The following is a 72,089-nucleotide window of genomic DNA, read 5'->3' on the forward strand; positions in this document are numbered from 1 at the left end:
CAGAAGGTAAGAGTTTTAATATAATTGTAATACGTGCACGCCGGTATTGGGCTTATGAATCATGGTTCTGCTTGTTTATTAGTACGGTAGAAAATGACTATAGATTGGTAGCATTTACCGAAAAATTTGTTGTATTTACGAAGTATTTCCCTCAGTATATGATGTTTTTTATAGTGACCAAGATGATGGAGTTAACAGGTGGCTCGTAATTTACGCTATTTAGAAAAGACGTATGAGGAATGGCAAGACGAAAAGTTTTGATTTGTTTATGTTATAACTTACGTTGGTATGGTTACATTTGATTTCGTCGAAGGTATTTGAAGCAGTATAATAAACAAACAGTTATCGTTGAAAATAGTAACCTAGTAACCTTTATGCATATGCTTCCGCCAGCTGGCTCGGCTAATGTGACATGATTTATTCAGGGAATGCTTTGATCGTGATACCACCACTGGCGCATAATTTGCAGCATTGTTTTTTGTGCTGGTTCATAACGGCAATCAACCGTGCCGGTGAAACTGTAGTCAATGTTTAGTGTTGTTTGGATACCATCTATGTAAATAAATTCAAACTTACGGGATAGGTCCGAACGGCAATTCTGACATTACGTTTTACCTTCCACTTCACTTTCCTTGGTCACTATCATACGTCTTTTCTAAATAGCGTAAATTACGAGCCACCTGTTAACTCCACCATCTTGATAGTGACTAAATAATGCTCCATGGGACGGTTACTTCAATAGTGGCTTTTGACAGCTTTTGACGCAATGTCAAAAGCTATCCATAAACAGTCATCAGAGCTCAATATTTCGTGCAAATACGCGCTACGAAGTGAATATTACAGGTATTGGAGCACAATTTGTTGTGAAAATTTACCGAAATACGGTCAAGTTGATCTAGTGCAAAATTGTAAACGAATAAACGTGAGAATTAAGTTAGAACCAAATCGGTCCAAATCAAACTTGCGAAACCCGTCAAATTGCCCCTGGAAGGGAGAAAGGTGAAATGAAACGTAATTAAAAGGTGACGCGTTAGAGGTCCCGGATTTTTTCCTTCTGTCCCTCCGTTTGCTCTAGACGGGAGATTCACATTTCTTGTGATACGCTGCATACTGCGATTCGTGATTGTGTTGTCGAAAATTATGTAATTTTGCACAGCTTGTTCGGCACATTGACGGATTAGCGCAAAAGGGTATTTGTAAACATGATAAAAGTGTAGCGCGAAGAAATGCACTCAGGATGATAATGATTACGCCCATGCGGTGCTGGGGTTGAGAACTCATGCAATCTAGCCCGCTGTAAATTACGCAGAAGCGAATGTAGCAACAACACTGTAGCGCGAAGAAGTTGCACACGCAATCGGCCGCTGTTATTTCCAATTCAGTGATATATGTGCGAAAGGCGGTGTGATTCAGCTTCTCACAACGAGAATTAATCGGAAACAACCAGATCGGTAGGATGTGGTGTACAAGGGACCATTGGCATTGGTTTGATGGAACCGGTAATTCGGTTCGCGCTAGTAATCTTGACAAAAAGTATTGAAGAGGCGTTCAATTCTAGATGTGGGATACATTTTTCGTGTGCATCGCTTTTGTGAGTCAATCAAATCATTTAAAGACATGAGTGCGTCCTGTGTTGGTGTCAGTACAACTTGAATAAAGAAGGAATGTGAAAAAATGAAAAAGGTGCAGAGGTCCCCAACGCGAGATGAAGTAGCGACAATTGTGTGTTAAAAGATGAACTGAAAAGGGAAGAGAACATATTACGAAGATTTGTTATTCAATCGAAAGAAACATTTAAGTTTTATTAATCAATATTTGATTTGAACAGAGGACGTAATGACGTCCTCATCAAGCGTTGGTTCACAGTTCTCATCCGGTGGTGCTGGGGCTAGCAGAGCAGGCGAAGGCTACCACCAAGGCTCACCGGTCCAGCAGCAATATCAACAACATCAAGAACCAATTCATTTTCAGTCATCACAGCAGCACCAGCAGCAATCCTTCCACCATCGCCACCCGATGGTATTGACTGGAAATGGCGGAAGTTCCATGGCAACACCGGTGGTCAACGGAAAAATACATTCACCTATACAGACACCACAGAGCGCTGGGTCAGCTGTACGAACAATTTCGCGGCAGAAAGCAACAATCAGCAGGGATGGCGATAGCAAGGCAAAGACACTTCCATCCCGGGTGTCACAGATTTACTACAAACATGGGTTGTTCCTGTCCAGCTATCCCACCTGCGCAACCAGTGTAGCAGTTGCAGTTATAATATTTTGCTGGTAAGTGTTGTTTATGTCCATGTATTAAAATGAGGCGCTGTCCGATTGTCATATCAACGTCATTATCGGTTATCAGTGAGTCTGAGTGTGTATTCCAACCTGCTATATTCGGCTGTGAAATGCAGGTCGCCTGTGTATTCGAAGTGACTGCAGTATATATTTTCTCATTAATCAATCAATTGATTGCTTTTATAGCACCAGGCAAATGGGAGGGTGCGTCTCAGTTTGAAAAAAAACAGTCGGTAATCCTTAGTAGTCGGCAACCTGTCTATCATGGGGCACCAAATGAAAACTATAACGCACGCCATGCGTTTTTGGACTAATTTTTTTTGTCGGAATCAACGAAGAAATGAACTGTAGCTTTCAGGGTGAAACAATCTTTCTCGCAGTCTGTGTGTAAATATTTGTTTTCTGACACACTCGTCAGATAGTGGATGTTCTGATTTCAGCGGAGGGTGTGGAAATGAACATTTTTTCCGATAGAAATTAGCTGACTGGATTTGCGTAACTGGTTTTGAGGCGTATTATTTACATCAGGACTTCGTTAAACTGATAGTATGGCTACTGATGGTCATTGGTTGCTGCTCTATGTTGCTAGTTTCAGTTTGTTCGATTTAGAATGTCTAGTGGATGATCCGTTTGCTTGGCTTTCAAGATGATTCCATCTAACTCTCTCAGCCTGGTATAATAGACCGATAGCTACGACACAGCAATTGGAGATGGGGGAGGAATAGGTAACTTATCCCATCTATGAAAAAGGCGGGTGAATGAATCTTGCAATCCACCGTTCAATAGTGGTCCTGATGATCTTAGATCTGTCTTCGCCATTTATCGCCAAATGTAAGCAGTTTTTATGGGAAGATATCAGGCTCATAGCTCGATGTTGGACCACACTTTTACTAGAGGCGAATGAACTGAAAAGTTTAAAGCCTCTTTAATCCAATCATCATCATCATCATCACTTTTACCCCACGAAAGATTCTTCATAAGTTCTGCGAGTATCATGTTTCTAAACATCTTTGTTGACATCAAAGACGCGTATGATTCTATCGACCAATGGTAGTTATGGAGACTTATCTGGGTAGACGGCGGTCGATCTTGTTTAGGCTAATTTATGATACCATGGTAAAGTGGGAGGGTTCCAATTGCAGCGAAACATCTCTTTTATGATTTCTTTCTTCGAGATTGTGCCACGCCATAGTTCTCAACATGCGTTCATTTTTTCCCTATTCTAATTGCTATATGGCGTGTGTATGGGAGGGCGTCTATTATCTCATTATTTTAGATGGACAAGCCTATGCTTCGGATGCGTTGGTATCGATCTTCCAAGTATTGAAATTATCAGACATTTATAATTTGACTCTTAGTCTCCTTTACACACCTGTCCTTGTGAATTGAGATGGACATATAGATAGGTGCGATCATGTCATAAATGAATGAGCGAATCATGAAACACATGCTTCACACATACACATACTATGTAGCTTCGAAAAAAGCGAGAGAAGAATCGTTCCTTGTTTTAGCCTTGAAATCATTACGAGTGTCTGGAAATCTGCGTAATAATTCCAACAATTTTGGTGGTGTTGTAATTTTCAATTGGAACAACTCAGGAATATGCCTGTACCACTGCGAGTCAAAAGAACATTCTCTGACAAAAAAGGTCACAGGAGGGTTGTCTCCGAGACACGACCGCATAGTTTCCGTTATGCCAGGGGTTTTCAAATGGTGCTCCGTGGGAAATTTGTGCTCCGCGAAGTTATAGCAAATGCTCCCGTCTGAAAACCCACCATGACAAAAACAATTCTTTAATTTCATTTGACTGGGCATATAGTGATTTATCTTGTTTAATCCGGGTCAGATGTCGTGTAACTGCGACTCGCAACCGAAATAGAGTTGTTCCCAGTTGGGTAATGTGAATGCAAATATGATTTGTTATTGATTAAAAAATGCAGGTGCTCCGTCAAATTATTTTGCTATGCTGTCATGCTGCCTACCATAAAAATCTGAAAAGCCCTGCGGATATTTTTTTTATCCCATTTATTTATTTATTAGGCTCATTAGCATTTTATCTGTAACAGAGCCGGGTTTTTTTCGTGTACACGTACATATGTTAATGTTTCTATAAATTGTAAATTACACAGTAGTAGTAGTAGCCATTTAGGCGTTAGGTTTTCTGTTCCATTACATTATGGTAAATTACACTGTAGTAGCCATTTTAGGCGTAAGGGTATTCTATCTGTTCTTCCATTTTTCAGCAGACCGAACAGCGGAGACAGTTGATATTGATCATTGTTGGGTTATTTATAGAACAGCAGCCCGATGTTTCTTGCAGAGCAGAGCAGTTGTATGGATGAATCGATCTTATTTCGACCGTGGATCGATCTCCATCGCTGATGATGGTTGCGTGGACGTAGTTATTCTATAATAACACAAAGATGATCAATTGAGGGCCCTGAGTTTGAACTCACGATCGATCGCTTAGTAAGCGAACGCGTAACCAGTTGGCTACGAAGACCCCCTGATTTTGGATATGTTTGAGGAATTACATCGATAAAATGTATGATAATGATTTGGTGGCCCTGAAAAGGGCCGTTTTGTGTGGTTGTTAGACATCGTTTGTTCACTTTACCAGTGTTTACAATCGAGTGATGATGACAGAAGGATGGTGATTAGTCGCTTCTTCTTCTTCTTCAATGGCACTAACGTTCCTAGAGGAACTTCGCCGTCTCAACGTAGTATTACTTGCGTCATTTTTATTAGTACTTAGTTGAGATTTCTATGCCAAATAACACGCCTTGAATGCATTCTGAGTGGCAAGCTCTAGAATACGCGTGATCACAGTGCAAGTCGGAGGAGATTTATTTGACGAAAAATTCCCCCGACCAGAACGGGAATCGAACCCGAACACCCGGCATGTTAGTTATGACGCTAACCACTCGGCCACGGGACCACTCGGATTAGTCGCTGGATAGTGCATATCACGGTAGAAGATGCCGAAGTGGAATGAGATATGATGGAGGCAGCCCTCTGTGTCCCTGGGCGAGATGGCTCCTGTGTTATGTATGGATGAAATAAAGAAAAAAAACAATGTATTATAACTATCATTGTCGAACACTAACAGCACCTAATACGATATGTAGAGCATATGGAAAATCATTTTTTGACGTAGGACGTCTTACATTAAGGGTGCCAAATCAGAAAACAGGTCACGTTTTTATGAAATAAAGTTAACGTTAATAACTATTTTTGCTGCGAACGGATTTTAACGATTTGCATACCAATCGAATGAGAAAATTTCTAAGATTTGTTCGATATGCTATACATTACAATCTAATAGTCTGTATATGGTTTAAATTGATGAAAATTAGAAACATTCCCATTTCCCCATACATTTGCTCTGTCCATTTGTGTGCTTTCCCGAACAGAGCTGTCAATAACGAGCAACTTATGCAGCCGCTAGAATAGAAACAACGAAGGGGGATAGCGAAAAGAGAATATTTGCGAAGTAAACTCCGCGATGTTTCATTTTTCTCGCTGCAACTGTGTTTAATGCTTGTTGAATGGCGATGCACGGAAGATGCCTCTCGTTAAATACTTAGTGCAATTCGTGCATTGATATAAAGAACAAATTGCGACATATAACTAATTAGTGTATTGTTCTCACAAAAGCAAGCAAGAATAGTTGCTTCTCGGAATGATTCTACAAAACCACGCAAGCCATTAAACCTTTCCATGGTCCCCGGAATTTTTAGCTAAAGAATTATTTATGAAATTTCGACGTATTCGCAAATAATATCCGAAATGATAAACCAATAAATTTCAAAAAAAAAAAAAGATTGCATAGTCCTATGTCCTAAGCGGTCGTGTCTCGAATACAACCTCTCGATTTTTTTTCTAATATTCCTTCACTTTTCCAATTTATTTCGCTGCATGAACTTTTCTTTGGGTGAGAATGAACACAACAAAACAGACAGCTTAACCTCTTTCGTCGCCCCGATATGGGTAACACTTTCCTCGTTCAAATTTAATAGGATTTTCAAAAGGAATTTGACAGCATAGGCACCTAAATGTAACTATAGGATATGTAGAAAAATAATAAAATCATAATCATATTGATATAATGTTCACACTATACTTTTTATCAATTTATAGTACAGAAGGTTTATACTGGAGTTTTTTTTTGCGAAACCCGTATAATATGACTTTGGTATGTGCTATTGTTGTCAATTCGTCTTCGAATAGAAAGAAATTTCACTAGATCACGTAAAAGTTGTCTACAAACTCTGTTTGGTCTTCATTTAATAAATCATTCGCAATTTGGGCCTCGCGAGAAACTCAAAAACAGCGCATTGGGCGATGAACGTGTTAAATTGGAGGATCCGTTCTCAAGCTGGGACCCATATTGGTTTTTATTTATGAAATTTGAAATAAATCTTTCCATATTTCAAGTCATTTTAACACAACCGCAACCATACACAATTTAACACTCACACTTGTGTTAAATGTTTCACAATGCATGATCGGTATGAAATTGATATGAAATGAAATTTCACGAAGCAACGAACATTAAAGTTCGAAATTAAAACTTTTTTTGCTAGAATTAATCGTATCACTCACCTTACTTGCAATATAAAAATGCCCCCGACTTGCATATATTTGCAATCCGGATTTTCCCAGGCTCCTTGGTTTTGAAATTTGTGTTAGAGAACACATTTCGGTGGGAACAAAAGCTCCCACTACTTTCATATATTTGCAATGCTGATATATTTGCAATGACATTTCTTGGACTTCAAAGTCTGTAGCAGGGCTCTGCATAGTCGTAGTCAACTGAGGATAGTCTCACGGCAGTGGAACTTCATACAAATCACTCGTCGAAAAGTGTCTCCTTTTTCACCGTTTGTTTACATCGACGAATATATTTTTTTCCACTATGTTTCGTAGGAGAGTGTATGCATACTAACAGATTTCTACTACGAGGTGTTTAATGAAGGACGAAAGGTCGGAATGTTTATGTTTGTATATGATTTATCGTACGATTTAATTGAATGATTAAAAGACTGTAAACAAAACTGGAGTTAAGCATTTTTTAAATTTGAACAAATATTGATAAAAGATTCCCAGATTCTTGATGTTTATTGCGTGATTTGGTTACTGTGTAAGTTGTTTGAAACGAAGGTTTAGTGTGATGATTTTATTTTAAGGATTATATTCACGAATATACAAGTATGACTAATATAAATTACATGTATATGATGCGCCTGCCAGCCCATACATGCAAACGTGGAGGCGATATACATACATCATAGAAAAACTTAAATCGTATAATTATCGTTTATATTATATCATATACCCCATATACATGTATATGGCCTCCAATTTCATATGCATATGCCAGTTATACACATCATACAAGTAATGTGTCTTGGATGTATGTATATCGCCTCCAATTTTAGATTTTTGACGTAGGACTACGTTAAGGGTGTTAAATCAGAAAACAGGTCACTTGTTTATGAAATAAAGTTAACGTTAATAACTATTTTTTCTACGAACGGATTAAAACGATTTGCATACCAATCAAATTGGAAATTTCTAAGATTTTTTTTTTGTTTGATATGCTATACATCACAATCTCATAGTCTGTATATGTATAGTTTAAATTGATGAAAATTGGAAGCATTCCCATTTTCCCATACATTTGTGTGCTTTCCCGAACAGAGCTGTCAATAACGGGCATCTTATGCAGCTACTAGAACAGAAACAACGAAGGGGGATAGCAGAAAAAGAAAATTTGCGAAGTAAACTCCATGCTTGCATAATAAGTAAGCTGTCGCTAGCGTATAAGTATTGCATCTCCTCTGAGGAAAATTCTCAGAATATTTCTGTGCCCGAAACAACAAAGGTCGCTTATTTCGCTCGTTTTGTGTTTAATGTTTCCCCTCGAGCAGTGAACGCAAGCGAATATTTCACTTGAAGTGCAACTGGCATTGCAATTAACACAACCATCCGAGTCATGACAAAGAAGGCAAAAAAAGAGAAGAGTGCAAATGATTATAGGTCGCTTCTAAACATCGATGTTTGGTTTTTTGTGTGTTGCTTGTTTTCGTTGCGCGAAACATAGCAATTTAGAGAAAACGATTTTTCATAAACGGTCATTCTTGCGATGTTTCATTTTTAAGCACTGCAACTGTGTGCATCTGTTAGACGCGTGTTTGATGCTTGTTGAATGACAATGCACTTCTTCCTTTTCTTTTGGATTATAGACACTTGAAACTCAGACAGTTCATTCGTCTTTGATGGCGATGCACGGAAGATTCCTCTTGTTAATATTCAGTGCAATGCGTGAATTGATATGAAGAAACAAATTGCGACTCATGACCAATTAGTGTATTGTTCTCTCAAAGGCAAAAAATGATCGTTGCTTCTCGAAATGATTCTACAAAACTATGCAAGCCATTAAACCTTTTCAGGGTCCCCGGAACTTTTTACTATAGAGTTATTTATTAAATTTTGACGTATTCGCAAATAATATTCGAAATGATAAACCATCAAATTTCGAAAGAAAAAAGATTGCGTAGTCCTACGTTCTAAGCTCGGATACAACCCCTCGAATTTTTTACGATTTAATGTTTGCTGGGCAGGCCCGAAGGCAGTTTTAAATTGTTAAAATATGAATGAAATTTTTTAGTTCATGTTATTTGATTACTTGAAACATGTAGTACTGAACTTTATTTAACCATTTCTATATAAATTTTGCGATATTTCCACTCAAGCACAATAAACAATCAGGAATGACGTATTCGATTGCAACTCTTTCGTATCATATGTAAGAGCTTTAATTGCCCTAAAATCATATTTCAGATAGCCGTACGAGATAGCTGCAGCTTGATAATCCAAATAACCGGAGTTCAAATCCCATCAGAGCAAATTTATAACCGTCGCCACCACTCTATCAAACATTTATATTCCTAAAAATCAATTGATTAATTCCTATTTGTACAAACATAAATGTTTATAAAAGTTCTATATACATACAAAAATGGTGATTCCCCGGGCCGAACATTTTACTTTAATATTTTCCTCCCTTTTTTTTTATGGCAGTGATGAATCGTATATTCGTATGACAACAGACTTATTATGTTATTAGATATTGCCTAATAACCTTGCATGTACAGTAAGTTACCTCTAATTCGACATTTAGTTAATTGGACAGACCTGTAATGGGACACAAATAATTGGACATTTTCATCTCTAATTGGATATTTTGTAAACATCGAGTTTCGTACCCAAAGTATGGCCCCAGATTGAAAGTCGCCACCAGATGTCGACATTGTACCACTATCATCGTGAATGTCCAATTACAGGCCAATCACCACTAATGCGACACTGAGTAGTGCCTCGGTATGTCGAGGTTTAGAAGTAACTTACTGTATATGATATTTGGGCGCATCATATACCACTCAAAATATCAGATATTCAATGCTCTATGTTACGAAACCACAGGGCAGTTTCGTGCAGTAGGAGGGTGAGCTCAGCCCGTCCGTAGCAGCCAACGTAAAAACAACAAATAAATAACGAGAAACGTTAGACAGCAAAACACAGTAGCAAAAACAAAAGAATCTCACGTGATACGGCAAAAGAGTGGCAAACGAGTTGAGAAGAAAAATAATTAGTTATCCTAGAATAAAAACCTTTTCCTAATATATCTATATCCTACGGTTAGTAAAACTTACTTCTATAATATATACTATTTCTACAACTATACTTACAACTTATTCTTACAGCTATTTACATTTACATTCCTACAACAAATCTTAACCTATTTCTATAATCAAGAGTGAACTTAAAGGTAAATGAATTTATAAACTTAGCTAGACTTATAACTAATAGTACGGTCATTTAGTAGTCACTAATCAAGAGGATTTATAAAAGAAGTGTTCGGATAAAACGAAGAACAAAACGAAAATGTAAGTGAAAACTTTGTATATTGTGAACCATGAATTTAAACGAATACATTACAGCTTTGAAGCTGCGAGTTAGCTGCTATCTGGACGTTTTTCTTAACCCATCCGAACATTCTTCAAAGATTTTCTGGTGCTATGAATCCAGAAATGCAGATCGTGAGTCATTGCGCTAAGTGTGACCGACCGGACTCGGCCGACAACTTAGTCGGGTGCGATACATGCGAGACGTGGGTACACTTCGGATGTGCACAAGTGAGCGATTCGATCGTCAATCGCAGTTGGAAATGCGATCAATGTCGTGCAGAGCATTCCATAATCCAACCACAAGGGTCGGTTACTCGTTCCACCTCGAGCAAGCGCTCGTCCAGGGTAGACCTCAACCTGAGGATGATGGAGGAACAAAAGGCCATGCGAATGAGGAGAATTCTGGAAGAAGAAGCAGCTCGGGCTGCTACAAGGAAGAAGTTAGCTGTGGAGGAGGAGGAGTTTCTCAAGAAGAAGTATGAGATTCTTCTAGCAGAGACGGAGGATTCGGAAGATGGAGCCAGTAGGAGATCGAGACTGAGCAGTCGAGCTAGTCGGGAGAGGGTCCAATCGTGGCTGAGCAACCAGGAAGTCGGCACAACACACAAAGTGGAAGTAGTGCCATCCAGTAGCATCATGCCAACGGTCGTAGTCTCAGAAGCAGCTCAGCAGTCTATCGTTCCTGTTCCTGCTACTTCAAGTCCCATCGTGTCGAACATCCCTGTTTCGGCAACTTCTGTCCCAGCGTCAACTTCTACGCCAATTTCGATGGACGTTTCCAGGAGCGTCGAGTGTGCTGATGGAACAATCGTTCCTCAAGTGCAAACTCCGGTGATGTCAAGACAACACATCGAAACTACCCCTCGATCGCAAGTAAGTCCGTCGATGACTAGATGCTTCTCTTCTATCGGGATCAACTCCCGTGGGCCAATGGATGAAGAAAGGGCTCCACTAAATAAAAGTGCTCCACCTTCGATTGTCGACTTTTCTTCTGTAGCTGGTCGCAATCGTCTACCAGAAAATAATAATCAAATAAATATGAGGTCATCGGGATGTGATAATGTGATCGCGTCTTCGACTAGTGTAGGGCCAATGTTACACGATAGATTAGTAGAGAAAAGTGTACCAGAAGTTTTTCCCGTCTACTACGGGCCCAGTCACATACCTATGCCCAGTTGTAATCCTATGTTCTCAACTTCCAATCCAAGTCTGGGTCAGAATTATAACACAAACAGTTTAATGCAAAACTTCCACAACATCGTCGCTACTAATCCAACAATGTCGTTTCTCAATGGGGGCGCTGGATGCTTGACAAACGGGTATCCAGTAAGTTCACAAAATCCTGCTTCATCAATAACGATGGGAATTTCTCGATCTATGCTGAATTTCGGATGTCAACCAACGTGGAGCAACGCGAATATTACCAGTACGAGCGTCGCTGGGACGAACGGTGGAATAGAGTCGGTCTCCATGAAACACATTCCGGTTTCATCGCAGAGAAGGTTGATTCTGAACAGTGTCGGCGAAGTTCCAGGACTCACCAATGTATCGATGCCACCTACATCCAGTGTAACCTTTCCCCAGTTTGGGACTCAGCAACAATCCGTTACTCCAGTCCGAAATGGGCCATCTAATGAACAAATGGCGGCGAGGCAAGTGATGCCACGGGAGTTGCCAAACTTCTCTGGCGATCCGCAGGACTGGCCGTTGTTCTACAGCTCGTTCTGCAACTCCACAGAAGCATGTGGATATACGGATTCGGAAAACCTGGCAAGATTGCAGCGTTGTCTAAAGGGTAGTGCGTTAGAAGCAGTTCGGAGTCGTTTGCTGATGCCACAGTCTGTGCCTTTCGTTATCGATATACTTAGAAGGTTGTATGGTCGACCAGAAATTTTAATACATTCTCTCCTCCAAAAGTTGCGAACGGTACCTTCTCCAAAATTTGATAACCTGCAGTCGCAGATTAACTTCGGTCTCGCGGTACAAAACGTCGTAGATCATATGACTATCGCCAATCTTCCTGATCATCTGTGGAATCCGACGCTGCTCCACGAATTGGTAGAGAAATTGCCACCTCAAATCAAGATGCAGTGGTCTTACTACAAGAGCAGATTCTCTTGTGTCAACCTAACGACCTTTAGTGCTTTCATGTCCGAGCTTGTGATGATGGCCTCTGACGTTACGCTTCCGATGGACGCCCTCGCACTGAACTCGAAGACTGGTAAATCGATTAAAGAAAAACCGAAGCTGTACATGCATACTGAGGATCAGCGGGAGAAGAACTCTGAATTTGCCGAGAAAATGAAGACGCCAATGGAACAGGCAAAGAAGACCTGTGTGTATTGCGGTAAAGAACGTCACGAGATCGCGAACTGCATCCAATTCAAAGCGCTCGATGTTGACGGTAGGTGGAAGGCAGTTAAAGAGAAGAACCTGTGTAGGAGTTGCCTTGTACCACACCGCAAATGGCCATGTCGTACCAAAAAGGAGTGTGGCATTAACGGATGTAGAATATATCACAACAGTCTTCTACATCCAACGAGCAGTTCGGAAAAGACGAACACAGCGAGAACTACAGGGAATACAGACACTGTTGTACATCAAAATCTACATCGCTCTAGGTCTTATTCTTTATTCCGTTATTTGCCAGTTACTATACATGGAAATGGAAAACATGTCAGTACTTACGCGTTCCTGGACGATGGATCGAATTCTACCCTTCTGGAAAACAAAATCGCGTCCGCTCTAGGCATCAAGGGGCCAACCGACGGTTTCTGTCTGAGTTGGACAGGCAATATCTCGCGGGAAGAAAAAGAATCTCAACGAATCAGTATAGTAATCTGCGGGGATGGCAAGAAGTTTAAACTCCATAACGTGAGAACGGTTCAGCAGCTCCAGTTACCTGCGCAAACGATGCGCTATGAGGATCTAGTCCAAACCTACCATCATCTGAAGGGACTTCCGGTTCGCAGTTACGAGGGTGCGATCCCGGGCATCATCATCGGTATAGAACACATACGACTATTAACTGCATTGCGAACACGAGAAGGAAAAGACAATGAACCGGTAGCAACAAAGACACGTCTCGGATGGTGCATATTCGGGAAAAACTCCGACAGCGGAACAGCGATGGAGCAGTTGAACCTACATCTAGCTGATGAGGTGCAAAATCGCGATCTGCATCAGTGGATGAAGCAATTTTTTGCCGTTGAAGAGTCGAGTGTAACGGTTAAACCCGAACCGGAAGAAGACAAACGAGCGCGGAAAATAATGGAAGCAACCACACGACGTGTCAAAGGTGGTTTCGAGACAGGGCTGCTTTGGAGGTTCAACAACATCTGCTTTCCCGATAGCTATCCGATGGCATTGCGGGGATTGCATGCGTTGGAGAAACGACTAAGTCGAGATCCAGTTCTTGAAGCAAAGGTGAGAAACCAGATAATGGAATATGAAGTGAAGGGTTATGCTCATCGAACTACGCCAGAAGAACTTCGATCTACGAACCCAAATAAGGTCTGGTATCTACCTTTGGGAGTCATACAGAACCCGAAGAAACCGAATAAGTTGCGGTTGATATGGGACGCTAAAGCACGAGCAGGAGGAGTGTCGTTCAACGACATGCTATTAAAAGGTCCTGATCTGCTGGTAGCCCTGATGGAGGTATTACTACGGTTCAGACAAGGGAACATCGCAATAGTAGGCGACATAAGAGAGATGTTCCATCAGATTTGGATTCGAGACGAAGACAAGCAGGCCCAGCGATTCATTTATCGATCATGCCCTGGGTCAGAACCCCAGATATATACTATGGACGTTGCGACGTTTGGAGCGACATGCTCGCCGAGTCTGGCACAGTACGTAAAGAACAAAAATGCAACGGAGTTCGCGAGATCATTTCCGAGAGCGGTGAAAGCCATAACAGATAACCACTACGTGGATGATTTTCTGGACAGCGTAGACACAGAAAAGGAGGCCGTCCAGTTGGTTAACGAAGTGAAATTCGTCCATTCTCAAGCAGGATTCGATATCCGTAACTTCTGCTCTAATTCAGTCGAAGTCCTAGCGAGAATCGGAGAAACGACAGAACGCCAGCAGGTATCCATGAACCTGGACAAATCACCAGAGTCTGAACGGGTGCTGGGATTGATCTGGAGGCCAGCAGACGATGTCTTTAGCTTTGACTTGAGCAATATGAAGGAGGAGATTAGGGAACTTGTCGAGAGTAGAACCGTTCCTAGCAAACGACAGGTTCTGCGAACTGTAATGTCCCTATTTGACCCATTGGGACTCATTTCACACTTCGTGGTGCATGGGAAGATTCTCATGCAACAGATTTGGAGAACCGGAACGGACTGGGACGAACTCATTGTGGAGGAATTGTGGGATCAATGGAAGCAGTGGTGCCAATACATGCAGCGTTTGGATGAAGTGAGAGTACCACGCTGTTTCTTTAAAGGGGTGAACATCTCTGCACTCAAAGAGGCGGAAGTTCATCTATTTGTGGATGCGAGTGAATTGGCATGCGCGGCGGTTCTTTATCTCCGAGTCCTCGACAGCGGTAAGCCCAGGTGTGCTCTGGTAGCCGCTAAAACTAAAGTGGCCCCACTAAAACCTCTCTCCATTCCACGTCTGGAGCTTCAAGCAGCGATGATCGGGACAAGGTTGATGGACTTCGTCCTGAAATCCCTGGATGTCCAAATAAAGAAACGCTTCTTGTGGACAGATTCCTCAACTGTTCTCTGCTGGTTGCGGTCTGATAGCCGGCGGTATCATCAATTTGTTGCCTTTCGTGTAGGAGAGATCCTCTCAACAACTACAGTGGATGAATGGCACTATGTACCATCAAAAATGAACATAGCCGACGTAGCCACGAAATGGAAGGAGGGGCCAAGCTTCGATCCGACCAGTCCGTGGTACAATGCTCCAGAATTTTTATACCAAGAACAGGAGCAGTGGCCTTCAGAACCCCCGCGGAAACAAGCAGAAACAGAAGTCGAACTGCGTTCTGCATTTTTATTCCACGGCATGATGCCGAAAGCCGTTGTTGATTGTTCCAGGTTTTCAAACTGGAATCGTCTATTGAGGGCGACCGCTTACGCTTTGCGTGCTGTACGCAGATTTAGAGGGGAACCGGCGTCCCAGTCGGATTTTCTATCTCAAAAAGAGTTGTGTGATGCGGAAATAGTGATATGGAAGCAGGTGCAAGCTGGAACCTATTCAGACGAGTACGCGATTCTGGAGCATAACCTGACGAATCCCACAAGTTTAGCTCCATTCCCGAAATCTAGTCCACTCTATCGACTTTCGGTATTCTTGGATGAACGAGGTGTCGTCCGAATGAACAGTAGAATATCTACTTCGCCGTCTGTATCGTATGACACGAAATTTCCGATTGTGCTGCCAAGGAAAGAATATGCAGTCTATCTTCTAACGGAGAGCTATCACCGGAGGTTTCTTCACAGGAACGGGGAGACAGTCTGCAATGAAATGCGTCAACGATTCTTCGTACCCGGACTTCGAATTCTGATTCGGCAGGTGGCAAAGCAGTGCGTGACGTGTCGTATTCGAAAGGTTGTTCCAAATCCTCCTCTGATGTCAGCTCTGCCTGCAGTTCGTGTTACAGGAATGATCAGACCGTTTACGTTCACTGGAGTGGACTATCTAGGACCAATACAGGTCAAGCAAGGTCGCAGCTTGGTAAAGAGGTGGGTGGCATTGTTTACCTGCTTGACTATACGTGCTGTACATCTAGAAGTGGTGCACAGTCTGTCCACCCAGTCATGTATAATGGCCATCAGACGTTTTGTGGCTCGTCGTGGTTCCCCGGAGAATTTTTATAGTGACAACGGCACAAATTTCTTGGGAGCGAGCAACATATTGAAGAATCAGATACAGAATATCCATGAGGACTGTGCGGTCACGTTTACGAACAGCAAGACCAACTGGATTTTCAATCCACCATCAGCACCTCATATGGGCGGTTCATGAGAGCGTATGGTGCGCTCCGTAAAGGCTGCCATGTCAGCAATTGCGGACCATCCACATCATCCGAACGATGAAGTTCTGGAGACGGTAGTGCTGGAGGCTGAGGCCATTGTCAACTCCAGGCCGCTAACTTACATCCCTTTGGAATCGATTGAGCAGGAGTCGCTTACGCCGAATCATTTCCTGCTCTTTGGCACCAAGGGTATCACACAGCCGGAGATGTCGACAAGGCTGGAAGGAGGAATCCTGCGTGACAGCTGGCGTCTAGCGCAATGCCTGGTGGATCATTTTTGGAACCGTTGGATTCGAGAGTACCTTCCAACTATAACCAGACGCACCAAGTGGTTCGAACCGGCTAAGCCGTTGGAAGTTGGGGACCTGGTACTCGTGGTAGAAGAGAGTAAACGGAACGGATGGTTGAGAGGCAGAATTCTAGATGTGGTTAAGGCAGCGGATGGGCAAGTTCGACGAGCAGTTGTGCGGACTAAAAACGGAATACTCAACAGACCTGCAGTGAAATTGGCACTTCTGGATCTTCAGAAACCTGGGGACGGTCCGGAACTACACGGGCAGGGGGATGTTACGAAACCACAGGGCAGTTTCGTGCAGTAGGAGGGTGAGCTCAGCCCGTCCGTAGCAGCCAACGTAAAAACAACAAATAAATAACGAGAAACGTTAGACAGCAAAACACAGTAGCAAAAACAAAAGAATCTCACGTGATACGGCAAAAGAGTGGCAAACGAGTTGAGAAGAAAAATAATTAGTTATCCTAGAATAAAAACCTTTTCCTAATATATCTATATCCTACGGTTAGTAAAACTTACTTCTATAATATATACTATTTCTACAACTATACTTACAACTTATTCTTACAGCTATTTACATTTACATTCCTACAACAAATCTTAACCTATTTCTATAATCAAGAGTGAACTTAAAGGTAAATGAATTTATAAACTTAGCTAGACTTATAACTAATAGTACGGTCATTTAGTAGTCACTAATCAAGAGGATTTATAAAAGAAGTGTTCGGATAAAACGAAGAACAAAACGAAAATGTAAGTGAAAACTTTGTATATTGTGAACCATGAATTCAAACGAATACATTACAGCTTTGAAGCTGCGAGTTAGCTGCTATCTGGACGTTTTTCTTAACCCATCCGAACACTCTATGTACGATAGTTATACGATTTAATGTTTGCTGGGTAACTTAAATTTAATGCGACATGTCGAGGCACCACTCAGGGTCGCTTTGGAGGCGATTTTGGCCTGTAATTGAACATTGGCGATGTGAGTGGTACAGTGTCTACGTCTGGTGGCAACTTTAATATGGCGCCATAATTTGGGCTCCGAGCTCGATGTTTACAAAAACCTCCAATTAAACGTGTCACATTACAGGTCTGTTCAATAATCTAAACGTCGCATTAAATGTAACTTACTGTATGTAAACAATATTTATTCCCAGCTGTTTTGAGGCATCTCGCACAAATTGACAATATCATTCAGTTGTCAGTGCAAGTCGGTGCAATTTTAAGAGTGTAAAAAAAGTTCACTGTTTACATAAAAGCAATCTCGAATCGGTTCCACTTTTTTGCTTGAAGTTACTATCCCCTGATAGTCTGCTGATTAACTGACTGACAGTTAGTAATGACTTTTGGCTTCTTCACGCAGTTTCTCTGCCAAAACGACTGAACAGTCAGTCGGGCGTTTAGTCGCTATCTCCCTCTACCGACTCGACTATATCATTTCATTCTTCCCAGTCAAATCGTCCTCATCGCATTTTGAAGTGACTTCTCCCAAAATGAATTCGTTCCTCTCTTTCTCTCTCCCATGTACATGTGCATGCATCGATGTTTGAGTTCAACGAGGTTTGAAATACGCTACAGGTGAGCTAGATTCTTTTGTATCGTACACGAAAATTACTTACACGTATAAAATAACGTACAGTGTGTGTGCGCTATTTTGCACGCCTAATACTAACTAATACTAACGCGAGGATCTTTATAGCATACTTGATAAATGTCTAAGTTCGTTGGTTTGAGTTCACGATGGGTAGACAATAAACCCAAGACGGGTCTATGGTACTAGGTGAGGCCGTTTCGTCACTAAGTTGGTTAGAGGAGCGGTATATGAAAACAGTACGGAAGAAAGCAGAAGGGGAATTATTTGCTTGTAGCGTGAAAGAGATAGACTGATCACAAGTGACCTTCGGCACTAGCGTATTGTGTTTTGTTTACAAACAAAGTACAGTAGACTTCCAAGATGGCTGAAGAGTGGTTTTAGCAAGTTGGCCCACCTTAGGATATACTTCTAGGCGCCTTGAATAAACAGTAACTTCTTTTCTGCATCAGAAATCATGGTTTCGTTCCTTTTTATATGGACGTAAAAATAAGATTGTGTACGCGGGTATGAATTAATGTCAGGAGGATATGGAAGTGTCGATTGAAGTCAGTTGAATGAAGAGGCAGATTTGTATTCATTAGTCGGGCCAGTTAAAATAACCACTGACTAGTTCACCAGTCATCCTCGCTAGTCAACGTTAATTCATTTTCTAGTGAAGTCACTTTTTGTTGGCGGCGACTGCCGAAGCAGTTCTAGTCGAAGCGAAGCTGCTGAGAGTGGAGTCGGTCTTCATTTTTCACCTTCGAAGATTTTGGGCCCTGGTCTGTAGTTTCATGAAATATATAATTTTATTAATTTTCACTGTAATGAATCATTATGGAGTGCTCAAAAAGATTTATGCGAAACTCTCGTAAATCTATCACGAAATGGCTGAACAATAATTGTGAGTAAAACAAGAAGCTTGTATATTCAATTTCGACTAATCAGATCGAGATATTTCCGTTTGAATAACGGTTGAGATTTTTCAATTATTCGTCATTTATTTCCATAACATATTAGGCGTCGTGCACAAATTACGTAACGCATGTAGGGGGGGGGGGGACGTGAGGGGTCGAGGTTTTGTTACTTAATGTGACATAGGGGGAGGGGGGTAAACGTGCTCGTTACGTAACACAATTCAATTTTTATTTCTAAATAAATTCAGCGCCCCTATATGCTTGAGCAGTTAGCTTCGATTCTGGGGCCGAATGTGGTGTGTTGGATACAGTGATCCAATGTACGTTGCAGTTTGTTCAGAAAGGCACTGTTCTTCAAATTCATGGGCTCGATTTTAAAAAAAGGTAAATCAGGTAAATTCAATTTATATAACTTGTCTTGAAGAGCAGACCATGAGCAATCGAAATAGTTTAGTATTGTAATGTTTCATCGTCTGAAAGAACATTTAACTCATTCTCAGTACTGGTTAAAAATCTCTCCCTTTTTTAAGCATTGAAAACACGGAATGTCAGTGGTGGATCACACCATTGAGGAATATGGCGGTTCCTTCGGCTGAAGGAGGCCAGGATGATAGCTCAGGATTTTTGGATTGTGGCTTGCACTGGAGAATTAAAGAACACTAGGATAACTTCTAATACACTCGGATGATTTTATTCTCGCGATCTTGCACATTCATGGGTTGGAAAAGGAATAATGTATATTGGCAGGAATCGGTTTGTATGCACATATTTATTTGTGTGCGTTCGGCTTGTGTTATGCCGTGTATCGAATTACTGTGCTGGTTGTGGATGTGTCATACATTGCATTTTGAATGGGAGGAAAGGATTTGGATGGGGATAAGGATAGGATTAAATAAAGGGAATCTATTTTCACACTTGCTCAACATTCGCGCTGTTGGTCGCGAGCAGTCACCATAACGCTGGAATAAAGGGTGCAAGAAATGGTCATCAAACGTTAAAATCCTCAGTTTTATGACACCTTTCATTTGACACTGCTAGAAGTTCGGTAGGTGGCGCCATTTCCGAGATCCAAGAGGAGGTCGGTTTAAGACCATCGGATTAGGACTGTTTCCCCCAATTCTTTAAATTTGAGAAGTATTTTTTAAATTCCTAAGAAAGCGACCCTTTTGTTGAGCAGTGACAAATCTCGATGCTTGATTCAGTCTCGAACTTCTGAAAACAAACAATTATTTTTGTATAAATCAACATCAATTTATACCAACTCCTGTTCCTCTCAGCCAAACAATAGATGGTTTGAAAGTACCAATCCCAACAGATGTAAGCATTGATTTTGTTTCTCTGTTTGTTAGAAATTCTATGAACTTGTCAAATTTCATTCGAATAAACTTTGATTCCGGCCTGGACAGATTTTCTACGTTGATATTTTCACTATTTAATAAAAACTGAAATGTTATGAAAATTTTGATTTTGCGTTACGTAACATGAGGGGGAGGGGGGTTTGTCTTGCGTTACTTATTGTTACATAGGGGGGGGGGGAGGGGTTCCAAAAACCGCATTTTTAGCGTTACGTAATTTGTGCACGACGCCTTATTTTATCCAATTAAGTGGAGGCGATCTGATGTAGTGGTAACATCTATACCTCTGTGCTGCCATACAAATGAAGCATAAATTTCTGCAAAACTCATGAACTAATCAAGCAAATAGATTCAAATTTGGCATGTGAAGGTTTTAGGGGGCATGAAACGTTTCTATGGTGAATAGACACTCGTCCCCCTCTCTAAAAGGAGGCTACCATACAAATGGAGCATAAATTTCTGCAAAACTCAAGAACCAATCAAGCAAACAGAACTAAATTTGGCATGTGAAGGTTTTAGGAGGCAAGAAACTTTCCTAAGGTGATTCAACACTCTTCCCACCTCTCTCAGGGGAGGCTGCCATATGAATGAAACACAAATTTTTGCATATCTCGAGAACTAATCGAGCAAATGAAACCAAATCTAGCATATGGTGGTTTTAGGAGGCAATAAATGTTTCTATGGTGGCTTGACACTCCTCCCCCTCTCTAAAGAGGGGGACTGGATAACTCGAGAACTAATCAAGCAAATGGAATCAAACTTGGCATACAGAGGTTTCAGGGATCGATAACCATTTCTATGGTGGTTCGACACTCTTTCCCGCTTTCTAAGGAAAGGCTATCATACAAATGAAACACGAATTTCTGCGTAACTCGAGAACTAATCAAACAAATCGAGCCAAATTTGGGATATGAGGGTTATTGGGTACGAGAAATGTTTCTATAATGGGATGACACCCCTCTCTCCTTTGGAATGGAGAGGGAGTTCCGTAAAAATAATACACATATTTCAACTAAACATATTTCCACCAAACATGACACTTCCCTGAGGTACTCCAAGACTATTCCTGGAAATTGAATCATTAAAAATAGTCCTTTGACTTCTGTCATTCAACTCATATAGGACTCAATTGCCTTGTTTTTGAATTATTCCGAGTTGCTTTAAACGATTTGCTTGTTGTGTTACTTCCAACGTTTCTGCAAGTTCTTCTTGTGTCTGGCATGGATCTTCATCGAGTAACTTCTCCAATTCCTCATCTTCGATTTTTTTGGTGCACCGGGGCGCTCCCCATCTTCGAGTTCAAAATTACCACATTTGAATCGGTGAAATCAAGCTCTGCATGTTGGTTCTGACAGAGCATGCTTGCCGTAACTTTCCACAAGAAGCCGATGTGTCTCAGCTGCTGTTTTCTTTTGTTTGCAGTAATGCAAAAGAATTCCCCGCAAAAACGGCTTTGTTGGAACGAAATTTTTCATTATTGGTGTGATGGGAAAAATGTTGTTTTGACTTTGAGGATCCAATACGCACTGATACTTGAAGCCTCAACCCTCATCTTTATAGTAAAGTTGTGTTCAGTGTTGTCCGATGTGTACGTTTGAAATGGCAAACCTATTGAATCAAACGATTGGAACTTATTTGTACACCCAATATTATTAACCGGCTGTTTGTGTCAGGAGGTTGCTGCTGGTGAATTTCATACAATTTTAAGGCATTTGGCATCAAAACAGTTTTTTTGAAAACCCCGATTTCATGTACTCCTTGAGTGATTTTTCGGTTTTCAAAAAACAGGAAGTGGGTTATATCTATGGTATAACCGCAAGGGTGACGTAGGACTATCGTTGATTTAGAGATCATTTGTTTGAAGTTGAATCTGAATTCATTCTGAATGAATGAATATTTGAAGAACTTCGAAAACGAGAGCGTTACGTTGGAGGCACAAGGTTTTATGCATCCAATATTGGATACTGAAATATCCTACTGATGAGGAAGAATAATCTTCAGAAGCTATCCTGTTAATTGCGATTGATTGAAAACCAAATGTATTTGGTCACAGTATTACATGGATAGAAAACATTAAAATAAACTCTTTCACATGAATGTATTTATAAATTCCCAGAGGAACTGGCAGATTATTTTCAGTAACGATTAGATACTTCCACATTTTCCTCGATACTAGAAGCCCACCAGTGGTTTATGCTAACTCGATAACCATCTGTTAATAGCACTTGATTGAAACATATTTGGTCACAGTGTTACATGGATAGAAAACATTCAAATAAACTCTTTCACATGAATGTATTTTTAAATTCCCAGAGGAACTGGCAGATTATTTTCCGGATCTTTCTCGATGCTGAATGGCATCCAAACGGAAAGAATTCCGCGCGTGTATGTGTGTGTGTGTGTGTGTGTAGCGGCTGCTTCGAGATCTTCCCGGGGAACCGTTTGTGGCATCACTCTCCTCCTGATGGATTCCCTTCTGGCCTAAGGTGCACAAACAGGCTCTTGGTGACACCGTTCATCAGCGCTTTCGTGATAAACGAAATTAGCTTCACCACAACAGCGACAACATGCTCCAATCGCTGTTCAATTAGAACTGAGTGGATTTCCGGGCGGCGCTCGCTTATATACCGATTGGTGATTTCAATAGCCTGTTTTGAAAGCAAATTTAAGACTATTGAAACAAGTTTTTTGATCAGAAAGTAACAAGTATAGAACGCGTAGACATTTTATCTTTCGAATGAAGTGTTTATCATACCATTTCGTTCAGTTGTTTAGGAGCTATTAACACTCAAAATCTCGGTCTCCGGCGTAACGCTTTCGTTTTCGAAACTTTGATTTTACACCCCGGTATAGAAATGAAAGACGTAGTCCTACGTCGAAACTGAAATCCTTGAAAGAATATCATTTCACTGGGATCTAATAGTATCGATTGTTATGGTTTATCCTCTTACCTCCAAGTGATGTAGTGTCCTGTGAAAAAAAGGCAATTGGCTTTTAGTGGGAGGTAGATATAAATGTTGAAAATGAGTGGTGATGATGATAAAGAAAATGCTATGATGAACTTCCGTTGTTACGATTGTCAATGTCATGAGGTGTCAAATTCATAGTATGATGTGATATGTCCTCAACTACAATCTAATATGTTTTACTGTTGAATGATTTTCTAAATCGTATTACATTTTTCGCAGTACTAGACTGATTTAAATTACATGTTTATGCGACTCACGAACGGAATCTGCCTGATATACTTATATGATGTTGTTTAGATTGATTTTACCGTTTCGATAAAAAAAATTCGATGTTTGTTACACCGAACTACGATTAATCTGTAGAGAAAAATAAAATAAAAACGCGTATTAATTCATTGTTTTTTTCCTATTATATAGCTTTATATTACAAGTTTCAATCGCCTCTAGGCCGATTTGAAGATCAACCAATGAATGATTCTGAGATTGAATCTACGAACATTCGCTTAGTGAGAAATCTTGAATTTTCGGAAGCATTCATAACAAAAATTCAATTTTGAGCGGGATGAAGCTCGCGGGGTCTGCTAATAAATAAAATAAAACAAATCATTGAAAAATCTCTAAATCTATTCGTCAGATTTGGTTTCATTTGTTCTCAAATATTAAGACGCGTCCACATCACGCCAATCGGCCTTGGCCGCCCGGTAAAGCCGACTAAATGTGGACGTACCGCCCGGGCTTGCCGACTTGCCGAAAACCGACTCGAATCAAACCGAACCCAACCCGAAACAAGTGGGTCCGGTTCGAGAAAGTCGAACCAAAGCAAAACGAGGTAAATTAGCGTTGACGACATTGTGCTTCGTGTGTTCGTGACGGCTTCGTGCATCCGATGGGGCTTCGGCTTCGTACACCCGATGAGGCGTCCACATTACATAACGAACCGAATATGCCGCCTGGTACAGGCCGATCGGCATCATTCGGCATAATGTGGACGCGCCTTTAGAATCTACCTGGCTGGAAGAAAAGCTAGCAAAATGAATTGATACTTGAACATCATTGTTTCCATCAGGAGCTAAATGATGTCTTAATCGTAGAATATCGCACAAAATCACTCACGTTTCGATTAGGTGTGATAAGTGATAATGTGACTGAATGACAAATTGTCTGTCTTGTCTGTCTGCTAACGTTTTTGCGTTACATCACCAAGCAGCCGGTTTTACGCATACGTTTTATCACTCTGAATCATTTCTGCAATCTTATCTATAGCTGCGAAAGCTAATTGTCTTATGTATTATAACTTTCATACCAACTAACCCAAGAACAATATATGTTTTTATCTTTAATTTCAGTTATCCCCTACTGAACATCCCCCTGCCAGGCACGTTCCCCACCAAAGTTATTTTCCCTTACACGGAACAAAGCACACAAAATCTACCGCTCGTGAGCCCTAGCACAAACATCAGTACCTCGGATATTTTCAACCCGTTCAACTTCAACGGGAACAACTTCTTCAGCCTGTACAACATCAGTCTCGAGGCACCGTTCCCCTGGGCGCGGATAGATCCCCTTCTGTACGTTCAGCAAATCATTATGCGTTCAAGCGTGATTCCGTGGGAAGAAAACATGCTGCTAACAGACGCATTCCGGGGGCCGTTGTATGAAGTGTTCAAACTGATAGAGATTATTAGGAATCATGAGGACGAGGTGAGGTGAGTTGTACCCTCAGCGTTAAATTGCGAACATTCTTTCTTTAATCTATTCCTCTCATATTGTTTCAGCAAAACGACATTAAGCCAGCTTTGTCTGCACGTGGAGAATGTGAAGCGCACCTCGCAGCAGATGCTTTTCCCGGAGTACAACTGTTTGCTTCTTTCTCCGGCAAATCTTTGGCAGCAAAACATTCAAAATTTCAACAAGGATAGCAGCTTACTCAACACGGTGTTTGTGAATCATGTGAGCGACTTGAACAACAAACATGCGAAGCTTGTTTTTCTAATTTTCTTTACTTTTAGAATCTCCACAAGTCGAAAGTATCCACCTCGGAAATGTTGTTCGGAATCTCGCTGAGAGACACCGGTATCAAGCGCTACCCGATGCGTGTCCGATCGCGTATCATTCAGTACGCCGTGACGCTTATACTGCGCGAGAATAATCCGGCTTATATTAGCTCGTTGAAAGAGCGACTGGTGAAGTCATATCCCCTGCACCAATCCTCGGCTCCACGAGACGGACAACGCCAAGAGTCCCAAGTCAAAGATCAATCGTCAATCATGTACATTTTCTATCCGGGAGAGTTCAACTGGAAGGAATTTTTGCCCCAGTGTATCGCCATCACGATGCTGTTTCTGTATGTTTACTTCTCTGTGCGAAAGATCGACGAGATCCGTTCGCGACTGGTGCTGGCATCCAGCGCAGTGCTAACTGTGCTGGGAAGCTTACTGATGTCACTAGGGATGTGCTTCTTTTTCGGACTCACGATAAGCTTGCAGTCGAAGGGTGTATATCCATATCTGGTGATATTGGTGGGTCTGGAGAATGTCCTAGTCATCACAAAAAGTGTACTGACCACGGATAATAATCTGGACGTGAAGATACGAGTTGCCCAGGGTTTGTCTCGTGAGGGTTGGTCCATTACAAAGAATCTGCTAGCGGAAATCACTATCCTAACTGTTGGACTCTGCACGTTTGTCCCGGTTATTCAGGAGTTCTGTATCTTCGCAATCGTTGGGCTGGTTTCCGACTTTTTCCTGCAAATGATGTTCTTCTCTACCGTGCTGGCGTTGGATATCAAACGTGTGGAATACAGTGCCGAGGTGAGACAACTGCCGAAGATGCTCTACTACAATAGCGATGTGCGCCGGAATGTGATGGAAGGTTGTCGGAATGGGGGCATTAGTCGATCTATGTCTCATCCGAAGCTCTCCGGCATGGATCAAACGGGGAATCCCTTGAAAAAGAACAGTTTGAGCAGCTCCGGCAACAGCAAAGACAAGAAGATTCCCAAGCGTTTGAGAATTGTAAATTTTTGGGCCAGTACCAGATTCTTTCAGCGTGGCTTTATGATCTGGATGGTTTTGTGGATTTCCAACATTATTTACAACTCGGGACTTATCGAGTTTATGATCGATAAAAATATGTCCGCACAGCGAGCGGCCAGCGAGGCTACTAAATTGCACATTCCAATCAACGATATGCAAGATCTCAAAGCGGCGGAGGCTGGCCATCTGAATTACAACCATTTTGCCGAGGGCGAGCTGAGCGGCAACAATGAACGCATTCTGAATATCACGGAGCAGTTGAACAGGCTCAAACATCCAGATTACGAAACCGTATATCAACTTTCCAACTTTCATTGGTCTTCTATCTTGAAGCAGTATAATGTTTCCCTCTCTGGGCGTTATGTTACCGTGCTGCCGTCTATAAAACTATCCCATGCGGTGAGCCCTCAGGCGGCTTTGACACTTCGGAATCCGGAAGAAAAAGCGCCACACCACTTCCAGTGGAAGGCTCTGGCAGCTGCGCTGGATCCACTTGATCTGAGTGATGCTGACACAGGTGATGCACCCAACATAAACAAAGGAGATGCTCCTTTCTATCCGAAGACACCGATGGAAATACTTCTGAGTTGCATGCTGATCGCCGTGAGCATATTTGGTGTAACCTACACGTTTGTGGTGCTCTATCGGTGTATGTGTACGCGAAACTATGCCGAGTGGCGTGCCAGTTGGCATGAGAGCGAGACAGAGGAACCCAAGCAGGAGCAACGAATCCTGGAGGGGGTTCCCATTCAAGTGAATGGTCACGCCCATCGGATTGAGTGTTTGGTAACGGACGGTAATATGATTGCCAGCTCTTGCTTGCAGGGCGAGGTGAAGATTTGGGACATCACAAATGGCGAACTGATGGCGGAAATTTATCGAACAAATTACTTCGAAATGCAGCGAAAGGAAAGTGAAGGATCTCCGAATGGATCTGTCATAATGAAGAGCGATTCAAGTAGTGCAAATGTTACCGGCGTGCAAGAAGTATTCCAAGAGCACATACCGACGAGTTTTGTCTCCAAACTGAAGAAGAAACTCCAGTTCAATTTCACCGGGCATAATCACCAGCGGGAGCAGAGCGAGAGTAACGCAGCACTGTTCGACTTTGCGGCCCAGTATGAGAAACACTACACTAGCGACAAATCGAAACGACACAGCGATGGGGCGGATCTACGGAACCGCTTTCTTCCCAATGGTTCTATCCAGTGCGGAGGAGTGGCGATAGAAGGTCACAATAAATTGCCGGTATCGTACGAGAACCAACACACCCAAATGAATGGATCACACAGTGGCGAAGATGATCTCCGGAGCCATCAGCATTCTCCTGGCGATTGTTCTCAGCCGCCCGGAGGGACAGCTCGGAAAAAACACTATCAGGCGTCGCCGATCTGGTGTTTAGATTTTCTAGATAATCTCATTGTGATTGGGTGTGCGGACGGGCGGTTGGAATTTTGGGAAGGTACGACCGGGAATTTTAAGGTGAGAAGATAAACTCTGTTTTGTTGGGTTATTCTTGAAGGCGAACATTTATTTTCAGGGCATCTTCGAGGCTGAAAGTACTCATAATAATGGGGTAACTAACATAAGACTAACAGGCGATAAGGTGATCGTGGCTCGACTCAGCGGATGTGTGGATTTCTTGCGGCTCGAAACATACACGCAGGGCCGGCAGATAGACTGGGGTTTCACGTCCGCGTATCGGCGAAGTAAGTAGTACTTGTGTTTGTTATTGGGCCCTATTCCAGAAAACGAGACGAGCAATTCGTCTCGTCTCGTCTCGGCTTCAGTCACTGTCGAGACGAGCAAAATATCCCATTCCAGTACACGAGTTTCATTGAAATGTTTTATTTGGTAGACTGGAGAGCTCTTGTTAGAGGAGATGGAGCGGCTAAATATCGATTTGGTACCCAAATCGGCGAACCCGCTTAACGTCCCCCAGATGAGTCTCAAAAAGAATTTCTGGGCAAACTTGAAGCGTAAGATCTACTCCAACAATTTTGTCGCGAAAACTGAGAAGGAATTAATAAAAAAAAGAAGAAAGAACTCAAAAACATGCTTACACGCATGTTTTCGTCCGCCATGGCGAATGTTCCGGTTAACTGCCGGAAGGTCGCTCGCAAGGGCGTAAAAATTTTTTAGCAAGTAAGCTAATTACCTTACATGGGAAATTTGACGAATTTCATGCCAACTCGACTGGCCGTTGGCAGCACCATTTCAGATAGCAGTGAAACGTTGTGGGTGTAAAAACATGGATCATTTAAGCAACTTTGCATACTTGAAATATTCGAAAAATAATTAGACTACTTTTCGGAAAAAAATTTTTTTTTCTTAATTTGTTACAAAAATTTATAACATAAAAACTATGATACCTACAAAATTCATGCTAAAAGATGAAATGTAGGAAATTGTTCAAATTTTCACAAAAAATACCAAAATTTCTTTGGAAAAAAATTTCGCTGACAAAGAAGTTATTTTAAAAATTATTTTTTCTCAAAAACGTATTTTTTTAAATTCCCAAAAATATATATATATGAATAGCCCTTAAAATTTCCAACAAGTCGTCCATACATCGGAAGATGGGCACTTTTAGAGGGAAAAAGTTTTTCGAGCAACTTTTTCATGTTTTCTTTGAAAAAAATACAACTAATCCTAATTTTGTTTAAAGTCAAGATAGCGATATAATGTATTCGTCGTCAACATTCTATCTGTTTTAGTTTGACATGTTCTTGACGTGTTTCTTGGCGTTTGTCATGTTTGTCAACAACTTTTTCATGTTTTTCTTTGAAAAATGCTATTATTGTTCTATGCGTTACATTTTCATGTATAAATTTTCGCAATTTGCATGATCTGCTAACTTTTCTCTATTTAGAAACATGTCAAACGCAAGAATTTAAACACAAAAGTGTTACGAGCAAAACATATTTTTTTCAGGAGACTTCATATAAAAATGACTTATATTCCAAAAACTATAAAAGATAGAAAGTTGATGTCTTCGACAAAAATTTATATTTTAACAATATCTACAACTTTGTCGAACACATTATATCGCTATCTTGACTTTAAACAAAATTAGGATAAATTGTATTTTGTTGTTGTATTTTTTTCAAAGAAAATATGAAATAGTTGTTGTTCGTAAAACTTTTTCCCTGTAAAAGTGTCCATCTTCCGATGTATGGTATATATATATATATATATATATATATTTTATTTTTTTTGTTTTGGGAATTTAAAAAAATAAGTTTTTGAGAAAAAATAATTTCAAAAATAACTTTTTTATCAGCGAAATTTTTTTAGTGAAAATTTAAACAATTTCCTACTTTTCATCCTTTGACATGAATTTTTTAGGTATCATAGTTTTTATGTTATAAATTTTTGTAAATAATTAAGAAAAAAAATTTGGCTTTTTCCCAAAAGTACTCTAATTATTTTTCGAATATTTCAAGTATGCTTTCAGAGAGAGGCCCGGACAGCCGTCGCATGTTGACGTGTTTTCGGTTCGTTTGTATTACATGTTGTTTGGAAAGATGTTCACGATGGATTCCGTCTGCATATCGGCGTTCTTGTGAAAATGGTTCAATGTGTAGAAGTAGTACCACAGTTGTGTGATATTTTTTTTTACAAAAGTGAAATCCAGAAGAGCATTGTGAAAACCGGATCAAATCAGTTTTAACGCCATTTTTCCAGTCAGCGCATATCCGTTGTTAGTGTGTTGGTGGGGGTTTTTCATTCAGTTTCATTCGGTGCGGATCGGTTCAATTCGTTTGATTCCGCGATTATTGCTGGTTTGTGCATGCACTGCTTGTTGTGTGTATTGTGGGCAGTGTGCGGTTAAGATAGTTTACAACAGTGATCTTATCACCAAGGCAGGGCACCCTTCGTCACAAAGGATAATTGGGCTATTTGTAATTGTCTTCGACGCCATCAAAGTGTTTCTGGGCCGATGTCAAACAGTAATTATGCCCGACGAGAAGTCTGAATGCCTTCTCGCTCCGGAGAGTGTGTTATCGGTGAGAGATGTAATGTGGAGCAGAGCAGATTTGGAATTCGGAGCGGAGAGCCGATGAGTAACTGTCGATGATAGAGATGTGCTCAGTGAATCAGTTCTTTTGAACCGTTCTTTCGCTCTTTCGTTCAGCGGTATTGAACAACATAGAATGTTAGCTGGAACCCAACATCAATAGACAGCTATTAATTGATATCGTTGGATTGGATAGTGTACGTATGGGATTTATATTTCTAAAATTTAGTGGGGAAAGATAAGCTGCTTCTTCTTTAAAAGTCGCAAACTGTATGTGAAAATATGTCGAAAGTTTATGAAATAATTTGATGTGCACAAAATATGTGCAATTTTTCATATTCTCTTTTTGGACAACACACAGGTTCCATGTAAGATCATATTTCATAATATTCATTCAGGGGAAAAAATCAGCAGCGATTTTCACTAACAATCAATCATACAAACAATCACGCGAACACGTATACGCAATAGGCCAAACAATGAATTGAAGCAACGAAAAAACTTTGCCCTCACTATGAGATTTTATGTTTACCTAATTCATGAATCGCCCCAGCTTTCATGAATTAGGTTTTTTTTTCTGATAATCAGGAAATATATGAATGTTACGCGGAATTGAAAGAATACATGCAATTGAAAATAAACTTTTAAAACTACGAAAATCAAATTTAATTTTTAACACAAAATTGAGTATACATTAACAAAATAAACCCTGCGTTAGATGCATTTTGCTCATCATGACAATATCGTTTTATTTTCCTTACAAACGTTCTCGTTATATTTGTCCATTCCGTCCAACGCAAATCTGTTCAGCTGCACTAGTTCGTTCGCAAACAGTTCGCCCGCAAACACTTCGTTCTCAAACAGTTCTCGCGTAACTTTTGAAAATGTCCTAAGTAACAAATGTAAACAAATCGAGTTAATGGATGCACACCATTAGCTCTCAATCATTGAACGCATTGCGAAAACAACCGTTCAAGTATCTATCCTTTTCACCTTTTTATCACCGATACAAAATATGTCCAATGAACAGATTCTAATTTTAAGCACTCAACTGTTACTTCGGACGCCACTCTCCTCTGACGCTCGATACGTCCGAAGTAACAAAGCAATCAAAACAAAACGAAGTCGCACTTTGGACATTTTGAGTTTGTGTTATTTTCGGGTGTAGATATCGTTTTTAATGCAGTTCTACGAGTGATAACAATAAAGATCTGCTTTTAGCACGAAGTGTTTGGATCGTTGTTCAGTGCAACGTAATTCGTTCAATATACAAAGCCGTCAGTCAAAACGTCCAATGTAACATGTTTCGCTCGGAGGCTTCAATTTCAAACTAAAATCACATTACAACAGTCACGATTGGGTTTTCAAAGTTATTATTGGCTGCTAGTGGTAAAAGTAGTGATAAAGATCGATTCCTTTTGAAACAATTCGCGGAACAATGTTCCGGTCTTTAACTTCGTTTTTCTCGATTTGATGTGAATGTTACATAGGACCTTTTAAAAAGTTACGCGAGAGTTCGTTCACAAACAGTTCACTCTCAATAGCTCTCAATCAGTTCGTTCACAAGCAGTTCACTCTCAAATAGTTCACTCTCCATCAGTTCACTCTCAAAAGGTTCACTCGCAAACCGTTCTTTCGGAATCAGTTCGTTCACAAACCGTTCGCTCGCAATCAGTTCGTGGGGAGAACTACCGTTCTTTGAAAAAGAACGACCGTTCGTTCACTCTTTTCGGCGAACTAGTTCGTTTGTACCGTTCGTGAACGGTTTGCCCATCTCTAGTCGATGAGTGTTTGTGTAACTCTTCGCACACACATAGTTTCTTTCAAGCGCTATTGAATGCTGGTTAAAGAGCGTTATGTTTTGTTTCTTGGAAATGTGGAATGGTGGTGGCGGTAAGACCGGCATAATAGTTACTTGTTGAGCCCTAGTATGTGTCAATCGCAAAAGGTATCTGCTAGAGATGGGCAAATCAGCTCATCATGGTGAGCGGCTCAGAGCCGTTCAGCTCATACAAGTGAGCTGCTCATTTGGAACAGCTCTTCAGCTCAGTTGAATTTTGCAGTTGTCCACACAATTGCATATGAAACGTAATCACCATGGGACATTGCATAGTGTGCATTTTTTAATAGACGGAAAGCAAAAAATAAACGAATTTAATTCGTAATTATACAAAAACTAAAACTGATATGAATTCTAATAATATAATATACCACAAATACTGTATGCTGAAATCCAACATAGAAGATGCTTAGGATATGCTGAACTTAAACAACAGAAAAACCAACAGTAGCCAAATAGAATGCCTCCAGGAATATTGGCCGAGACAACGTTTTTTGAAAAAAAACCATCGAGATTTTTTTTTTGCATCCGAGGATATAAAAATAAATCCACTAATAGGTGCAACAAAGCACTCGCCGTACTTCCTTGAGAGAATACGAGAAATTTTGAGTGCTTTAACCAGACGCTGTTATGTCATTACCTTTGTCTGGGTCCCTTCACATTGCTCAATTCCGGGTAATGAGAGGGCTGACTCATTAGCAAAGGTAGGTGCAATTGAAGGCGAAATTTATCAGCGTCAAATCGCCTTCAATGAATTTTATTCTTTAGTTCGTAAAAATACCATCGTTAACTGGCAACGCAAATGGAACGAAGATGAATTGGGCCGGTGGCTCCACTCAATTATCCCTAAGGTTAGCCTCAAACCATGGTTCAAAAGTCTGGACTTGAGTCGGGACTTAATTCGCACCTTCTCCCGACTCATGTCCAATCACTGTTCGTTAAACGCGCTACTCTTTCGTTTTGATCTTGCCGACAGCAATATCTGTGCCTGCGGCCAAGGTTACCACGACGTCGAAAACGTTGTTTGGTCGTGCGAGGAGTATCTTGTTGCCAGATCGAATTTAGAAAACTCTCTTCGGGCTAGAGGAAGGCAGCCCAATGTGCCGGTGAGAGATGTGTTGGCTGGTTTAGACCTTGATTACATGTCCCAAATATATTTCTTCCTAAAAGTTATCGATCTTCGTGTCTGATTGTCCTTATATCCTTATATTCTCCTTTTCCTTTTCCTTCGCGAGAAATCAAATCCCTTCTTATTAACAATAGAATAAGGTGAAATGTAAAAACATATTAGATATAAGATAGGCTTAAGAATTGAGTGTAATGAATGTGAGAGTGAACATTGTCAACATATCCTACTATCCTTTCCTTTTCCTGAAGAAAATATGTCACCCTTCTAAACTCGAGTAGACCGCGAGTAATCGGTTTTCTACACCATTAACATTAGAATTAAGGAAAAATGTTTATATATACTTGTAACAATACAGTCAGGAGTTTGGCTCCTTTAAACTTATGTAACTGAGCCTGTAAAAATAAACGATTTAATAAAAAAAAATAATAGGTGCAACGAGAAATAATTATTCGCGATCACAAAGGTAACAAAAGGACCAGTATCAATCATCAACATTTATTAAGAGACGAATGAACTCTCAGAGTTTAAAGCCTCTTTAATTCAATACCGTTACCGTTACCGATCAACATTTATGCCGGGTGGTTTTCTGTATTGTTTTGATTCAGCACGCGGAAATAAATGTATGTGTTTCCACAGTAATGTTTAAATAACAATGTAATATATTAAATTTATTTACAAGCATATAATAATGTGTATTATTTTGTTTGGCCATATAAGAAAAATTTAATTAAGTAACGAACGATTGAATATCTTCAAAACAAAAACCTTTTTTCCTATCTGGCATCTCTGCTAAAGCTAAAGTACGAAGAGGGATACACGAAAACAAACTGACGTCATGCCATGAAGCGCGGGGGACGAAAAATTCTTTCGCGTCTCGCAATTCACACTCTCTGCAGCTTTTGCGCTCCACAGCTATGCAGCTTAACAGCTCAGCAGCTCAACAGCTCAACAGCTCAACAGCTCTTCAGCTCAACAGCTCAACAGCTCAACAGCTCATCAGATCAACAGCTCAACAGCTCATCAGATCAGCAGCTCATCAGCTCAACAGCTCAACAGCTCATCAGCTCCAGCCCCGTAATGAGCTGATGAGCTGCGTTTTTTTGATTGCGAGCCGATCCGAATCCGCTCACTATGATGAAGCGATTCGAATGAACAGCTTATGAGCGGATGGCACATCTCTAGTATCTGCATGAGAGGTGCTCATAGTGAACCATCGAATGTTGCATCAGCATTGTGGTATAGCAAGAGGGAGTGACTAAACGCAAAGGACTAGCCAGGTGGAAACAAGAGGGCAATCCGTTCTATGATATTCTTGTATTATGTGGATTATTACACATGCATGAGTTGAAATTTTCAATTTAATGTTTTGGTTTCGTGGTTGAGATTTTCAATGATGAAACCCTCACTGTTCGTGAACTTTGAATATTTGCGTTTCTTCTTGTTTCTCCGGTTTATGGTTTATGTGAAAGTTCCTTGGGAGTGATCTCTATGTGTATGTGTCAGGGTTGCCATGAGTACAGAATAATCTGTTAATCCACAGATTTTTTAGACTTCTGAAAACCAAAATTGTTTAGTTACAGATTATGTTTTTTTTTGGATTCCACGCAGAATTGATATATTTTTTCCTAATAATATTTATACAAATATTATTGGTTTTATTCTCTTCTAGTGCAATTTCGGTTTTTTATTCGTCTTTTATAAAAATAATCTATCTCATCTATTTCATCGTTTGAACAGACAAAAAACATTTTATTTCTTTTTTCTATTTAGTTTTTTAAGTTCCTCATTTTAACAAAATGGCAATATGCTAGCATGTGTTCTGTGTTTGTAGCTAACGGAGGTATATGTGAAATTAATTTGGAACAAATATGAGCGTTTTGGCGTGTTAGTTGCGATAGTGTTCATCGTTTGTTTGTGTTTGAATAGTAGTTACGCGTTTATTCCCCGTCAATTCTAAAGTTATTTTAAAATTTTAATTCTATTGCTCTTTGATTCTTTAATTTTTTAATTATTGAATTCTTTCATTATTGTGTTCCCTAGTTCCCTCTCGCCGTCACGATTGAAGATTGATAAAATGTGGGGTCGATGATTAAAGAAAAATATCGGTTCGATTGATTATAGAAGAGTTCTCACGGTTACCTTCTCAGGTTTCCTAAATCAACTCCTTGCCGTCACAGTTGAAGTTCGACAAGGAATACGCGTCTTTTGCACTTAATAACCTTAATAAAATCTTGATGTTCTTCCTTCCATGGCAGCTCACATCCGAACCGGTTCAGCAGGAAGCTTGAGTGTGTTCCAGACACCCCCAGCCCAGCCAGGTTCAACCACTGCAGCGCAGAACCATCACACATCGGAGGAGGAGTTGCGATGCCATCTGGAATTTCACCAGCAGGGCCATCAAATGCCAGTGACGTGTTTGGAAGTGGCCGGTGGAACCGTTATGACCGGTAGCCAAGATCACACGGTAAAGGTGTTCCGTCTCGACAGCCATATGTTACAGTTTACTTTGCACGGGCACTGCGGGCCAATCACGTGCCTTTTCATAGACCAGTGGCAGGCGGGAATGGGCGCCTCCGGTTGCCAGGATGGTTTGCTGTGTGTGTGGGATCTGATCAGAGGTGAAATGGTGTTCTCAATGTGTACTTCATTTTGTTTAACCATAAAATGTTTGGTTACAGGTGCCTGTATGTACAAAATTGAAGCACACGACGACTCGATCGTTGCCCTGGCCTGTTCACCAAGTTACGTGATCTCACTTGGGCTGGACGAACGAATACGCGTGTGGGATCGTTTTCAAGGTCAACCGCTCAACGCTATGACGGTCAGTCATGCGTACTCCTCGCTGGTAATGCTGACACCCTCTCTGTTAGTGACGGGCAAACCAGGTTAATATTTGATGCTACCATCATTGCAATTGAGAACATAGGAAATAATCTATTTGATTCTTATAACAGGTTCATTGGTTGTATGGGACGTTCGAACCGGCGAGATTGCCAAGGAGGTTAAGCTAGACTGTTCCAACTCACAGTTCAGTCCAAAAACAATGCTCCCAGCGTGTGGCTCAGTGATTTGTGACTATGGGAATCAAATGAGAATCGTTCGATTCCCGCTGGTCGCTGCGGACAAATGTGAATAAGTGTTGATGTGCTGCACTGACTGAAATTTGCGCATAGTGTGCTAGTGAGACTTCTGAAGAAAACTTTTTTACTCAATTCAACTAATTATGCAGTGTGTCATTCAATACGATGGCGACCGAGATTTACCCGAGGGTTAGCTGATTTCATCAGTATATTTGCACACTGAACATCCGTCGTATTGGATATCACCGCAATCAAGTGGGAAAAGTCACGTCCATTAGAGCTTTGTTGGTTTCTGTTGCCTATTCGCTAATTTAATAACGCTTACTGCTTACCTTGTTCACGTTTCTCTTCGAGACTCAAAAATCAAACGAAAAATGGCAATCTAGGGAAACGAGCAGCTCTCTAAAAACAGAGTTTTTGTTGTAGTAACTTATTGTTATTTCTTTAAGCTTTTTTCTAGTTTCTAATTGGTAAGCAATTCAAATCAAAACGGTGGTGTCCTTAAACTCGCCTTAGGGCGAGTTAGTGGTTGTTGGTCGCAACAGAAAATGATCAAATTAATCTGGGTGATAGTGTAAGAAACCAATGGTGGAGCAGTTTCACTCTCGCGCTAATACTGAACTTGTACAATTACTTGATAACGCCAATATCTTTCAAGATTAGAAAAAAAACAAAATAGCTGCTTAAAAGCGAACTGATATGCCTTTCCATTTGAACAGTTTTCTCACGAAAACTGTAATCGTAGAGAACAAACTATTTTGGATCAAAACACAGACATCATCTATCACGAACTGTACACATGCCACTCAATTCATGACGCGTAAGAATATCGGAGATTGTCGCTCACAAACAAGCCTTCGTGGCCATACACAAAGCTCTTCAGAGATGCAGAATATTAGCACACCAAAATTAAGGATCGAGAAGAATACATCTATTTTTAAAAGAATTATGAATGCAAAGATTTTTTTTCGTGGAGAACGTATCCGAACAGCCACATCGCTCTATAAACCAGGTCGACTATTCATCCCTTGGTTCGGATTTCAGCGAGGCAGCAGATAGATCATGAAGATGATGTGAACGACACAATACAATGAGGTTGTACATCATGAAATTATTCAGGATTTACTCATATCGCATTCTCCAAAAGAAGGAACTGTAAAATCCGATTATCCGCGGATTAGTCTGGCTAGCTCACCGCGGATAACGCTATAAAGGACTAAAAATGAGTTCCAAACACGAAAAAAGGTAATTCCGCATGAGAACTATGTTTTATCAATACAGAAATCATTAAAATATCCATCTACCGCTCGTGTACACCCGTGGTCAGATAATGTGAAATCGTGGAGGCGATCTGGCGTAGTGGTAACATCCATGCCTCTCACGCTGAAGGTCACGAGTTCAATTCTCACTCCCGACATTCTTCCAAAAATGGAAGTAAAAAGTGACGAACCAGCCAAATGAGTTGAAAATCACTATAATACAGATAAAAAAAAAAAAAAAAAGATAATGTGAAAATTTTGACCAATTACTGTAAAAATTTTGACCAAAACAAATGCGCATGAACCTATCATTAGTGACAAATACAGGGAAGGTCTATAAATTTACTATGGGTTGTGCACCACCGATCATCCGCACGCGGATAATCGGGGTTCCACTGTAATAGATAGTTGATGACAGTGGGGGTAAGATCGGCATCCCGAACTGACGAATCATATCGAACCAGTAATGAATAAATTGATTAAGACTGACTTTCGAAAGGGAATCTGAAGTCCCTCATAAACGTCGATCTTTCTAATGATTCGTTTCTGCCAGCGTGGAAAAAAAGTGTTGAAAGTGTTGTGGAGAAAAATCAAGTCTCTGAGAAAAATATCTTGATTTTTCGACAAAACTGTTAAGAGTACTGTGTGTCCCTGAGTTTCCTCGGGATAATCGGAGACCGCCCGAAGCTTAACGGTGACTGCCTGCTGATAAGATGGCGGAAAAATGTACCGAATGACCAGCCCACTTGATCGCTAAACTGTCGATGTTCGTGTTGTTCGCGTGACACGATATATTTATTTTATCGATCCAGCAGTTATTGCAAACTATCCTGATGTTGCAAAAAAGCGCTGTGTGCCGCGATGTGTTGGTAAATTCAGCAGGTTGCATTTGTTGATGCACTGGGAGAAATGTATTCGTGGCGAACGGCTCGAACATAGGGGTTGAGATTTTTCAATTATTCGATAGTTAAGGCTGATTCAGACGATGCCAGTCAACGCTTTAGTTGAAGTATCCAGTGAACAGAGAACAGACACTCTGTTCAAGTTACTTGTACCAGTTATCGAACAAGTAATTGGCCTCTCACTTGAACAGAGTGTCTGTTCTCTATTCACTGGATACTTCAACTAGAGCGCTGACTGGCATCGTCTAAATCAGCCTTTAGTTACAAGATCAATATGTATAATACACTACGTTTCACAACTATAGAACCACTAATTTTTTGACGTAGGATTACGTCTTTCGGGAACATATTGAGGTACAAATTGAAAATCGAAAATCGAACGCACCGAGAAAATTGTCCAATTTTAAATGCTTATTGCTAAGTCATTTAATGATGGATTGGTGAGATTTTTGCGTCAATCAATTTCGACACTTCATAACAATTTTTCACATTGAATAAAATAATATATGTCATGAAACTAACTATCGAACAATTGAAAAATCTCAACCCCTATCCTAATGGAAATACCCGCTTCTGATTGGTCAAATTGTTGACACATGCGTCAGGTCCCTAACAGAGACATCAAAACCAAGCTGCCTGAGGGAAATCGGCATTGCAGATACATGAAAGAAGGGGGAGCTTTTTTCCCCACCGACATGTATTCCCTAACAGAGATTTCAAATCCAAGGTGTCGGGGGGAAATCCGCATGTTAATACCCTCGCCAGTTTAACTAACGACGCGCACAAATGAATAGTGCTCATTGTAACTAGCGTGGACATTGCTGATTGCATACGTGCTGGCGAATAAGTTTGGAGCGATGAACGAGTGTTTTTTTTGTTATTTTCGTTCCAATAAGAATCTTTCTATGGGTTGATTGAAGAATGATGTTTCAACGAACTGAATAGAACTTATGCTTGATAGAATATAAATAAAATTTAAATTTGGAACTTTTATGACGGTAGCTTCGTGAAATTTCATATTAATGACCGATCATTTATTGTGAAACTTTTAGCACAACTGTAAGTGTAAAATTGTATATGCTAGCTATTGTTTTAACATGACTTGCAATTTGAAACGCTATTTTTTCCTCAAAGATAGTTCATGCGATGAGCAAAATTGGAAAAAATGAAGGAGTATTCGAAAAAGTGATTTCACATATGCTCTACATGTAGCATCGTGTTCCGTTGGGTTTAAAGCGAAAAGGAAATGGATTGAATAAACATCCAGAAAATAAAAAATTATAAATGAAATTACCTTTTCCATTTCAAATATATTTTCTCTATACTAAAGTAACCTTTTTTTCTGGTGAGAAAATTTGTGTTCGATAATGATAATTATCTTCTATTACATTGATGAGCCTTTTTTCCTTTATTTCATCCATTCATAACACAGGAGCCATCTCGTCCAGAACAACAGAGGGCGGCTTTGGTACGTGATACGCACCATTCAATGACTATTCACCATCCTCCTATCACTATCACTCGGTTATGGACACTGGTGGAGTGAACAAACAATACCTAACAACCAGACAAAACAGACCCAAATTATTATCGAAGAGTTTAACAATGTAATTCTTCAAACATATCCAAAATCAGCATGCAGCAGATAGCCTAACGGAATCCTACGTCAACTCTGCGGTCGTGTCTTGAACACAACCCTCCTGTAACTTTTTTTGAGTATCCAGAGATATGTAAAAAGTCGGTTGAATTGAAGTATATAGTGTAGAATACAAGTATATAGTGTAGAATGAACAGTCAAAACTTCAGAGTCATTTACTGCTGTTTTTGCAAATAATTTGATAATTGGGTAATTTGGCATGAATTCATAAAATCTGGGAGGTCGTGGCATGGTTTCATGAATAGGGGCTTTAGATTCTGGACTGGTCGGCTTGTTTACCAAATTAAAACCTTGTCAGGAACTTATGAGGAGTGATCGGACGAATAATAGATGCATTTACAAGCAGTATGAGTCATTTGAAGAGCTTGAACAAGCAGTATCCTTTGCGTAGAACGAGATATACACTACACAATTACATATTAACAAGCCTTGTTAGTTCATTTGATGTTTGCGGTAACGAAATTGATCTTCGTTCGAAAGTGGAAATGGATTTTGATGTGGTAAAACGCACTCCTATATCGTCTTCTATCTATATAAATAAAAATGGATCGCCTAATGTGTTGATAAGAGCAACACTCGAGAAAGAAATTGTCCGATTTAGTGCTATCTTCATTTTATCATATTTTCTGTATCAAACATTTATTCCATGTAACGTAGAAAAATTATATTTGCAAGTGGATGAAAAATCTTGCACGAGAATTGTGTCTCAAAATAATCTGATATTATACTGTCGAGTTTTGGTAGAAGTACTGAAATTTTATAGAATAAAATAATTTTAAAGAGTAGGTTAGATGATCAATCAATAAACAGTTCTGCGATTAGACCCATGTCCGTGGATGTGATAACGAAAAATAAATTTCGGGCGGGACGAAGTTTGCCGGTTCAGCTAGTAACAAAATAAAACCAATTCATTCCATACAACAATTTAGAAGAAGAAAATAAGAACACATCATTTCTTCATTTTAATGAAGTTAAACTCAAACTCATAAACACCTACGGAATTATTGTTCTTCTGATCGTATTCCACCCAGTCATCTTCCGACAGGTCTATGTCCTCAAAAGTTGGCCCATTATCTGTCGCCTTTGCAATCCATCCACTTCTGGGACTAAACTCAACAGGTTCCACCCCACGGCAGTCGAATGCAACGATTGTTTTCAGTTTCCCCGAATCCTCCGCGTTATAACTTGCTGCATAAAAAAAACAACCATCGATTAAATCATAGCGCTATCAGACTGTAAAATAGTAGTCAATTTACCATTGCTTCCTTCCACTATATCCACACTATTATCACGCGAACACATCCGGCATTTCATGTGAAAGTTGTATCCTTTCGGGTTGCGTGAATCTTCTTCGATGTGCTCTCGCTCGGTGAGGTCGTGCCACTTATCCGAGACCTCACCGCAGTTGCTGCATTTAATTTTGAGGAAGAAAGCGTAGTCCGGGTGGCAGGTTTTCAGTTCCTCGATGTTCTCGAGAGTGGCCTTTATTTGGAGGCCAATTTTCACCATGCTTGATGTGCCTTTCGAGCCGTTTGAAAGAGAAGAATGAAAGTGATAACAATTCGACCGGTTCGAGAGAAAGAAGCCGAATTCGTATAGCTGTGTGATTGTTTGGCAAAATCACACAGCTATTCGAAAATGTTCATATATCATGTAAATTGTATATCTTCTTTCATGCGAAGACTTACATCAAGTGCAACATATTTTTTACATAATTTCGATACTTCTTAACTAGGCAAACCAGTGTCAAGTGATAAAAATGTACCAAATGTTGAAAAATGTGAGAAAAATGTTCTTGTTTTCTGTTAATCTGGATTTTTTCTTATTTCGAATTTTTTAAAAAAATCAAATTCCTTCACAATACGTCGAACGTCTCCAAAAAGAGGCATTTGACATCACTGAAGAGTCGTTTTGAAGCAGGGATGCCAGGTGGTTTTTCTAAATGTCTTCACATAGTATGAAAAATGTCTTCACAATCAGATCGAAGGAAACGAAAATTCATAACTTATTTTTGAACAAAGTTTGACATCTCATTCAATGGTTATTCTGATCGGTATTATTATATAGTGCATTTATTTAAACTTAGCTTAAACTTCTGAAGTTTATTTCGATAAATGTGAAAAAAATATTTTACACAACTGAGAACTAAATTTTATGAGTTTAGCAATGATAATTAGCTTGATAAACCATTGACTGAGTGAATATAGCCCAATTTTTTCTACAAGAACGGAACTGTGATAACTCTATTTTTTTATTCCAGTTTTGAAGTTTTGGTTGTAACTCAAACCATACCCATAAAACTAATTATCGAAAAGGTTTGTAACCGGAAAATCTTCGATTGGTAAAGTGGTCGTTTGAAAGATCTATATGAATCTGTTGTATAGTATAGGCCCAAAATAATAGAAATATAATGGAATACAATCATTCGAATTCTCGAGCGCAAATGAACTAATATCTTCTAGACACAATATTTATTCAAACCGCTAGAGGTTCTCCAGATTTTGAAGTAAAAATCGCTTTGTCGTTCAATTCATTCCATATACTTGTGGATTTTTTGCTTAGAATAGTTTGAAAAAAGCGAGTGAATGATTCCAAGTTAAAAGTCTCCGTTGATTACTAAAAACAAAAGTAAACATATGACACTGATAAAAAAGTAAGCGAATGACACTGAGACAAAACCTTTCCTTTTTTTAACGATATTTTCGGCCAATAGTTATATTTTTTTGGAAATAATATCTCTCAAAAATTCACATGCGCTATAATACTGAAATGTCTTCACAAAATCAAATGTCTTCACAGTGAGTGAAATGTCTTCAAAATGAAGACATGTCTTCAAACCTGGCATCTCTGCTTTGGAGGCTTTGAACAATCGATCATCGCTGTGTTATCCCTCGTCCCGAGAGATGTCAACAAAAACAACAACACAAAGTTAGTTGCTTAGCGTCAAACACAAACAAAATTCCGGCTAAAAGTGGGAGGCAATTTTAAGTCGTTTCACTATGCAATTCACCCTAATTTTAATAGTTTTCGGACTAGTTTTTATGCGGAATGTGCGAACTATTAGTGTAGATGAACATGGCTATATTCTGTACTGTCCTTGCATGGGTAAGCGATGTTTGAATTTTTGTGGTTGAACTTAGCGATTGTATCTATCAAAATACAGTAAGTGATAAAACGGCGATTAGTAGGAAACTACCCGTACTCTGGTGTCTGTTTTTACGTATCGCATTTATCCTCAATAAAGCCTTTAAACTGGGGTTTTCAAATGGTATTACGCGGGAAATTCATGCTCCGCGGATTTCTAGCAAATACTCTTATGGCGGGTTTACATTAGGGAGATCTATATCTATAGATGGATTTATTCACGTAAAAATAGGTTTAAACGGGTGAGAATAAATATGATACACTTATTCGAGGTATATATAACTTGAATAAATTCAGCATATGTAAACGCTTGTGAATTTCTCACTGGTGAGAAATCACTAAAGTTGGATGCAGTTCTACTTCAGGTGAATAAATTCACCGAAGATATGAATATATTCATTATAGAAGTCTACGCTAGTGTAAACGGTTGATGTGATTTCTATAAATCTCATCATATTTCTTCACATGAATATATCCCTAGTCTAAACCCACCCTTACTCGGAAACCCACCTTGAAATAAACATTTCATAATTTAATTTCACTAAATATGTAGTGTTTGATGTTGATTACTCCTGGTCAAATGTCGTGTAAATGCGACGCGCAACCGAAATAGTGTTGTTCCCAGTTGGGTAATATCAATGCAAATAGGGTTTTTTTTTATTAAAAAAACAAGTGCTCCGCTCTTTTGGTTTCAATATTTGGTTCACTCTGTCTGCACAAGAAATGATATTTTTCTGATCAGATTTGCAATACAGGTCGGACTAGATTATATACAGGCTCGATTATATATGGTTCAATTATGTAGGATTTGATTATATACAATTTTAGACTCGATTATACACAGTTCGAAAAAAAAATGTTTTTGGTCAATGGGTCAACGTTAAAGTGAAAGTTGATTGGCTATTACGAGTACAGTGAAGTATAAATCATGATTTTGATAGGTTTTATTTAAAGATTTACCAGGAATTGTTTAAAATGATATTGCAACAAAATTAAAAAAGATACAGGGGCTTCCAGATTGAACGCTCACGCATCAAATTTTAATAACTTCTACAAAAGTGAATCGATTTTTATTTTTAAAAACGAAAATAAAGCTTATTTTAGGACATTTTCGATGTGACCACTCCTATTTGCGATAACGCGTTTTAAACGGTGAACAAAATTATTCATGCAAAACTCTAACATTACGACTTCGATGCTGTTGAAAATCCGAGTTATTTCTACATTAAGTTCCTCCAAATTTTGTGGCTTATTAACATAGCAACGGTCCTTCACGTACCCCCAGAGGAAGTAATCGACGACGAGAAATGTTGAAATTCTTACCATAAGAGGACAAAGTTTCATTAAGGCTTCGGTTCCTCGATTAATACGATTTCACTAAAAATACACGTTCTTGTAAATTTTACATCTTGACAGTAAAAACCATCCGATCAGACTGAACGAGTAGCTGAATATTATCGTCCCGAAGTGGGGAATACCATCGACGGAGCGAAAAAGAATTATTAGGAGCTATTCGATTTTTTTTTGCGTGAGCGTTTAATCCGAAGGACCCTGTAGAAGTTGAGTGTCGAAGAACAAATTGTAGAGCGGTCAGAGAGTTTCAATTTGATTGATAGAAATATTCATGTTTATAATGTATTTTTTGGATGAAATTGAGAGTAACACCTTAAAAACCACAAACTTTTAAGTTTTCTTCTTTTCTTCTAAAATGTTTCTTGAATTCATTAATTTGGAAGGTTCACAACAGTATCCTGTATAAAATTTTCTTATTTTTCAATGGAAGCAACAGAATTGTAGTACGTAGCATAATTTTTTAATTAAAGACAGTTTAAGGCAAACAGGGCCTGAAATAGAGGAAGAGTTCAATAACTCTGTCATTGTTGGAGTTCGAACATATGCGTAGAAGGATTTAGATTATCAATATCATCCACTATCATCTCCTGAAATAATTAGGATTTTTATATGAGAAAGGTATTTTATGGTTTTAAGGGGTTGAATCAAAAATTCAATTCTTTCATAATCGAAAAACGAAACTTCTAAACTAAACTAATATTGAACTACCGGCCCCTCCAGGATGACGCCATTAATAAAACCTTATTAAAAATATATATTTTGGATAAAAAAAAATTATCGAAAAACGAAAAAAATGTGTATAAAAAAACAAATAAAAAAGAATTGTTTTTGACTCCATTATATATAGGATTCGATTATATTCAATAAAACGATGAATTGAAGACTGTATGTAATCAAGTCCGCGCTGTTCCTGTAAATTGTCGAAGACTATGGGAGACAATGCATTTATTACATCACATTCTCTCATTAACCGGTGTTCGTTTTAAGGTGGAAGAAAGAGTTCCTTGGATAGGAACAGTCTGAAATATCACGGTCAAGTTCATTTTTCAGTCAGCATGACCGAATATGTAGTCCACTATGACTGCATACTCTAACTGTATTTGTGAGATAATATCTAACAACAAGGAATCAACCGTCATCTAAATTAACAGTACTCGGTTTCATATCAATAGCATAATTCCACTGTACAACATACAATGATTAGGAATCATGGAAAGATTGAAACTATTTGTCTTCAATTTCCGTTTTGTCTCAACTTCCGAACACTTAAGCTATGTTGGTTATTGAACAGTGTTTCATTACTCAAAATTGAACTGTTTCGCGAAATTAATTTAAGTTTTGGATGCAATAGAGTCTTTTTCGCTTGACTACAATAAAATTGATTTACAAATACAGTGCTGTTCGAAATAAAAGCAGCGTAGGTTGGATTTTAGGTGCCGCGTTATGTACTTATGTAGACGTAATCTTTAACTGACCTCAAGCGATCACGCGTATGTAGTCGTGTGTGGAAAGTGTAACGCACGGCCATGTTGTTTCGTAAGTCATTTGTTTACAGAATTTGGTTGGCTTTATCAGAATTTGGCAGGCTTTATCAGTTTGTTCAAAAAAAATTGCAAAAAAATTTAGTTTAATCCGTCAATGTTTTGAAAACTCAATATTCATTGAAGTACATCGATTGTAGTACGAGATATAAAGAATAGATAATTTATATCTGAATCAAAACCTACAGAATACAGCGCGGACACGATTATATACAGTTTTTGATTTCTTTTCACTGTATATAATCGAATCCTGTATATAATCGAGTCAAAAACAATTTTTTTTTATTTGTTTTTTTTTTGCATATATTTTTCGATTTTTGAAAATAGAAGAGGAATTTCATTTTTGATTCATCCCCTTAAAGTCAGAAAACACCTTTCTCACATGAAAAAAATGAATTTATCCAGATTATCTCAGGAAGTGATAGTCGATCATATTTGATGAAAAAATTCCTCCTACGCATATGTTCGAATTTCAACAATGACAGAGTTAGAGAACTTTTTTTTGTTTCGGACTCTGTTGCCCCAAACTGGGTCTACATTAAAAATTACGCTACGGAAGTGAATTCTGATGCTTTCATTTGAAAGATGAGAAAATTTAGTACAGGATATAGTAGTGGAACAACTACATTAGTGGATTTTATAACCTTTTGGAAGTGAAAAACTTAAAAGTTAATAATTTTTAGTGTGTTATTATTAATTTTATCCTAAAAAAATATATTAAACTAGATTGTTTCCATCAATCAAATTGAAGGTCTTCAACCGCTCTACAATTTTGTCTTTGACGCCCAATTTCTATCTTTCTTAATTTGGTTGCAATATCGGTATAAACAATTCTTGGTGAAAATTAAAAATCACGATTTTTACCCCACTGTACATGTAATAGTCACTTAAACTTCACCTTAACGTTGAAAGGTTACATTTCTTCATGAAATAAGCCATATTTGAAATATTAAAAAAAAATATTTTTTTCCAAACTGTATATAATCGAGTCCAAAATTGTATATAATCGAATCACATATAATCGAGTTCGACCTGTATATATTTGAGGAAAACGTTCCCAGTGGAACTTTTGCCTTCTCAACGTATTACGTATACGTAACGGTATTACTTTCGTCATTTCCATTAGTAGTACACTAACGTTTGCCTTAACAAATGGACAAAAATTTCCGATTTTTCATTGGTTTATCTTCACACGCACTGACGACACTACCCATGCAGCATCAATCATAGTAACCCATGAGTCAGCAGAAAAAAATTGACAGCTCTATCAGTCGAACTCTAACCGTGATGGCGAAAACAGTGAAGCTACTCAGTTAGAAGTGTGCGCGTTCAAAGAAGGGTACCTCGCCAAGTAGAAAACGGATATCGTGTGGCACTTGCCGGATACGCCCGTTCCGGCATCTACAACATCTTGTCTCTACAACATCTATTGGACAACAATCAGAGCATCGAAAGAAAGCCCGGTTCCGGACGGCCGACGACCCTGAGCGACGAAAGCTTCAAAGGATGCTGAAGAGGAAGATCGAAGGAAAAGTAGCTATATCGCTGCGTGCTCTTAGCTGGGAGGTCGGTGCAACCAGTGAAAAAGTACCGAAAAAGTAAAAGTCGGTGCAAACAGTGAAAAAGTACCTGGCGAACATGGGCATACATGTCCGGAAGCGGAAGGTCCATCCACTGGTCTCGGAGCTGCAGGCAATGACGCAGCAGCAGTGGCTAAGTGAGATGGTCAAGTCGATTTTCCCGCCGAATCGAGACGTGGCGGTGGTGATGGACGACGAAACCTATCTCATCCTGGATGGCAACGACTGCGAAGGAATTGAGCTCCGAAGTGAAGTTTATTTTACACATCAAGTTTCCCAAGGAGCTGCTGTGGTGGCTGACAATCAGACAATCAGCCCCCTTTCCTTAGGTCCGGACTGCCCGTGAACGGAGACGTTTATAGTACGAAGTGCATGCCGGAAATTGCGTCGTTATTAAAAAATACCATAAGGACGAAGACGCGGTGTTTTGGCCGGATCTGGTGTCGGCCCCTACTCGAAGCGATCGTTAGAAATGGAGCGTCCGAATATCGATGTGGTACCCAAGTTGGCGAACCCGCCCAACGTCCCCCAGCTGCGTCCCATTGAGAATTTATGGGCTTTTTTTAACGCGGATTTCGAAATGTGACTTTTCACGAAATCAGTTTGTATTGTATCACTGATTAGTAGCTGAGAAATAAAAGGAGAAACAGATATCATGATTGTAGCATGCAAAAAAAAATCAGTTAATCAATTCTTAGAATATGATTTGCATTTTAAACTAATTATCACTGTTTGTTATATTTTACACGGATTTTGAATTTACGCGGATTTTGGAATTAACGCGGTTTTTATGTACTTGATTTATAAACTGGTAATAAACATGGTAAAAAAACTTGAAATATGTTTAATTACATTTGTCTCAAATTTCGAACAGCAGAAATACAAATGATATGTTCTTCGTATCTCTCTTTTATAAAAAAAGCATAACTTTTGAACTACTGGGCCGATTGAGAAGATCGACATATAAAATTATAGTCAATTATTAGTCTTTTCTGGAAAATATACATATTACACTCGCAAAAAAATTAATTTTGCTCCCGTAATTATTGGTTGTATTTGTTTTTTATAGTTTACCTGGTTTCGGGACCAAGGGTTCTATATTGAAAAAAAACATGTATCTGGAATCTCCCAGGAGATGATAGAGGGTCATATATGATGAAAAAAATTATTTACGCATATAATCGAATTTCAAAAATGATTAAGTTCCAGAGCTTGATTCTGTTGTTGAAAATATGTATAATTGAGGTTCACAATAATGCAATAATTAATAATGATTCAAAAAATATTCTAGTATTGCATTTTTTAATACTCGAACTAAGCAACCGAAATTTGTAAAATCTTTACGCACTCTGACATCAATTGATATTCGGTGTCACGTTCTTCCTATTGACAACATTTGTTTATTGCTTGTTTTATTCGAGATAACGAAGATAACGGATCGAAGTATTGTCGGTACATTCCTAATTATTATTTTTGTCATTTTGATCACAAAACTTTGCATTACGATCGTGTCAAATTGACGCATATCCGTAAATATAGACATACCACATAGAAAATTTATTATATATTATTATATTATTATATTATTATATATTTCCACGCTTTTGAAGAAAATAGACATTAATATACAGTCAATCTCAAAACTAAGTATACACCTCGAGCTGGTTTGTTAATTTTGAGTTCTTCGGGGTCAAAATATAAATAACTAAATGCAACTTATATGCATCGTAAAATCAATCCATTTTACTCTCATGTAGTGATGAGAAAAAGTAAAAATGGTCACATTTCTACTTCATACTTGAAATACAAACAAAAAGTCTTCAATAAAGACGTGGCAAAATTGAGTGTACAGTTCAAGTTTTCCTTAAAAACAAAATTGGAATCAGTTCAGAAATGTTAACAGATAACAAAAATCAGTTCCCCTAGTATTTGGTATGGCTCCCTTTTGGCGTCCAGCACTTCTTACAAGCGCCGAGGCGAGATTTCTGGTCACTAGACAGAAGGTATCCGTAATCGTCGTTTTGAGTTCCTCTTCGTTCCCTGGATTTTTATTCTTCAGATGGTTCTTAATTTCCCACCATAGATACTCAATAGTGTTCAAGTCCGGTGATTACGGAGGTGTTTTGAGTTGATTGGGACATTATAGAGCAGGCATATCTACACCATGAAGTTAGTTTGCTCCGGGTCATTATTCTGTTGAAAGTAGTAATCACGCTGGAGACCCAATTTTTGAACGGGAGACTAGAAATTACGTCTCAGGAAGATCAATTGAGCCATTTTGTCCATTACCGAATCGATAAACCCCATAGTTCCAGTATCAGAAGCGCCAAACGGTAGCCAAATGCTGCCAAATGCAGGTCTTTTCATGATGCCGGCTACTTCGATAGCTAACTTATGAATGTTTGTTTTAGGGCTCTTTCCCAATGTTCGCACAATTGCCCGTTCATCATCAGAAGATTTGTATCCTCTACCCGGGAGATTTTGCATGGTTCCTTCGTATTTCCACTTGTTTATGATTTTCTTTACCGTAGAGTGAGTTTTTTTTCCGACAGCAGCTGCTATTTCTCGCAATGTCTTTGCTGGACAAGTCTTACTTATTATCATTGTACGTGTAACAATATCTATTTCTTTTCTCTTACTTGCCATTTTTGTGAAAACTTTTTCAAACATCTACAAAAAACAAAAACCAACACTGCCCTAGCAGTGATTCGGTGTTGTCGTCACAAACTGACGAAAAAAAGTATGCCATTTCGCAGAGATCTTACTAAAAAGGTTAATTTGTGTGGAGAAATATAAGGTGTACACTCAATTTTGCGATAGACTGTATATTTATCTTAATCAATGCATAACAGTCATTACAACAGATGAAATAAAAATGCAGAAGATTTTTGTAAAATTCTAAATGCGTTAACATGACTTTAACACTAGGTTAAGGTTTAGTAAGTTTATATTTAAAAATGAAGTGTTCGGAATTTGGGACAAAACTGTATTAGTATTCGGATAAGTATGCCTACACGTGTTTTTGAATCCGACACGTGCGCAGTAGACGCCAAAACTTTATGTTACAATGTTTTTAGTTGAATGGATACATGTATTGTATTTTACGCAAGAAGCCGTTGCTATAGATTTCTTGTGACCATCACCTACCTCAACATCCCATATGGTCTAGTGGCTAGGATATCTGGCTTTCACCCAGAAGGCCCGGGTTCGATTCCCGGTATGGGAAGTTTTTTTTTCACAAACCTATTTTTATAGTACTATTTCTCATTTACAGGTCGTTTCGGGAATCAAGCCGATCACTTCCTGGGAGCACTGGGATTCGCCCACGGGTTAAATCGAACGCTCGTTCTTCCGCCATGGGTGGAATACCGGAAAGGGGAGGCAAAATCGATTCAAGTTCCCTTCGACCAGTACTTCCAGGTGGCAGCACTGAGCGAGTATCATAAAGTGATAACAATGGAGAATTTTATGACGCAGCTGGCTCCAGCGCTGTGGCCCCCCGCAGAGCGAGTTTCGTTCTGTTACACCGAACGAATGGGACTCGACGGTCGTGTGAACGGAAGTTGTAACGCCAAAAGTGGCAATCCGTTTGGCCCGTTCTGGGATACGTTCAGTGTAGATTTTGCCAAATCTGAATTTTTCGGGCCAAAGCTAAACTACGATGTGTATCACCATGATATGGCGAGTAAATGGACTGAAAAGTATCCAGCTGACAAATGGCCTGTGATAGCATTCACCGGTGCCCCGGCCAGTTTTCCCATCCAGAGAGAAAATCGTGAGCTGCACCAATACTTGAGATGGTCCGTTAAAATAGAAAATGCAGCACGCGATTTCATCAGAAGTTCGTTGCCCAAAGGAGCCTTTATGGGAATTCATCTGAGAAACGGGCTGGATTGGGTACGTGCGTGTGACCATGTGAAAGAAAGTGCTAATCTTTTCTCCTCCCCCCAATGCCTCGGCTATCGGAATGAGAAAGGATCCCTGACGTTGGACATGTGCCTCCCCTCGAAGGACATAATTATTCGCCAAATCAAGCGTCAAATAAAAAACCACAAGGAAGCCTACAAAAACAACGACATCAAATCGATTTTCGTTGCTTCCGACAGCAATCATATGATTCACGATCTCAACGAGGCGTTGAAACGGATGAATGTGACCGTCGTGAAATTATCGGAAAATAATCCCCACGTGGATCTGGCCATTCTCGGGATGTCGAATCATTTTATAGGAAACTGTGTCTCATCGTATTCTGCGTTTGTGAAGCGGGAACGAGACGCCAAGGGTTTCCCGTCCTCGTTTTGGGCCTTCCCCGCCGAGAAACACTCGCTCAAGGCTACGAATGCTGGGCTGACGCACGAAGAGCTGTGATGATGATGGCTTTGAAGCTAGCGCAAAGTGAGATCATTGAATCATTGAGCAAATGAAAGACAAAAAAAAACAAGATCGAAAACAAAACTAAAGTATGGTTGTTTCAAGACTACTTGCGCGCGTGTGTGTGTATTTGATCAGAAGACTGTGACCGTGATGATTGCAACATACGATTGATCTCGGTTGGCTCCCTTTCTCATCGCCATTCGTTTTATTTGAAGTTTCGAAAGAGTTGCTGAGAGAGTACTGCTTGCGAATTCAGGCAGCTTCAGGTATTAAATTTTTTTTTCTTTATTTTTAATTTACAGTTAAGTATAGATATTGACATTCTTGTATCGACTACATGTGTCAAGTTTCATCACACGAATGTGTCGAGAACAAGACAGGTAATTCTTTCCTTTTTTTTGCATTTGTACATTGCATTTTTTACGAATTTTACTTGTAAGAAGGAAATGATTGATAAATGTGATTCAACAAATATTTTCAATTCATGCATTCAATCCGAAACCCCTGATCCAACTACTTTAATCGATGGGCAACTTCTTTTTTAAATAGGATCAAGTAGTAGTTTACTGAATGTTGTAAACAAGTTTCAACCGTGGGAAGAACAATGCATACTCTTGATTTAGAATTACGTCTTTCAGGAACATATTGTAATTTATGTAGTACAAATAAAAAAAAAAAATATCGGTCGCCTCACGTAAATTGACCAATTTCGAGCGTTTATTCATCAGTCATTTTTTGATTGATATACTTTCCAATCGATTCGGACACTCCGTAACAATCTATTGCAATGTAGATGATTAGGGGAGGTGGGGATAATACAGGCATGTTACAAAAAACTTCAATTATATCTTTGGAAACTCATGTGTTTAAGAACTTTAGTGCAGTTTCTTGCAATTCTATATACTGTTTTTCGACCTAATCGGTCAAATGTTTTACTGAAAAATGTTTTTCAATGTTTTAACTGCAATTGAAACAAACCGAAAATAAAGAAAATTTAGAACAGACTGAAAACAGAACGAAACGTTCCTGCAGGCACTGGATAGATTACACAAATCAATTGACGACCAGAAATGCTAACCAAAAGAGTTGTTGTCTTCCACACGAGCCACACACATCTTTGATGGCACGCCAAAAATTGAGGGAATTGGTAGAGAAGTCTCTGTAGAACTCTCTTGATGGAAAACATTGGCCGACATAAGAGTTATCAAAATTCTCTAGAAAAACTTTTTTGTTATAGTTTTTCAATAAAGAAAAGTGTCCCAATATTTCACGAAAAAAGTGCTAAGACGTCTCGTTTGATCTATTGCCCTTGGAGTTTCGATTGAGAGCCTCGCAAACTGTAAACATTTCACCGTCTGATAATTTGGTTGGGTTAGGTTGCTAGTGCAAACGTCGACCGAACTGAATCGGTGTAATGTACGCATATGTAGGGTAGATAGGGGCAATATGACCAGGCGGGGCAAAATGGACCACCCTTCGTTTGAGCTTGTTATTGAACCAATAGCACTAATTTTTAAACAATTGTGTTAGAAATATTCTTATTAAGTATCTCCGTGAAAGGCGTATTCGAGTTCAATTGTTTTATAAAAATATTGGAACGAATCACTGACTGATTATGACGAAAACCATATATAAAAAGCAGTCAACAAAATAAGCTCTGTACGCTTTATACTGAAATTTATGACTCAGCTCTTTATATCAATTCGTACTGGTTTCTTCTGTATTTCTGAACATTTCCACTGATTTATTGTACTGCTTTGCCGTTTCATGTAAAAGGAATGGCCATACCTGCTTGGGGTAGTACGACCATGTGTTTTTTCAACATAACCTGTAAATACAGCTGTCAACATTTGTAAACATAGTTGGAAATAGCTAGATGTGGAATCATGGTGCGGATTATACCAGAACATCCGATCGTAAAATGTAGTTACACGCGGCAATCGAAGCGGTGGAGAGTGTTACGTCAGTGCGACATGCATTCTTAGTGCATTGTGTCCCGCGAAAAACACTTGAACGTTATTTACATTGTGCAGATTCTTTGCGGCAGCTGCTCGGATCTGAGTGTTACGTCAGTGCGCCAGTTGCTCGGATCATTTGGTAATGTTTTTACGATGGAGCAATATTCTCGCTATGGACAACGATTCTACGGTGTTACGACAAGAGAAATCCGGAAGCTGGCGTATGATCTGGCTTTCTGGCTTTCGAAAGCACCACCCACAACTCTCTTTTCGGAAAACAGAAGCAACCTGCGCCGCCAGGGCACAAGAATTCAATCGCATTGCAGTCGGGAATTCTACGATTTACTGGAGGACGTACAACAGAAATACAACATTCCACCATTAAGGTAATTCAACGTCGATGAGAATTCAGTGATTCCAGTAACTGTCTCTTATCATTAGGAGAAGCAAGTAAACTAAAAATTATTATCTTCATTCAACAGGTACAGACCAGAAATTCCAAAATTCTAACAATGCTGGGAAAAAGGCCGAAAAGCGCTATAACTTCAGCTGAGCGCTGAGTGCTGAACACGGAATAATGATTATAGAATCTTCCACAGGACTCCCTATGTTGCTACTGTCGGCACAATTCAGTTCCTCTACGGGTGGCGATGGATCCAACGCTATCGATGCCAATATTGGGTACATAACGGCACAGATATTCTCTGTTCCTGCTTTGAGTAACGATTTGCAGTCCAATCACTTTGATCACATTGTTATATTTTGTACATGCTAACTGATTGAAACCCAATGAAATATACGTGATAGTTGCAAAATAGAATAAACCTTCCTTTTATGAACTTACGTTATTTCCTAGCGAAAACATGCTCAAAAGATTATATTCAACTAACATGGTCATATTACCCCGCATGGTGAACTATTTTGCCCCGTAGTGCTTTCGATCGATGGAAATGGAACACATTTTTAAAAGTGTAAATTTTGCACATAAGTTTTTTTTGAAGTATATTCATAAAATTAAAATCGATCAATAAGGTTTCAAATCGTGAGGTTTTAACATGTAGCATAATTTATAACCGTTTCTACGTGTTTTAGGACGATTCGTTCTTAGCGAGACCATATTGCCCCTATCTACCCTATACCGTACTTATTAAGAAACCGACCAAACTATCGGTCGATAAAAACTCTTCAGTCTGCGCGGGCTTTACGCTTGGGAGGGAATGTTATTGAGAACAATAGCTCCAAGCCTTGCATTCATCTCAAACAATGTTACAATCGTTACTCATCACAATCATCGTCAAAAATATATCGTATTTTAATCAGTGTAGAAATCATCGTACTGTTCACGAAATTACAAGGAAATAAAACTTGAAAATAATCACCGAAAAAAAATTCCTTGCAATAGTTACCTTCATAAAGATACAACATTCTAATGAAATAAAATGGACCAAAAGATCTCTATATAAATTAAAAAAAAAAGACTAATTAAAGCCAAAAATCTACGAGAATTTTTCATATTGTTAGCTTCAATTAATGCGTATGGTATCATTTCTCTAACTAATAACATCTCGATTTGGAATTTTATTAACGGACTTTCGTTATGAAATTAAAAACAAAACTCATCTGTTACAAATGTTATTTGATACAACCTTTTTCTGATCGCATGTGACATCAGCCATAAATCACGATTGTCGCAGCAGTTGGACGACGCTTGCAGGGCTATACAACAGTCATTTACTTTACTACATTAAATGCCAGTCAATCGGCCCGAAAAAAAGATCCACAAGTTTCGTACCAATGTTATGCAAATAAAGTTGTAATCTCGGCAAGTCTTGCGTCACTCTCCACTACCCACTGTGTGTAAACCCCACCTGAAATCAGTTTTTTCGCCACTGGAGCGGTCGTTCACCGTGCGAACATGTATATGTCGATGGCAGCAGTTGCAGCAAAGACCCCTGTTAGTACTTTTAGTGGCTGTACCAACTGCCACCACCAATCTCTCGCGCTCTCGTGGGCCACGGGTTTCGTTCGTCCATCGGGTCCACCATCACCCCCACCACGCCACATTCTCGCGCTGATGGTTCAATAGGTAAAAACAACAAATTTTCAATAAGACAAGAAGTAGATATCGCGATTCGATAGACCCGTTTGAAACACACATACAGCAAATGTTATCCGACCTCCCTTCCTTACCCCATAACACGACCATCCATCGTCCGATGCCCGGGTGCCCATGGAAATCGAACAAAACGAGTGGAAATCAGAAGCGTTAAAAAATTATACATCTGAGAGATTTCGCGGAGGGGTGTTGGGAAAACCTTTTTCAAGTGAAAATGAGAAGCGAAAAAAAATCAATGAACTCCCGCGACGCCGCACAAAGGCTATACTACACCTGAATGCTTTCTCGCTGGCGTCGGACAAATGTGTGTTATGCGATGTGGTTTTCGGATGCGATGCGGTTTGCTTTCTCCTTCAGCTTGCCACAGATCTGTGTCTGATGGAAAAGTGTCCAACGAAATGAATTGGTACTAGCTGCTGAAGCACACACCACGATATCCCGCGCAGCATCCCAGCGGTGGGGGTGTTAACAGCGAGAAAAAAACATGATTATGTAAATCCATCGTCGCAGCATTTACCGTTGTTTTAATTCGTCAGTTCGATGGTTAGGTGATAGGCTGTGAAACCCGAAGACGGGGTGAACGAGAGAGAGCAAGACGAGCCACGAGTGAGACAATCTTTGAACCAAAAAAAGAAACACCCTTACATTGCCTTCTTGCAGATAATTATAGCGCTGTTGTGTGTATATTGCTATTTCGACAGTGGTCGCCGTGATCGCGTAACAGTTGAAAAGGTCAATAATTAGAGCCTAGATGAGTTTTGCATTGGACAAGCGTGGTGAAGCAATCACCACTAGTCTGGGACATTGCTATAAGTGCGTTCAATTTGAAATACACAGCTGGATGTTTGGATTTTGAATAACGAAACTCATTTTTTGTTGCTGGAGATTCTTTTCAGATTAGTCTTTTTCGATGTTTCCAGTAGAGACCTTCGATTGAACATTCGTTGTTTGTTTTTGATTTTATGTTGATTGTTTGAAAGTCTTTTTTGTTGCGGAAATAAATGTGCTATAAAATTAAAACTTTGTTCAAAACATAATTTTGATCAAGTGGTCTCCGCTGACAAAAAAATTTAACTAATTTTATGAACTTTTTCTCAGAAGAAGCATTGAATGGCAGCAAACCCTTGACGTCGCCGTCTCCGAAATCCAAAATACGCTCTTGAAAGTGTTGGATTGCAGTGGAGTGCGATCAACAGAACGCCGATTGCAAAATATGTCGTAGATAAATTCCGCAGACTTCCAAAAATGCCGATCATTGGAATCGATAAACTCTCGAAACTTAATTTCTTGCGGCTATGCGGCGGGATCCATTGCTATGAATTTGAGAACTTTCCAACATTGAAAGACACAAACAATAGCGTCTTTAGAGGCTACCAATCTTTTGTATTCAAGCACTCCTTCGTTTGATTTTGCATGTCAATCTCCGTCTCTCCAGGCGATATTTTATTTGAACACTCCCACAATTTATTGTAAGACCTCGCTGCTGATACTTCGAATACACTACATGCGAGATGATCAGTTCCGCAGAAAACATCTACATCAGCGGTACTCATTCTTTTTTTTTCATTGAGGTAACAAACATATGTTAGTCATGGCATCGCGGGCCGTAAAAAATAAGGGTGATACAAGATACGAATTGTTAACATAGGACTACGAAATTATAGCCGACGAGAACAAACAGTATAGAAATTTAGGAATGAAACTCTTTAGTAAAAACATTTTTAGCGCTGATAAGGGTCGTTGAATGAATAGCTTCACAGAATCAGGAGCGCGAATCAGAGATGGCAACCTTCCAGATTTTTCAGGATTTCCCAAACATTTTCGCATGTTTCCTAGTAACCTGAAAAACACTCAATTTAGCCTTTTTTTTCAAATGATCCTGATTTTTATACATTTTACTTTATCAGAATAATAATTATCCCTAATAAATATATCCGGAATTTTCCTGGTTACAAATGATAACTGTCCTAAAATCCTATATAAAATACTCTCCGGTCCGCATTTGTATAATGCTCACAATTTTTGTTTGTTTATTATCTATCATTTCTGAAGCGTTTCGTGTTATTGCGAGTAAATGGTGTCCCACATCAAATTGCATCACGGGAAAAAATGCTGTAGGAAATTACCTAGTTGACCGATCCTTTTCGAACTTTCAAACAAAAAACAAATATTTATTACTGAAATGAGTTTTGGCTTCTTCCAGCAGTTTCTCCTTCAATATGACTAAACAATCATTCGAGCGTTTAGTTGCTATCTCACTGTACGACGCGACTCGATCCTGATACTATTAAGAACCAGAGCAGAGAGTCCAAAGCCCCTAAGAACGATGAACCAGCTCATCATGGTGAACAGCTCAGATAAGCTCAGCTCATCTAAAAGAGCTTTGTGAGCAGCTCTTCAGCTCAGCTGTCAATACGTCATTCGAGATGACAGCGGTACAGTATCGGCGTCTGGTGAACTTTCAATGTGGGTTCCAAATTCGATTGTGTAATCTATCAAATTAGAAGACACGAAGCCAGTTTTAAAATGTTAAAATCTGAATAAAATTTTTCACACCATGCTATTTAATTACTTGAAACGTTTATTCCTGACTCTTATTTAACCATTTGTCTATACATTTCAGACATTTTTACTGAGATTTTTCATCTATATAAATTAAAAATGGATTTCTGTCTGTCTGTCTGTCTGATTCTTATGGACTCGGAAACTACTGAACCGATCGACATGAAAATTGGTATGTAGGGGTTTTTGGGGTCGGGGAAGGTTCTTATGATATTTCCAGACCCCTCCCCCCTCTCTAAGGAAACACGAAACGAAAAACAAATTTCTGCATAACTCGAGAACTAATAAAGCAAATGAAGCCAAATTTGGGATGTGAGGGTTTTTGGGTACGAAAAATGTTTTTATGATGGTATGACACGCCTCCCTTCTCTGGAATGGAGAGGCAGTTCCATAAAAATAATACACATATTGGCATGTGGAGGTTTTAGGGTACAATGAATTTTTCTATGATAGTTAGACTCTCCATCCCTATCTTTAAAGTGGGGCTGCCATACAAATGAAACACAAACTTCTGCATTACTCGAAAATTAATCAAGCAAATGAAACCAAATTTGACAAATGGAGGTTTTAGGTTGCAATAAACGAGTATATGGTAGTAAGATATTCCTCCCCCTTCTCTTAGGGGGGGCTGTCATACAAAGAAACACAACTTTTTGCATTACTCGAGAATTAATCAAGCAAACGAAACCGAATTTAGCATGTGAAGGTTTTAGGGTACAATAAATGTTCTAACGGTGATCAGATACTCCTTCCCCTCTCTTAGGGGAGGCTGCCATACAAATGAAAAACAAATTTCTGCATAACTCGAAAACTAATTAAGCAAATGGAGCCAAATTTGGCATGTGAAGATTTCAGGGGGTACGAAACGGTTCTATGGCGAATAGACACTCCTCCCCCCTCTCTAAGGGGAGAAGAGAAGAGGGGTCTGTCTTTATTCTATCATGTTTTCTGTACCAAATATTTATTCCATGTAACGAAGAAACATGATATTGGAAGTGGTTGAAAAATCTTGAACGCGAATTGTGTATGTAAATAATCTGATATTGTAATCATGAGTTTTGGTAGAAGTACTAGGAATTTTATAGTAAAAGGTAAATTGAACGGGATCGATTAGAAGGTCAATCAATGAACAGTTCTGCGACTGGACTCATGAACTGGCGCTTAGTGAGAAAACGTGAATGTTTGAAGGTATTGATAACAAAGAACAAATCTTGGGCGGGACGAAGTTTGCCTGGTCAGCTAGTTATAATATAATGTTATCTTCAAAACCAATTTTCTTATGATATTTTTTCACTGCCTGCAAAAAGTGTTTTTCATTTAAATAGAAAACTAATAAATATATCAATATAGAGAATAGTTAATTTTCATTCATAAATTTAATTTTAAAAACGTCAATTATTATCTTTGGCGCCGCTATGTTGACGGCTGGCTCAATGTTGACGGCATTGAGCTAGTAAGCAAAACTCAATGCCGTCAACGCGAATGAGACAGTTGAAAACACGAAGAACAATTGAAACGAGGTTCATTTGAATCTTACAGCTCAAACACTCTGCAATTCTTCAACACTTTTTCCTCCTGCATCATTATCAAAGTGAGCTGAAGAGCTGTTCGTTTTTTTAGCGAGCTTTAGCGAGCGAGAAAAAAAAACAATCAGCAGAGTGTGCTAAGCCACATGCGGCTCGTGGGCCGCGGGATAAGTATGGCTGATCTACATCCTTGAAAAGTAAAAATCAGCAGCCAGTGAGACTCCCCCAAATGCCGCTTGATCAACCTCAAATTTGACCTTGATTAATAGCAAAAATTTAAGACGCATTAAAATCAAGTGTTTTTTCTTCAGTTTCATTATTTTTGGGTCGATTAGTTTCTACCGAAGTGGCGTCATCAAATACTAGAAATGTTTCTAAAGGGTGTGTCATATCAAATTGCATCACGGAAACGCTGTAGAAATTCGCCCAGTAGACCGATCCTTTTGAAAATTTTAGACAGTAAAATAAAAACTATTAAACAACTTTTGGCATTTTCCATTTTTCATACTTCGAGCCCAAGCCCGTATGCTCGTACCTTCCTCTTTACCCCGTCCATAAGGTTCTGTACAACGTCAGGTTGTAGTTTTTTTTTGAACAGAAATCCATTTTCTCTTGAAGTTCGCCTCCGATTTGACAACTTTTGGGTTCTCCCGGAGGGCCTGCTTCATAATCTCCCAATATTTCTCTATTGGGCGAAGCTCCGGCGCGTTGGGCGGGTTCATTTCCTTTGGCACGAAGGTGACCTCGTTGGCTTCGTACCACTCCAACACGTCCTTTGAATAGTGGCACGAAGCGAGATCCGGCCAGAAGATGGTCGGGCCCTCGTGCTACTTCAATAGTGGTAGTAAGCGCTTCTGTAGGCACTCCTTAAGGTAAACCTGCCCGTTTACCGGTCATTTTGCCGGTCATCACGAAGGGGGTGCTCCGCTTTCCGCAAGAGCAGATCGCTTGCCACACCATGTACTTTTTGGCAAAATTGGATAGTTTCTGCTTGCGAATCTCCTCCGGAACGCTGAATTTGTCCTCTGCGGAGAAGAACAACAGGCCCGGCAGCTGACGAAAGTCCGCTTTGACGTAGGTTTCGTCGTCCATTACCAGGCAATGCGGCTTCGTCAGCATTTCGGTGTACAGCTTCCGGGCTCGCGTCTTCCCCACCATGTTTTGCCTTTCGTCGCGGTTAGGAGCCTTCTGAACCTTGTATGTACGCAGGCCCTCCCGCTGCTTGGTCCGCTGGACGAATGAACTTGACAAATTCAGCTTATTGGCGACATCCCGGACCGAACTTCTCGGATCACGTCAAAACTGCTTAACTACGCGCTTGTGATCTTTTTCACTGACGGAGCATCCATTTTTGCCGTTCTTCACCTTCCGGTCGATGGTTAGGTTCTCGAAGTATCGTTTAAGTACTCTGCTGACTGTGGATTGGACGATTCCCAGCATCTTACCGATGTCCCGATGTGACAACTCCGGATTCTCGAAATGAGTGCACAGGATTAATTCACGACGCTCTTTTTCGTTCGACGACATTTTTCCAAATTTACGAAAAATTGACAGTGAAGCATGGCCAACGTGATCTATACACTCTTATCTGATTATAAGCGAAAGCAGAAGATATAATTCCTAAAAATTAAATTTCTACAGCGTTTTTTCCGTGATGCAATTTGATGTGACACACCCTTTAATACAAAAATTTAAATGAAATCTTCTGGGTTCGTCTCCGGGCATACTGTGACACGATGATCACCAGGAATTATTATTGAATGATTCATACCACAAATATTTCACTCTCCAATAAAATGGGGTTTCTGGTTTCTGCGATTAAGCTCATCACATCATCAAATATTTACATGAGAAAACATATCATTCCAAAGTATCTCGTAGATCTTCTGGGTAGATTTGAAATGTTATCCACATTAGTCACTTAATCCGCTATACTCCGGTGTTGGATTTTCCTTTATTGTTCCTCATTTATTCACACATAAATGAGTCACTTCTGCAGCCAGATTTCAATAACACAACATATTGTTGATTTAACGATTTTGATGAGTGAGCATCAAAGATTGACTTTCCAGTTTTTGTCAAAAGTACATCAAATATTCCGCCGCGTTTGTGTGTCGTCTTTCATTGGGTGGTCAGAACGATCGCCTCACAGGTTAAAGATCATTGCTAATCTTATCACGCCGCCGCGATTGAAGTCGTCATTCATTCTTTATGAGCAATCCCAAGTTTGCAATCGTATGATACCATCCGCTAGTAACAATGTTCGGAATTGACGATGTGTTTTTCCGGTCGCTATTTTCAGATTATTGCCAATAGAAGACGCGGTGGCATCTTACACTTGATGGGATGAATCTATTTTTGGCAACCGATCGCAAATGCACACGAATGAATTGCGACGCGTTGGAGTGCGCACGGAAACAAAATGGCGCATTAATTCGATTCCGTATCACAACACAACACATGGATCAGCGCGTGGGGATGACTAGAAGTAGTTGCTCTTCTTCAGTCGCAGTCTATTTTGCGGGTGTCTCCCCCCATCCATGGCAACAGTGGCGGGTGTGCAGATTAACCGTTAAATTTAACCGGTATTTGCTTACGCTAAACTCTGCCTCCCCCGGGTCCCCTGTGCTGGAGTGAAACCCATCGTCGAGTTTCCGTCTTGTTTTGTTTCCCAATGTGGCTGTTTTGACCACATACTTACTGGGGCACTTGTAATTCTCTTTCGCGAGCCCACCTCTCACAATGCTCTGAAACTCCCGAAAGCATAGATACGCGCGAGTGACTCGGTTTTGTTTATTCGAGCTACCGCTAGTTTAGCGTTGCACTGTGCAGGAATGTACCACATCTTACGATATGTTACACTCTCCCTGTGATAATTGCGGATGGTGTATCTTGATCTCTCTTACTTTTTTTTCTTATTCCTTTCTAGATCCTGAAGGACAGCCTTCTTTCAAACTATGGAACTGATGATCAGTAGAATAATCTCTTTCGCAGGACGAGTTTCAGCTCTGTCACTATGGCGTGAGTTACTGAAATTCTACATAGATATCTCGAAGCACCGCTTCCAACAATGTCTGATCAGCTTGCCATGAATTGGCGTGAATCTTGAAATCGTTCAGGGAGAAGGTACGAACAATTTTTTCGTGGGCACCGTCGTCATACCCTGAGAGAGAGGAGCCAGCTCGCGTTTGTTGTGATCGCCCTTATGTCAGCGCGAACCAGTCACGGTGAACCAAGGGGAAGTATTGGAATATGTAGAAAATTTTAACATGATATTTTTTCGCAAGACATTTTATAAGAAAATAATGTTGACGTCGGACTACATCTTTCATTTCTATACCGGGGTGTAAGTTCAAAGCTTCGAGAACGAGAGTGTTACATTGGAGAAACAGAATTTTGAGCAATAATACCTGCCGGTTGAAAGAAATGGTATGATAACCGCTTCATTCGAAAGAAAAAATATCTACGTGTTATATGTGTGTTACTTATTGATCCAAAAATTTGTTTCCAAAGCTCAAAAATTGCTTTGAAAGCAAGCTATTGAAATCACAAAAATCTGTATATAAGCAGGTAGCAGCTCCGAAATCCTGATGAATGGAGTCACCACCAAGAGCATGTTTGTGCAAATGAAGGGCACTGGAGCATCGTGTTCGTTCAAGCAAGGCCAAAAAGGAGTCCACCGAAGAGAAGAATAGTATCGCTAAGAAGGCGACCAAGAAAGCGTCAGCATCGAGCTGGTGTGGCTGCCCGGAAGCAAAAGTCAAACAAATCCTCGAGCATCGCTGCATACAAGCCGAAGCCATAGAAATCAGAAGCAGCTTCGTTAAAAACTACCGTCGCCACACATAACGCACAACACGAGAGTGTTTTCAGCAAATCAAATCCAGTTCTTTTCAGAAAGAGTATATCAAATACTGCGCTCAAATACATTCTTTTCGTAATTTCTTCGATCAAGTGCGATCAACGTAAAATTACATCTTTCGAGAACTTATAAGGGGTACAATGAATCTTGAGAAAAACAAACGGGAAGTGGGTATTGTGAGGAAGGGCAGAGTGCTTATTAAGAATGCAGACACAGCATCATTTTGATGGAACCTATTCTTATTTCCATCGGACACAAACAAAATTCCCTCAAAATGCACCTGGGAGAAATCAATGTTGACTCTTTTCATTGGGAGATTAGCGCTTATTTTGTATATTCCACATACGCTGCATATTCAAATTGTATCGGAGAATATACAATTATGGCTCACATTGCAAAAATCGATTCACCGAGCTTGCAGCAATAAATCAAACTGGAACCAGTTAAAGAATGAAAGAATTCACGAAAATTGAATGAACGATCGGAAAAAGTCACAAATGAGCGCAAAACACCCATTAATTCACACAAGAACTCCACCGGTAAGCAAATCATAAAAATCAGTTTACTTCTTATTTCGGATATTTTTTAGAAATCATCTAAATAGTTCTTTTAGACAACTATATCGGAATTATCAAAAGTAAAAAAAAAACTTGTTCGAATGAGCCGATGCTGCTGGAAGTCATGATGTGGGCTGACCTGGTACATATTTTATTATTTCCTGATCATGTAAGTGCTCAAATTTTTATCCCGCATATATTCCTGTTAGGCGTAGTCCTAAGTCAAAAATAAAATCGCGGATAAAAACGCACAAATGATCTCACAAACAAAAGTTCACGTCAAGTTTCAACACTTTTCTTATAAATGAATGACAACAACTTGCTTGATTGAAATTGTCCGATTTGAATTTTCTTGATGAGAATTCGTAAAAAGAATAAGAAGAAAACAAACTATCTGTCATTCAGCTGGCTCCTCTCTCTCAGGTCATACCTTGTCTTATATTGATCACCGTTTTGTTGAGAGTCCTACTGTTGAAGTTCAACACTAAAAAAGTATGAGGGAGCATGAAGCGTATTCCAAAAATACATTCATATAAGTATTCCACGCCAAATGAGCCAATAAACGGCTGTTTTCGACGCGACCCTCTCCGTTTTTAACAGTGTATTTAAAATATTATTTTCACTGAATAGTTCAATGATTTTTCAACAACGTTGCCTCTACGTAATGTTCAATAAAAACTTCTGGATTTCGAGTTAGAATTTCAAAAAAGATCAATGATTTTTGATCCTTAAAAAATCAGTCGCAATAAAAATTGTGCATATGATAATGAAAATTGTGATTTTAGGTAGCTGCCATCATATGCATGGGAAATCTGGGTGGCTGAGATAAACTGCTGACTGAGATTTCTAGACCGAAATCCGAACTATTCGTTTCGCAAAACTACATCAGCAACGAGAGCTATGGGTTTTGCCAAGACAATAACCCAGAGCTCAAGACATATGAAGTTCGCACATGGTTATTGATATTATTCCACAATCTTCCGACATCAATCCTAGTAAAAAACTAAGGAAGTTATCTGTGTCGGAAATTTAGAAACCATTAAATTTCTTAAAATAACGATTTTAAAAACTACTTATTGAAAAAATTGATAAATATACCTTCCGAATACGTCAAAAAACTCGTAGATAAGGCTAAAGACAGCTAAAGATAGTTGTAATGAACAAGAGATACCATACTAATGATGGAATTAGGAAATTGGCCAACCTCTTCGAAATCGAGTGGAGATTTCAACCAGCGTACGATTATGAGTTTGAGTCAATTTTCATACATTAGCATATACATTCGCCATTTTTAGAGAAATAAAAACCATCATTCTGAAAGCAGATAGCAAATCTTTTAACTCTCATATGACACTATAATTTTATCTAAATCGAATGTTCCGAAAGCTTGTTTTCGACTTTCAAAAGAAGGGAAAAGAGATCTGCATGGTGGAGACGATTACGGATTTGAGTCACTGTATATGTTATAAATAATGAACCTGTTCCGGCCCGAGCCAAGGCGGAACTCAAATCAGGAAAAAAAACACAAGTTAATTTTTCACACTTTATTCACAACAAAATAATTACACTTGAAAACACTAAACTAAACACCATTCAGCTCGCGCAGTCCGAAGACATCGGTCGCAAATTTGTTCGCGTCTATTATAAAGTGGAGATTATACCGTTATCAGTTCGTGGCTGGTGAAGTTATTTCGCCCTAACGGGGTTCTCTTTATTGCGCGAGTGAGGAGAGCAGCAATCACTACCAGCGTGAGGAAGAAGTCCCCCACGGCGGACGCGGTGCGTGTGCCGTATCATCGCTGTGTGTGCTTTAGCATCGTCATCGATTCCATCATCGTGTTGTGGTGCGATATACCGTTGCATCTGTGCCGAGCGATTGCCACGCGGTTCGATTGAGACACCGCTTCATTTCATTCGCATTGGTGTGCGATTTAGGTATAATATATATTAGGTTTAGAAATACAAAAAAAATAAGAATTATATTATTTTATATCTGCCGTAATGGCAGAAGGTCATGTTGACATGGAGATTGAAACTACTGTTTCCTTCTCACTAGCTACAACGGGGGCTGGGAAGTCGCTTAAACGCGTTCCCCCCTCAGAAGATGTCTCTTCAGAGAAAGAGGTAATCTACCTTAACAAGCCCCCCTCAAGAAAATTGGCAAACTTTTCCTCTTCGCCCCCTCAATCTCCCGCTCCCGCTTCCGCTCTACTACCGAACTTGCCTCCCAGCCCTACTGATACCGCTCTCGTTCAACAATCGACCTCGTCCTCCCCCTCAGTTGTTTCCTCTCCTCGTGTCAAGGTCTATCCAGACGATGCACTTGGAGCTGGTCCATGGGTTGTTTTTTTCCGACCTAAACCAAAAGGAAAGGCAATTAATGTCATTCAGGTTTCGAAAGATCTGGCAAGATTATATTCCTCCGTGGTCGAAATCTCTAAGGTTAGACCGAACAAACTGCGTGTTGTCGTGAGTGATCGGAAACACGCGAGTGCAATTGTGATCGACGAGAGATTCTCCCTAGAGTATCGCGTCTACGTGCCCTCCCATGACGTAGAAATCTCGGGGGTGGTAACTGAAACTGGTCTGACGTGCGAAATGATAAAAGAAGGAGTTGGTAAATTTAAAAGACTCCCGTTGGTGGGTGTCAAAATTTTGGACAGCCGCCAACTAGGAAAAGTATCCCAAGAAGAGGGAAAAACTAAATTCACGCCGTCAGACTCGTTTCGACTAACTTTTGCTGGTTCCGCTCTACCTGACTACGTCATGGTGGGCAAATTGAGATTGCCTGTGCGACTCTTCGTGCCAAAGCCCATGACTTGCCAAAAATGCAAGTCAGTTGGTCACACTTCAGATTATTGTGCCAACAAGGAGCGCTGTTTGAAGGAACGCTCGAAACGCACTTTTGCGGATATTTTAAAGGGCGCTTCGCCACTGGCCCAACAACAACAACCAATCAACACACAAAATGTCTTCGCCACGTTGCCCGTTGACGAAATAGAAGCGGACACAGCTAACGGGGGCACACCGTTCATTTTCCAAGGGAATCCCCGGCGCAAAAATGTGACCACTCCCAAAGTTCAAGGACAAGCCCCTCCGGTGATACCCCCTGTTAGCATGCCTAAAAAATCGAGTGCAGCGGACAAGCAAAATCAGGTTCCTCCTGGTTTCCGTGGGAATAATTCACCTTCGAATGGCCCAGCACTCGAGGGGACATCAAAAACCCCAACTGTCCCTGTTTTTCCGTCCAGTTCAACTTCCCAATCGGGATTTATAAAGTTGTCTGACCTTTTGGACCAAATCTTCAAGTGTTTTAATGTTTCCGACTCCATCAGAACCATTGTCATTTCAATGCTTCCAGTATTAAAGACAATTTTGCAACAATTGATGCAAACATGGCCCCTCCTTGCAATGATTATCTCTCTTGATGTCTAATTTAAATAGAGAGGTCGGAGATATCACTGTTTTACAGTGGAATTGTCGTAGTCTTATCCCTAAATTGGATACATTCAAATTTTTAATTCATAAGTTCAATTGTGATGTTTTTGCTCTGTTCGAAACTTGGCTTTCTTCGCGAGATGATCTCTCTTTCCACAATTTTAATATCATACGCTTGGACCGTGATGACAGATACGGAGGGGTGCTATTGGGTATCAATAAGTGCCACTCATTTTTTCGAATTGACCTTCCACCTATTGGAGGGATCGAAGCTGTTGCTTGTCATGCAAACATCAGAGGCAAAGACCTCTGTATTGTCAGCTTCTATTGGCCTCCGAGAGCTGCGGTTAGCCGCAATCAACTTGTTGACATGTGCTCACTCCTTCCTGAGCCACGATTGATCTTGGGAGACTTCAACTCTCACGGAACTGCCTGGGGGGAACAGTACGACGACAATCGTTCATTGTTGATATATGACCTTTGTAACAGCTTCAATATGACCGTTTTGAACACTGGGGAAACAACACGTGTACCTAAACCTCCTGCTAACCCAAGTGCTCTTGACCTCTCGCTTTGCTCGAATTCACTATCGTTAGATTGCAAGTGGAATGTAATCCAGGACCCCAACGGTAGTGATCACTTGCCAATCAAAATTTCCATCACCATTGGGTCGAATTCTTCTGAATCTATAAACATGGCATATGACCTCACAAGACACATTGACTGGAAAAAATATGCGGACGCAATTGCTCTAGCCATCAATTCCAGAGATGGTTTGCCTCCATTGGAGGAGTATAACTTCCTTTCTCGTTTGATATATGACAGCGCGGTTCGCGCTCAAACGAAACCCATCCCAGGCTCCACTTTTCGTCAAAGGCCTCCCAATCCATGGTGGGATAGCCAATGTTCCAAGCTTTATCAGGATAAATCGAACGCATTTAAAGCTTTTCGGAAACGTGGAACCATTGAGAATTTTCAAACGTATTTGCACCTTGAAAATCAGTTCAAAAATTTGATCAAAGGGAAAAAACGTGCTTATTGGCGAAATTTCGTGGGAGGTTTGTCACGAGAAACGTCAATGAAAAAATTATGGAAAGTGGCTCGAAACATGAGAAATCGCTCTTCAACGAATGAAAGCGAAGAATATTCACATCGATGGATTTTTAATTTTGCACGGAAGGTTTGTCCCGATTCCGCTCCCGTGCAGAAAATTGTTCGAGATATACCACAAGATAGGTGCGATCTTGATTCTGAGTTTTCGATGGTAGAATTCTCTCTTGCTCTCCTTTCATGTAACAATTCTGCTCCGGGATCGGATAGAATTAAGTTCAACTTGCTGAAAAATCTCCCTGATGTGGCGAAACATCGCTTGTTGAATTTATTCAATCGGTTTCTGGAGCATAATATTGTTCCAGATGATTGGAGACAAGTGCGAATTATAGCTATTCAAAAACCCGGAAAACCCGCGTCCGACTTCAATTCGTACCGTCCAATAGCAATGCTGTCTTGTATACGGAAATTGTTGGAGAAAATGATCTTGTTTCGCCTTGATCATAGGGTTGAAACGAATGGCTTACTCTCAGATACACAATATGGGTTCCGCAGGGGCAAGGGGACGAATGATTGTCTTGCGTTGCTTTCTTCAGAAATTCAAATGGCTTACGCCGAAAAAAAAACAAATGGCTTCAGTATTCTTGGACATAAAGGGGGCCTTTGATTCTGTTTCAATAGAGGTTTTGTCAGACAAATTACACTCTCGGGGTCTGCCGCCTCTGTTGAATAATATGTTATATAACTTGCTTTGTGAGAAACAGTTGAATTTTTCTCACGGGGATTCGACAGTAAATCGGGTCTCCTACATGGGCCTCCCCCAGGGCTCATGTTTAAGCCCCCTTTTGTACAACTTCTATGTAAGCGACATCGACAATTGTCTTACACAAAATTGCAGCCTAAGACAACTCGCAGATGACGGAGTGGTGTCTGTCGTAGGATCAAACGAATCCGACCTGCAAGGACCCTTACAAGATACTTTGAACAATTTTTCAACCTGGGCCATTGGGCTAGGGATCGAATTCTCCACGGAGAAAACAGAGATGGTGGTTTTTTCTAGGAAGCATAGACCAGCAAAACCAAAGCTTCAACTTTTGGGTAAACCGATCACTCATGCTATGTCATTCAAGTATCTTGGGGTCTGGTTCGACTCCAAATGTACTTGGGGGGCCCATATTAGGTATCTGAGTAAAAAATGCCAACAAAGAATAAACTTTCTCCGTACAATCACCGGCACCTGGTGGGGAGCCCATCCCGAAGATCTTATAATGTTGTATCGAACAACTATTCTCTCAGTGATGGAGTATGGCAGTTTCTGTTTTCAATCAGCTGCCAAAACACATCTCATTAAACTCGAGCGAATTCAGTATCTTTGTCTCCGTATTGCGTTGGGATGTATGCCCTCAACGCATACCATGAGTCTCGAGGTTTTGGCAGGCGTACTCCCACTAAAAGATCGCTTCAATTTATTATCTCTTCGGTTCTTCATCCGGTGTAAGGTTATGAACCCATTGGTGATCGGAAATTTTGAGCAGCTTATCGAGCTAAATTTTCATTCAGGATTCATGAGCTCATATCATGAATTCATCTCCATGCAGGTTGATCCTTCTTCGTATACTCCCAACCGTGTTTGTTTTCCTGACTACATCAATTCCTCTGTACATTTTGATCTGTTCATGAAGGAGAAAATCCATGGAATTCCAGATTATCATCGATCGGGGATCATTCCTACGATCTTCAATGCAAAGTATGGGCGTGTCAATTGTGATAATATGTACTTTACTGATGGGTCCTCTATGAATGAGTCCACAGGATTTGGAGTGTTCAACGAATTTTTTAGCACCTCACACAGTCTTCAGAATCCTTGCTCAGTGTATATTGCTGAATTGGCAGCAATACATTGGGCGCTGGACAGCGTCGCCTCACGACCTGTTGAACACTATTACATTGTAACGGATAGTCTTAGCTCTGTCGAAGCTATCCGTTCAGTGAGGCCGGGAAAGCACTCGCCGTACTTCCTTGAGAGAATACGAGAAATTTTGAGTGCTTTATCCAGACGCTGTTATGTCATTACCTTTGTCTGGGTCCCTTCACATTGCTCAATTCCGGGTAACGAGAGGGCTGACTCATTGGCAAAGGTAGGTGCAATTGAAGGCGATATTTATCAGCGTCAAATCGCTTTCAATGAATTTTATTCTTTAGTCCGTAAAAATACCATCGCTAACTGGCAACGTAAATGGAACGAAGATGAATTGGGCCGGTGGTTTCACTCGATTATCCCTAAGGTTAGCCTCAAACCATGGTTCAAAAGTCTGGACTTAAGTCGGGACTTTATTCGCACCTTCTCTCGACTCATGTCCAATCACTGTTCGTTAGACGCGCTACTCTTTCGTTTTAATCTTGCCGATGGCAATATCTGTGCTTGTGGCCAAGGTTACCACGACATCGAACACGTTGTTTGGTCGTGCGAGGAGTATCTTGTTGCCAGATCGAATTTAGAGAACTCTCTTCGGGCTAGAGGAAGGCAGCCCAATGTGCCGGTGAGAGATGTGTTAGCTGGTTTAGACCTTGATTACATGTCCCAAATATATGTCTTCCTAAAAGCTATCAATCTTCGTGTGTGATTGTCCTTATATCCTTATATTCTCCTTTTCCTTTCCCTTCGCGAGAAATCAAATCCCTTCTTACTAACAATAGAATAAGGTGAAATGTAAATACATGTTAGATATAA

At 39.9% G+C, this 72,089-nt stretch overlaps 4 protein-coding genes and 1 non-coding gene across 7 annotated transcripts; 4 read left to right on the plus strand and 1 right to left on the minus strand.

Annotated features, from left to right (window-relative positions):
* Nucleotides 1-767: 767 nt before the first annotated feature.
* LOC129765365 (sterol regulatory element-binding protein cleavage-activating protein) lies at nt 768-37,425 on the plus strand. 3 transcript variants are annotated; one of them, XM_055765603.1, is made up of 9 exons: nt 768-1,499; nt 1,559-2,282; nt 24,721-25,080; nt 25,150-25,324; nt 25,384-27,891; nt 27,950-28,118; nt 35,655-36,017; nt 36,078-36,284; nt 36,354-37,425. In XM_055765603.1, the coding sequence occupies exons 2-9, from the start codon at nt 1,837-1,839 to the stop codon at nt 36,533-36,535; spliced, it is 4,410 nt and encodes a 1,469-aa protein (XP_055621578.1). In that variant the 5' UTR covers nt 768-1,499; nt 1,559-1,836; the 3' UTR covers nt 36,536-37,425. The 3 variants fall into 3 exon arrangements, with proteins under 3 accessions (XP_055621578.1, XP_055621579.1, XP_055621580.1); XM_055765604.1 differs by having other exon boundaries at nt 772-843; XM_055765605.1 differs by having other exon boundaries at nt 778-843; nt 1,972-2,282.
* Nucleotides 10,387-18,084, plus strand: LOC129765364 (uncharacterized). The gene is made up of 2 exons (XM_055765601.1): nt 10,387-17,061; nt 17,128-18,084. Exon 1 carries the CDS (start codon nt 10,391-10,393, stop codon nt 16,253-16,255), a length of 5,865 nt encoding a protein of 1,954 aa, XP_055621576.1. The 5' UTR covers nt 10,387-10,390; the 3' UTR covers nt 16,256-17,061; nt 17,128-18,084.
* Nucleotides 37,426-41,170: 3,745 nt separating the features above from the next.
* LOC129765366 (UPF0587 protein GA18326) lies at nt 41,171-41,908 on the minus strand. The gene is made up of 2 exons (XM_055765606.1): nt 41,554-41,908; nt 41,171-41,485 (listed from the first exon to the last, which is right to left on the minus strand). The coding sequence occupies exons 1-2, from the start codon at nt 41,804-41,806 to the stop codon at nt 41,247-41,249; spliced, it is 492 nt and encodes a 163-aa protein (XP_055621581.1). The 5' UTR covers nt 41,807-41,908; the 3' UTR covers nt 41,171-41,246.
* A 1,317-nt stretch (nt 41,909-43,225) lies between these two features.
* LOC129767618 (GDP-fucose protein O-fucosyltransferase 1) lies at nt 43,226-52,763 on the plus strand. The gene is made up of 2 exons (XM_055768682.1): nt 43,226-43,402; nt 51,190-52,763. The coding sequence occupies exons 1-2, from the start codon at nt 43,297-43,299 to the stop codon at nt 52,281-52,283; spliced, it is 1,200 nt and encodes a 399-aa protein (XP_055624657.1). The 5' UTR covers nt 43,226-43,296; the 3' UTR covers nt 52,284-52,763.
* Nucleotides 51,070-51,141, plus strand: Trnae-uuc (transfer RNA glutamic acid (anticodon UUC)). Its single transcript has one exon. It is a non-coding gene; the product is annotated as a tRNA-Glu (tRNA).
* Nucleotides 52,764-72,089: the final 19,326 nt, after the last annotated feature.

This window comes from Toxorhynchites rutilus, chromosome 2 (genome assembly GCF_029784135.1).
Source record: "Toxorhynchites rutilus septentrionalis strain SRP chromosome 2, ASM2978413v1, whole genome shotgun sequence".
NCBI lineage: Eukaryota > Metazoa > Arthropoda > Insecta > Diptera > Culicidae > Toxorhynchites > Toxorhynchites rutilus.

Excerpts from the sequence above, each read along its gene's own strand:
- LOC129765365 (XM_055765603.1), top strand. The coding sequence starts at position 1,837 with ATGACGTCCTCATCAAGCGTTGGTTCACAGTTCTCATCCGGTGGTGCT. Across the intron at positions 25,081-25,149 it reads AATCATGAGGACGAGGTGAG|CAAAACGACATTAAGCCAGC; the intron begins GTGAGTTGTACC and ends ATATTGTTTCAG. Across the intron at positions 36,285-36,353 it reads GTTAGTGACGGGCAAACCAG|GTTCATTGGTTGTATGGGAC; the intron begins GTTAATATTTGA and ends TTCTTATAACAG.
- LOC129765364 (XM_055765601.1), top strand. The coding sequence starts at position 10,391 with ATGCAGATCGTGAGTCATTGCGCTAAGTGTGACCGACCGGACTCGGCC.
- LOC129765366 (XM_055765606.1), bottom strand. The coding sequence starts at position 41,806 with ATGGTGAAAATTGGCCTCCAAATAAAGGCCACTCTCGAGAACATCGAG. Across the intron at positions 41,486-41,553 it reads TATAGTGGAAGGAAGCAATG|CAAGTTATAACGCGGAGGAT; the intron begins GTAAATTGACTA and ends TTTTTTATGCAG.
- LOC129767618 (XM_055768682.1), top strand. The coding sequence starts at position 43,297 with ATGCAATTCACCCTAATTTTAATAGTTTTCGGACTAGTTTTTATGCGG. Across the intron at positions 43,403-51,189 it reads TCTGTACTGTCCTTGCATGG|GTCGTTTCGGGAATCAAGCC; the intron begins GTAAGCGATGTT and ends TCTCATTTACAG.